The 72,089-nt window shown below is 37.3% G+C and overlaps 1 protein-coding gene across 1 annotated transcript; it reads left to right on the top strand.

The window, feature by feature from the left end:
* Positions 1-14,215: 14,215 nt before the first annotated feature.
* Positions 14,216-63,559, top strand: FAM83B (family with sequence similarity 83 member B). Its single transcript, XM_021551222.2, has 5 exons — positions 14,216-14,439; positions 19,032-19,535; positions 50,629-50,793; positions 58,914-59,038; positions 61,080-63,559. Exons 2-5 carry the CDS (start codon positions 19,092-19,094, stop codon positions 63,433-63,435), a joined length of 3,090 nt encoding a protein of 1,029 aa, XP_021406897.2. The 5' UTR covers positions 14,216-14,439; positions 19,032-19,091; the 3' UTR covers positions 63,436-63,559.
* The last annotated feature ends 8,530 nt before the right edge of the window (positions 63,560-72,089 follow it).

Raw genomic sequence — 72,089 nt, 5'->3', positions numbered from 1 at the left:
TCAGCCCAGATCTCCAGGACTGAGAACAATCGACTGCACAGCAGTGGCTCCAGTGGCTCTAAATATTTTTTCCAAGTTTTATCTTGTTTACAAATTAAATATAATTATTTGACAAAATGATTAAGAATAGGTCAATGTTAAGTTCCAACAGTCTAATATTCCAGAAATTAACTCCAAATTCCAGCATGTCCTATATGTCAAAAACCAGGACACAATTAGTGTTTCTGACCCTGGAAAAGCATCAGGGTAGCTCTGACACCTGCAAAAGATTCAACATGGAACAGTCACCAATCACATCAAATTTTAAACAAGGTACAAGAAATAGATATGTCATTATGTGTCTAATATATAGTATGACATTCCCTCTTATTAAAAAGACCATCCTTGAAAGAAAAGAAGGCAGCTAAGTCCTTCATCCTGTTTTTCCTTAGGTGGTATGCTTCAAGATAGCCACTGTCCTGGTAAGCTCTCAAAAGCACCAGGCAGTCAAGAGTATCTGGAGAAGGAACAAATAAAACTAGGATTATTTTACATGGGGACACAATGTTATTTTACAAAGATAGAATGAAAAAGAAATTGTAAGAAAGGTTTAAGTCATTGGTAGGCATGCTACATATCTACAAAATTTAATGGAAAGTGTGAGTGAAATAAAAATATTGAAAAAAGTCACAAAACACAAGCTTATCCACCAAAAGGACCTTTAAAGATGTAAAATAAACATATGGAATGGCAAGATGTAAGAATGACAGACACAGATTTAATATGGTTCCTAGCACAGAAATCTAAGAAAAAGAATTGTAAGGGAAATAAAGGAAGATAAAACAGGTAACACCTGAAAGTGATAAACCATTTTTAAAGAACCACAGTAAGAAGATGCAGGGCTTCTTACTGCTTATCTTGAAATAAAGAAGCTAGTAACTGAATGAAAATAATTTAACTTAAGCTTGCATTCAGTTCCTGAATTCATAAGATAATTTTTTTCTTGGTGTTTTCAGTTGCAAGAGTGTGTTGCTATCACTTTTCCTTGTAAAAAAATCTTTTCTGTGAATAGCTCTGACATAGAGAAGACTGCTTCCAGGTGAATTGTAAAAGCTGAAAAAAGGTATCAGTGTCCTATAGGTTCTATAGGTGTTTACATCTGAAAATAATTGAGTCTGTTCATGTGCTAATATAATTAAGGATGTCTGTCTCAAGTTTAGACTAGTTGGACAATAGTTATCAACAGATCATCTTTCAGATCAGTTACTTTGGTTTCCATTAAAGGTTCCAAAACATTAAAACATAGGCATACTAATTAATTCAGAAAGGATTCTCCATTTACCAGTTCATTTCCTTAGCAGGAATTTCCCAATAGACTGCTTCAATTATTTAAAAAAAAAGGGAAAAAGTTGGCTTATTTCCACCTTTAATTGGTAGACTTCCCATTCTTTAGTGTGACTACACTTTACTACCGAGCGCTTAAAAATATGCCAGCAAGTATCTTATCTACAGATCCTAGATTTTGGGCAGACCTTAAGAAAGCAGATGAGATTATTGCATAAGACGGAGCCATACATAAGACATATGTAAGGAGCTTGGCCTGGGACACATATTTATTAAAAAATAAAATCATTGCAAGAAAGCTGCTCTTCAAGAGTCATTAATGAGGAATAAGAGGCCTTGTTTTTGATTCCTAGAAATAAATGGATTTTCAGTTATCAGAGAGTTACTCTGTAGAATGCCTGAGACCTTTTTTTATCTATCCTATGCACAGGTTCTGGTCTCACTACTAATATGCTCAACATCAAAAATAAAGGACCTAAGTCCTACGCAGAGAAGATAACCTTGACAGGACTCTGAGCACCTGTAATGGCAGAAAGGGGCATGATTTCTTGGATTGATGGAAGACTGGGAGGCAGGAATATAGATTCTCTGTTGCAAAAAAATGGGGTAAACAGAGTGGCATCAGCCATGATTAGGGTAAGCAGGCACATATATTTCTGTGGGCAGTTTGCCCTGTTTGCAGAGTTAGACAAGTGAGATGGCTCCCAAACAAGGCAACTATTGCCATTAAGTTACTGTGTGTGAGCTAATTCATCCCTCTGAAAATTGGGGCTTGTTAGCAGAGGTGTGTCATCATGCCGATATAAAGACACCACTTACCTGCCAGCACAGGAACTGTGGACATTTCAGCTCGAGTGGTATTCCCTTAGGATCTCTAAAACCCACTCCACATAAATGTGTGCCCTAAGGTATCAGAGCATGATCCCCACCAAAGCCTACAACAGATGTGAAGCACCACTTTCCTCTTCTGGCAAGGCCGATTAGCAACTCTCAGTTACCCCACCTTTAGATACAGAGCTAACAAATCCATTTGCTGAACACCCAATCACCGTCTCTCCAGGCAGAGACACAGTTACTGTTCTTCAAGCTGATCAAGTTGATGAACACTGTGCTTTGAAGATAAAAAGGGTGATAAAAGTATATTGTGCTTTGAAAATGAAGCACGAAACATCTCATGTTCAGCATCCAAAATTAGGGAATGTTTTTGACAATTCTGACCTTAATCTTTATGTGTCTCAATTTCTCAGTTATAAAATGAGTGTAATAGTGGCACTTAATTTGGTAGGGAACCATAGATTAAGTAATTTTATGAAGCACTTACATGCCATGGCAAGAGCACAGTACAATCATCCATGAAGATATGAGATGATTTTGAATTTGATGCAGGATCTGCCTGCTGGATGTTTAATAAGATCTGATATCAAATACTGGAGGAAGAAGAATAAGGAATAACTACCCCTTTACTGAATAAGGCAGGATTTCCAAATATGAAGAAACAATGCTGATACAATTATGTAATTAAAAGCTATCTGATAACATTTGTACATAAAAAGAGCAGATTGAAATTTGCACAGGAAGACTTTTTTTTTTTTACATTTCCCATATTTAAAGCACCTCACTCTCTAATCACTGTTTTGACATCCCTGTAGACATCTTTATTTTAATTAAAAAGATTGAAAGTTCTGATTTTCACACAATGCCAACAAAATTGTTTTGATTGTCTTTTTTTATTTACCGTATGTATTTCTGATTTTTTCTATCATTATAAAATAATTTACTACTTTCATTATTGCTGAAATCTTATCAGGAAGTTTAGCAGTTCATTATATAATGCATGAAGCAGGTAGAATCAATTAAATCAATGGAAAGATTGAATTTTGACTTTATTGAAAAAACACCTTTTGTTCAAAAAAGATCCAACTGGTATCAAAAAGCTGTAAATGAGATTTGTTGTTCAATACAATGCTCTTATGAATCTATGTGTACAGCAGTCCAGCTTTCTGCCTAAGAGTAAAGTGAGTCTCCAAGAGAAGGAATTTTTTGTAGGTCACTCTAGGAAGTGCAAAATTCTTTTTGAGAGAAAATAATAAACATTGTGTGTTAAGCAATTTGCATTTCAGATGCAATGCATGTTTCTTCAGTCTTAAATTTTCCTGTTAAGACATACCAGGTATTTGTTTGTTAGCTTTATTTGTTTTCAATCCTCAACTCTTCCTGCAGAATCCTACAAAAACAAGCAGTATAAAATGTAAACAACTCTCCTTCTGGAGAAAAAGGAACAGATGGAACTGTATCTGCTGTTTCATGAACCATTGGCATAGCTTACCCAAAACTTTGTGGGGTGATGGACGAAATGATGAAGGATAAGATATTTGATCTGTACTGATTTGAACATACTTTTTGCTTAAGAATGTTAAATGCAAACTGTAGTACTTATGAATTCAGACTTAAATAAGTTCACCAGCACTAAAAATCATTTAACATCAGACATTCCAACACAATCAGGGTATAATATCTAAAATATAAAGTTGTCCAATGTAAATACACAATAAATGGCCAAATAAAGAAAAATACTGATCTTAATTCATGACAATCTTTCCTGCATTAACATTTTTATTTCTCCTCTTAATAACTAATCTTAACTTGAACAAGAGCTATATTCCAAGTATGAGCACCACCATATTTTGGACAAATGTATTTAGTTCAATGCATAAATTATTTACCTTTTCTTATTAAATAAAATATCTCTTCCATCTAATTTTCTTTTTAATCCTTCATTTTCAATAAATATTCCTCATTTTTGTGTTACATTTGCTGTCTGGATATTTTCTGCTTCATGTGGAGTATTTGTATTTTCATCTGTATTTCCATTTATTGTGATGCCATAAATTCATTGGAGTAATCTGCTCTGTTCCACTGTGATAGCTCTTCTCAAAGCTGCCAGTCACTCACCTGCATTTCTCAGCATCCTGGTTAATACATTAATTACTATCAAAACAGAATGCACTATCAAAACAGTTTTCAGTTGCTGTTTTGACTAATAATACTGAACTAGAACTTTAATTTTATGTTACACAGAATTAAATTTTGTACAAATCTCCTTTCTCCCTATCTTCATATTTCCATTCTCAAAGCTAGGATCACCAGGCATTTTCAGAAACCTCTCAAAGTGTCTTCCATGAATAGTGCGGCTCCTATGTGTCTGCTGACAACATGATCATCTCCACTGAGCTATTTTCTACCTGGCAATGTCAGTCAAACTCATAGGTACTCAGGCACTTTTTACCACAAATATTATAGATTATTATACATTGTTTATTGTATCTGGCTTTCTGTGATGCCCAATATGAAATTAAATTAAATCAAAACTTACAGACATTCTACAGAGCTACTTTTGCACTAGGCTACGGAGGAACATTTTGCAATAGAAATGAACAAACTCGCAGAAAAAAGGAGAATGATTTTTTTTTTTCAGGAATAGCAGGTTTTATTGGGAAACTGCATGATGACAAGGAAAATGAGCAAAACTCTGACAGTGAAAACTACATAGCTGAGAAGGTATATTAAAACAGCATGTATGTACACATTCAGTAATGGGTGAGACAACAGAGATTTTTGCCTATGAACTAGCCCTTACTTCTACTCTTATCACATCTCAATTACTTGTATTAATATTTCTCACTAATCCTTTTGTCTCTCATTCTGTGTTACTTCTGGCAGTAGTTTCCCAAACAGACCATGAGTCCTTACAACCCTTCTTCACAAAAAAAACTACTTCTACTATGAATAATAAGCAATTAATGCCTAACTAGTAACTGCCAATTTAGAGATTATTGATCAAGATCTAAGTGCTGTTGTTTACTTGTCTTCCAGCTCCACTGTTCCTTTATTGCTTCCTACTATGAGGATATGCATTTGCTGCTCTTCCTGTGGGTGTGGGTATGTTGCATTCTGGCTCATGCTGTAGGTCACCAGCCCTTCATGCTCCTGAGGTCACCGGAAGCCTTCCTTACTCACCGCAGCCCGTGCACCAGCCTCCTCTGATAAGCTCTGCTCATGTGTCTGTCGAGATGCGTGCTGCTTGCTAAGAGCCTGAACCAAAGCTGACTTCATGAAGCAAGTTGAATTGGGAAGATTTTCTATGATTTCACTGTAAATCACAGTAAATAAAAACTGAAATGTCTGAAACATAGTTGAGAGGGTCAGAGCAAACCTGAGAACCTTTTGATCTGATAATGTGGAATGTGAGAGGAGGAATTCAAAGCTTCTAGGAGTTGATCACACTTATGAGTTAGATGTGAAGGTGCAAATAAGGTTTTATGGTGGATAACATTTTTATGATAGTCTGCCTCATTCTAGCTTGCCATACATTTATAGTTCAGCAAGACTGAATTTAAGATATTTTCTATCTTTCTTTTTTCTGTATAAATGTCTAAATTTTAAAACAAATTCAATTCTTGGCGAGGGCAACTGACAATTTCCATGTTCATAACCCAGCCCTTTTTACTCAATTACTCTTTAGTCTATGTATTTTTTGCCCTTAGTTGAACTACCTTTATTCATTTACTAACTCAGTATAAGTCAGATTAGATTGCCACTTAAATGTTAATGTATTTGTTTAACCTAATTGAATTGTGAGCACATGACATCTCATATTTGGAAAACATACAATAACTCAAACCCACCTCTAGGCCTTCATCACACAGGTTTTCCATTTCAGGTAGCTGAAGGGAATGGAAAGAATCCACAAACATTTGGATTTATGAGTATGTTTTGTCCAAGATACTGTTCAAGGACCTAATTATTTCAGATTAACAATCACATATCATAGACAACTCAAAGCATTGTTCTAAGCACTGAAACACAATCTCTTGCGGCCATATCCATGTTATTGATAAAGTACAAAAACTTTTCATCTTGTTTGTTCATAAACATTTCACATAGAGCTTCTCTGTGATGTCAGATAGTTCACCAATTACCAGTAAAATCTGACAGTATTTGTTTTGCTTAAAGTTTTGTAAGTGATATCTCCGTATACTGCTATAAGGAACACACACAGCCATGACCCAATTATGGTTCCAGAACTACACTGGTGTTTAGAAATATTACATATTACATCAGTTTCAGGATTTCAAGACAGACCTTAAGGACATTAACAGCTAGCTGAAGCCTCCAGTGTTAGGAGTGAACAGCCTCCATTGATCTGCTGTTTTAATTCCAAGGCCAATTTAAATATCAGAGAAGTTAGCCATTCCATTATTGATAAAATCTCTAGACACAATCAGATAATAACATTATTTCATAACCTCAAGCTATTATTTCTCACTGTTTCTGAGTTGATTATCCCATGAAATGGCAAACCTCCTCAGTTTACTAGAAGTAACTTCTGCAGCGCTCTTAAGTGTTTTGAATGTAGAATTGTTAAACTGTTAAACTTTTAAGCCCAAAATTTTTAGTATCATCAGGTAATTTCAGGTAAAGACTGAGGATTATAATATAATGCACAATAGAGATGCATAAAGAAATATTACATTTCAAAAAACTCTTGTAAGATTTTTACCATTATAAGGATGGAATAACTTCTCTCAGAATGGCAGCTGTTACAGAAGGACAGAATCACAGTATGACAGAACAATTAGGCTGGAAAGGGTTTCTGGATGTTTTCTATTTCACCCTCTGCTTTGAGTCAGTTTAACTGAAAAATTAAATGAGGATATTCAAGGACTTGTTGAGTCATGTTTTGAAAATCTCCACAGAGGTGGATCCCAAATGCTGTCCGGGAAGCACATCCCAGTGCTTAACCACCCCCACAGTGAAGAATTTTCCGGTGCCCAATTAGAATTTCTCTTGCTGCAACCTGTGATTCTTGCATCTTAGTGTCTCATTGTCACAGAGAGCACTGCCTAAGTACCATTACAATATATCCCGTTCCTCCCACAACCTCACAGCAAGAAACAGATTGAAACAAGAGTCTCTGCATTTTATCTACCTGGGAATTCAGATATGTTTGAGTTTTCAGCAAGCTTTGGGAATGACAATCCATCATGATGATCCATCACCCACAACTCTCATATGACTCTGAAAGAACTAAGAGATGAAGATGGAAGACCACAAACTTGCCCAAATACTTTGTTCAAACCAATTACTGTCAAAGACATGATGTTGAATTAGATGGATCTAGTATAGATACTCCTGTACTTGTATATTGTTTCTCTTCTGGGTACTTGTATTTGAAGTTTACTGTGTCTATCCCAGGTTTGGAGAAGTGTCAGTGACCATAAGCTTGTCTGCTTTCCACAACAGCATTAGATAATTTGATGAAAGATTTAACTATTCTTAAAAATCTGAATCATAGATATTCTTAGTTTATGATGGTCACCACTACACTAATACATTAATTCTGAGGGCACCTTCATAAATGCAGAACAAATTATATTTGTTTCATTAATTGTACATGTAAATTAACAATTTCACACTGATTATAAAGCACCAAATTAATGGGAAAACATTTTCTGAGCTCATAATGCTCATAGGTGAACTCCAGCATTTGCTGTGTGCCATTCAGCCAATAAACCTCCCCTAATCATAGTGCATTTTTGTTTTCTGGACAAGTATGCAGACACTTAAGAAAACCTTGTACTTGAGGACAGAATATTTCTGGCACTTGTTTGCCATTTATGTCATTGGTAATAACTTCCTTGGCTGTAACTTCATTGGCAGTTTGGGAATCTATCCAGGAAAGAGTACATCTGCCATTTGTAATACCTGCATTCAGACTTATGATGTCGGTACTTTAGAACATTAACATAATTTCCTTTGCTGTTGAGACTTCAGTGTGATTTTATTACTTGATATAGGCTGGTCTATTCCCTGGTTTATCTTTCTCTTCTACTTCTGCCAGTATTACTTTTGATGACCAGAGGACTCCCAAGGGCACTATGAGACCTTTAATCCTCCCCAAGTTTTAGAATAAGAAAAGGTTTACAAGAAAGATGGGCCTGGGAATAGAAAGTTCGTGAGGACCACAAGCACCCAAGCAAACACTAGAGTAACACTGAAGACTCCAAGTAATGAGCTCTAGGAAAACTAGCTTCAGGCACTTCTGGGATTGGAAGGAGACAAAGACCTTTCATCCTTTTTTCAACCTCACCTCCAGGCAGAGAGGTAAATACTAGGCCAAAATTGGGTCCTTGTAAGTGGGAACCCATTGCCACAGTGGTTACAGCTCTGAAAATAAAACATGTGCAAATACAACAATGATTTATTCTCTCTGGCCCCATCTCATTTTTCTCTTTCCATGAATTTATATACAGGGCTCACCTTTTTTCTCAGTCAGAAGGATCCTAGGAGCTGTGAATTCTCCTTTTGACTCAAAGATCCTTATGGCTAAGTTGCAAGAGTTTACATGAAGGGAGGGGATGTCATCCATAGGGACCTTGAGAATCTTGAGACGTGGGCCAATGCAAAGTCCATGAAGTTCAACCAAGAGAAATGCAAGAGAAATGCCTACACCTGGGTAATGGCAATCCTAGGCACCACTAGAGGCTGGGCAGAGAAGGGATTGAGAGCAGCCCTGTGGAGAAGGACTGGGGGGTGATGGCTGATGAAAACTCAACACAAGTGGTGAGTGCTCACAGCCCAGAAAGCCAAGTGTGCCCTGGGCTGCATTCAAAGCAGCGTGGCCAGCAGGGTGAGGGAGATGATTCTACACCTCTACTCCATTCTTGTGAGACCCCACCAAGAGTGCTGCATCCAGTTCTGTGTCCCCAGCATAAAATGGATATGGAAGTGTGGGAACAAGTCCAGGCAAGGGCCAGGAAGTTGATGACTACTGGAGTAACTTCCCTATGAAGATAGGCTGAGAAGGTTGGGGCTGTTCAGCCTGGAGAAGAGATTTTGTGGAGACCTCACAACAACCTTCAGTATCTGAAGGGGCCTACAGGGAAGCTGGAGAAAAACTCTGTAAGCAACTGTAGAGAGAACAAGGAGATACAAATTGAAAGAACAGAAATCTAAGTTAGGTGTTATGAAGAAATCTTTTACTGTGTAGTAGGCAGGACATTGAAACAAGTTGCCCAGGGAGGTTGTGGATGTCTCATCCCTGGCAGTGTCCAAGGCCAGGCTGGACAAGGCTTTAAGAACCTGGTCTAGTGAGAGGTGTCCCCACACACGGCAGAGGGCTTTGGACTAGATCTTTAAGGACCATTTCAACATCTTCATGTTTCATGATTCTATGAACCCGCGGTACTTGTTTTGGGGTTTTGGTGATGGCCTAATGCAAGATCTGGATCTGCAGATCATTAAGATCAACAGCAGACAACTCGTCATCCCATAAGGGCATGCATTCTGCCTTCCTACATGGGGATGGAGTCTCATGGAATCTGTAATGAGGAGAAACAGCTTAAACAATAAGAGACATTTTCCTTTACAGCAGCAAACTGAACTTCAGTGTACTCAAAATCTTGGACCAACTGGTGTATGGCTGTGTTTAACAATTTGATTCTTATACACAATGTGAATTTGTATATAGTAGTTTCTAAAATATTAAATGTATATACTTAAAAAAGTTACTGTAGGTTTACCTTTTACTGAATTAGTATGAGACTTTCTTTTTCACATTACCCTAAAGTATGTCTGACTTGAAAACACAAGTTCATTCATCCCTAACCTCTAAACTCTTAAGCCCTGAATCTGGTTCACAAAATATATGGTTAAGATTTCAAACTCTGGCAGTGTACCATCCCTTGTTCTCATCTGATGAGGAGAACAGGCTAGCAGTATGGAAGACACCCCAGAAAGTTCACTGGCAAAGTGAGCAAGTGGAGAGCAAGAAACAAGAAAGTGTTCCAATCAAAATAAAAATAAGATGCATTTAATTTTTTGCTTTATTTTTCTGTCAAAATTTGCCTGCTTGTAGTGGTAATAGTACAAGGAGTACTTTTCCAAAGTCAAAGGTGGATGTTAAAGTAAGGGCAAATGAGCACAGAAAAAATAATTACAAGAATCATCCTGAAGTATTTGTCTTGAAAGATAAAACAATATTTGCACCTGGGCACCTGGGCAGAAAAATTTCAAGGACACTGAATAACAAGGACGCTTAAAATCTCAGAAGCCATAAAATCTCAGAGAAACCTACTGCCCACTGTGCAGTCCCCTTCCCCAAGGGCAGGGGTGGAATCATATTTAATGGCACACACTGATATCTCAAGCCTTTAAGAAGACCAAGAGGAGCTACCTCTCTGATCCATAGAGAAGGAAGCTAATCCCAACTAAGAAATCTGTGTTTCTGCAATTTATACATTGGCTTTAGCATGCTCTGAAGGAATATAAGAACAGCTGTATGAATTCAGAACAAAAGTCTCTGTACCCTTGTATCTGCCCTTTAATGACATGCAGACTAGTGGCAAAGAGGAAAGTGAGAGGAAAGGAGTATAGGAGCAAGAATATTTGTCAATCTCCATCATCTTAGAACTTGTCTTGGAACTGCCTGAGAGAGAGATATTGGCTTCATATTAAAGCTCACCTCAGAGGAGTTTCCTTCTCTGTCTCAGGCCTGTTGTACATTGGAGCTACACGTCATGTAATGAACCACACCAGGAAGCCTCAATCACCAAATCCATTCCAGTCTGAAGAGTCCCAGACTGCATGACTCTTCCTCGGATGGCAACTCTTCTTCACCTTCGCTCATCCCTCTCACTCTGCTCTTTTACCCTCTCAGCTGCTTATGCTAGGGGTAGAAAATAAGGACTGGTGGATTTTTGTTTATTTACTTGTATCTCAAAAATAATGTACTTTGCATAACTTAATTCATCTCTTACCAAAATTTTGTAAAGGAAACAAACAGATTCTCTTCATACTATTGAACTTCTTGAAGTAATTTCAGAAGGCTTGTACAAGCCTTTAACACAGGACCTGACCTATAACAAAAATCTACCATATAGTATATAGCACATATAACCAGGCCCCAATACATGGTTGGAATGCTCTCAGTAAAAGACCTTGGCATTAATACTTTGTATTTTGACTACTGGCTTTTTCTTGCAAACTAGACAGTGATTGGACATTGCCAAGTATTTCCTTAATATTATAAGGATGAAATTAATGTATTCTTAATTTAAGAATATGATACAAAATAGAGTTATAGAGTTATTAGAGTAGATTATGATTATTTAATTTGAAAAAGACATACTGAGAGTAAGATGCCTGCTTTTTTGTATTAGTTTGTAGTTTTCTGTCTCATTTTTCTCTCTGCTACTTTATGAAAGATGTGGAATTTGTATCACTACCCATCAAGCTTTGTTATAAATGCAGTGCAGCTGCTTTTATATTCATATCTGTAAAAGCACATTTCCTCTAATTTTAAGGTTAGTGTGTGAAGTCTCTGTGCTTATGCTTTAGATCAGATGGCCATTGATTTGTAAATAGCATGACTCTTCAGGACTATATTATTTCTTCATCTGTTAAAATCTAATAAAAGTTCAACTCACAGGTATCATGAATTGTATAAACATCCACTACTTCCAAATCAATGTTCCCTTTAGTAAATCTAAATGAAATCTTATGAAGCATACAGTAGGAATGTAAATATAATTCATATAAGTATTTATCCTTAATAATCATCCCTACAATAAACTTTTGGACTGGTGCCATTGCATATGTGCTAATAATATTTTATCTTCTGCTTGAAATCAGCTAGACTTGTTATAGGGCATAATGATCTGTCAATACAAAAAAAAGTTTCAGAACTGCAAAAAGATGGGAGTGGCAGGGATGATCATCCATCAGGGTACCCTAGTATCCAGGTCACTTAAGACAATCATTCTAAGATGGTGGCATCAAACATATTAAGTTGGTCCTTTTCTCTCATGTAGTTTATGAACAAGCTATGTCTAAGAACTTCTGTAGTTTTGAGGCTTTATGAATCAGCTGGATTACAGTAAAACAATTGCAAACAATAGGATGCTCAACTGATCCTGCCCAATGCTACATTTTCAATGGCAAAAGGAAAGGCTGTTTAGGTGAATGAGGGCTTCCCAATTACTGCAGTCCTTCCCCTCATACTGCTGCAGTTCCACAGCTCTAGGAGTAAGGATACTGAAGCACATTCTCCTGCCTCATACTTTTACAATAAAGTTTTATACCTGTTGTTTAGAATTTGTCTTACTGCTCATTAAGCTTGCTCATACTGTCTGCTTCCACTGATGCCTGTGGCTGCAGGACACAGAAGTTTGCTACCTGCTAGGTAAAAACATTCTTTATTTTGACAGCTAACAGTTTCCAAAATACATTACCCAAGTTAGGTTTTATGAACTGTCTGGTCTAGTATAGCTACTGGAGGGCTTCAATTGATAAATTGTAAGGGAGCAGGAAAAAACCTTTTCTTATACAGATACTAGTGTGGCAAAAAAACCTAGATACTTTCCTTTTTGCAGATTTCCTTATTTAGAAAGCTATGAATGGTGTCATTACAGCTTTTTGTTCATGCTAATTCTGTACTCAACCACTTAACTTTTCTAGAAGACACAGGCTTGTAAATTCTGTGTAATAAAAGTGGAACCAAATTAAGTCAAGGTCAAAAGAAGTTTTGTAACCATTTATCTACCTTCCTACCCTTTAATAAATAATTTTAGAAAATAGATCAGATCTGCTCTTTTAAAAATTTAGATTTTATCCTTACGGATAACCACAGAACATGGTCCTCTTTCCTGACTACATATTTTCATGGGATAAAAAGCTGTATACTAACCATAAAGTTCTGTGTATATTTAAAAATTTTGTTTTTAAAGTGGCTTCACCCCTTTTTTTCCATCAAAACCAGGGAAATTCTTTTTTTGAGTGTGAGAAGAGTCTAATTATTTAATCCAGATGCTCCTTTGTCTGTAAAGGGTAGTCAATGAATATATTAACACCAACTATTTCCTCTTGTGCATTCCACTACATGAATTAACTGCACTCCTCGATGGCCAGACTTATACACTTATATACATATAAATATACAAATATTGCCATGCAGATATTGCATATTTTTACTGTTTCCTTCTCAGAAACCATCATCAAGATGCCACAGCATAGGATACATCCCACAGTTACTATTAAGGACTTGGGTTAGGAAAATGAGTTTGTGCTTAAAGCCAGACTGGATGAGTTATTGCTAGTAAAGCCTGTCAGGGTTATATTGCATTGTCTTAAATGCCTGAAAGAAGAGCTGCCTGCAGTCAAGCACCAGAGTATGATCTGGACAAAGTCTACAAAAAGTGTAAAATTAAAAAAGCCCCTCAGTGTGCTTGCTATGTGCATGGGATGTGCTGATCTGTTGGTGGTTGCAAGATCCTGCTGAAGAGATGGTGTTTTCAAAGAGCCTTTCAGAGAGGACTCTCCGAAGTTTCAACACGGGCATTGCCCTGCCTGCTGCTGCAGAGAAGAACGAAGCAGGAAGGCTCAGGTGAATTGCTGCCAAGACGGGGTGGGGGGGGGCTCTACCTGTGTCTCTCACTCGAGACATCAAGAGCAAAAGAAGAGCCTTTTCAAAGCAACTGAGCTACGGGAAAGGGGCTCGTCCATATATCCGACTTGAAGGTCTCAAACGGGTATCGCTCCCTTGCCGCGACTTGCTCCACCGGAGTTAACCTGGATACCGTGACTCGAGGCTGACGGGTTTATTTTTTCTTGAACCCAACGTTTACTTTGGGTTTAATCTGCCAGCACAGCCCGCTGCCGGGCCCGCCGCGGGGCAGCCGCTGCCTCGGCTCGGGTCGCCCCTGCCCCGCGGGCTCCGGCGGCTGCGGGCCGGGCCGGCGGGCAGGGCAGGGCAGGGCAGGGCAGCGCAGGAGGGGCCGGGGCGGGGGGCCCGGGGAAGGCGCTGCCCTGCGCCCGGCGAGAGAGGGCCGGGCTTCCCCAGTTCAGACAAGTCCTCGCCCCGCTCCCGCGGCGGCGGGTTCGGTGCGACACCGTCCTGACATGTTGTAACTGGTTTCCACACCCACCGCGCCTGAGAGCGACGGGAAGTACCTGCGATGAGCGCTGCGCCGCCCTGACTCGCCGCCGCCGCGCTCGCAGCAGCCGGGTCGAGCCGCCCCGCCGCTCCGGAGGCGAGACCCCACGCGGGGCACCGGCGCAGTAAGTGGTCTCCCCTCAGTCTCCCCCGGGAAGGGACGGGAGAGGGGCAGGGCGGGGCAGGTCCCCGTCCCGCCAACATCCCCCCGGTGCCGCGGGGCGTTCGGGCGGCGGGGCCGGGCGGTGCGGGCGGCCCCGGGCGGTGCGGGCGGCCCCGGGCGCGCCTCCCGCGGCTCCCACGCCGCTCCCTCCCGGGGCCGCCCAGCGCAAGCGGCCCCCGCGCCGCCGGGCCGGGGGCGCCACACGTGCGGTGTCGTCCCGCGGAGCGCCCGCTGCCCTTGTTCTGCCTGGAAAGTTAACTTTCTGGCTGAACGAACGAAGGCACCCCCCAAAAAAAAAGCCCCCCGCAAAACGAGCAGACAAGAGAAAAGAAGGAAAGCAGCAGGAACACTTGCGGTGTTGTTTTTCACTTGGATTTGATGCTCTTTGTATTCACAGAAAATGTAATTTCATTAATAATTAAATAATTGCCTGTCACTGGTTAATGTAAGGTAATTATTATTTATTCTTGATACAATTCTTTAATAGAAAGGCTGGTGAAGGGCAGGTGTCATAAAACGCCTGTTTGTTCTGTTAGAGATTGGTCATGCCAGGCCCTTAAGCTGTGAGGAGGCTCCTTGGCCGAGCCGTGGGCCAGAGATGCTCAGGTGGATGCCCCAAAAACCATACCTGAGAGTATGCAACAGCTTGCAACAAGCTGTTCCCGAGGTTTAAATTTCCTGGCAAGATTGCGACTTTATGTAGAAACTGTCAAAGTAATCACATTTCCATTTAAAAGTGATAAGGACATTCTGAGGAAAGCACCATGGCCATGCCCTTGCCAAGGACCGGCTGTACAAGCCTGAGGTTAGAGTTGCTCCCTAAAGTTGCTGAATAAGAAATTTTTCAAATCCTGTGAATATTAGTATGGCAGGGAAGCTCCTTGTCTCTAGTACTAGTCTGGAACCCCTGTAGAATGTTGCATAATTTTCGTTAGTTGACATTTGTTATTGCTACAATTTTGAAGTCTGGGATATTCTCCAAATCTTTCTATATAAAGGCATAGTTACTTCTTTCTCGTAGAAAAAGGTCTTTTCTTGCTGGGTTCCTGGTAATGGCATTTGAAAGGTCTGAGCATGTTAATAGAAGGACAAGATGATCACATCAATACAGGATTCAGAATTTGTGATCTTCAGCAGAAGATCCAGTTTTAGCAGCTGCATTTGAGTTTAAATTCAATTTAAGGCCACTAATAGCACTTACTAAAAAAGTTTTAAGTGACTGATCCCTGTGTTCAGGTAGAGAAGATGGTTGATATGCTGGGCTGGGATTAACAGACAAGGTTGTTTCTCAGAGGATGAAGAACTTTCCTGGTGCTGGTAAAGTTTGGGATCATATACATAAAGTGTGATAAAGATCTGTAAGCCTCCAGAGATGGGCCTCATTCTGCACAACCTTGCTAATGTAACTGTTGACCTGAGGAGGACCTTTGAAGAATCAAGGTTATTATGTGGAAATCATAGTACATGGTTGAAGAAGACATCAAAAAGTTACTAAGAATTTTGTCCAAACCCCTACCGTTCTATGCAGAATTAAATGCTTTCAAGGGTTCAGTTTCTTCACAGTAGCTCTTACCTGCTAAGGAGAAAAATATGTCTCTAAAGACATCTAGAGCTTTTCTCAAGTACACCTGGAGCCACTGTTTTAATTTGGGAGTTCTCTTTTGTTTCATATGAATGTATCTCATGCTGATGTCCTTAATTTAAAATACCAGGATTAAAATTTTTTCATTTGTCTCAAGTGTTCTGTGATTTATTTCCATGCTGGAAAATTTTACATTTACTTTCTTATATTAATGTGCGCTGCTTTAAGCTTCTTTTGTAAACAGCACTTGTTAATCAGACATCAACTTCAAAGAAGTTCACTGTAAAATGACTGTTCTTGTTTGGAAGAGGTTGCACCAGAAGTCTCACCTTTTCACGGTTACTTATATTTATACCCTGCTTTCACCATAAGTCTGAGCATAAGTTGCTTTATTTGACCTATTCCATACTTAATTAATTCATTATGTTCAATGAAAAGTCAAGCAATATACTATACTATTGTGAAAAACAAATGAAAGAACCAAACCAAATAAATGTATGTGAGGCAGAACACATATGTAATAATTTTTTTACTTTTAATTTGTTCATAACATTCAATATTTAATATTGCACAAGGTTACATATTAACTATAGTCCTATTCCCTTAAGCTATTTTCAAAGGTCAAAATGAGAAGAAGAAAAAATCAATTCAGATAGGCTTTTGAAATAAACACATATTTCACAACTGTATATATGTAGTTAGTGGAAAAATTTCTATTTTAGAAGTATATCCATTCCAAAGTAGTGGGAATTTTTGAAATATCTTTCACTTGCTGCTGTAAAATCGTGTTTATTCTTACATGTTACAATAAGACTGACTTTTAAGACTGACTGTGTTACTGCAGTGACTAGAGAATGATTTGTCCTGGAGGGCCCTAAAAGAGGGGTGTGTTGGAATCTCAATGAAATCACCTGTATTACTGTTCAGACTCGAGAACAACTCAGCTGAGTACCTGCATTTTGTACTCTTGGTTGTTCTTCATTCTGTATCTAAAATGTCTTGAAAACCTGGTCCAGACGATTGGGCCGGTCCTCATGTGAGTGTTTTAATTTTACAGTATGTTAAGAGCTTAATCTTTGAATCTGTCTTGCCTGTAGTGTGTGCTTAGTTCTCTGTCACCTTCTGCCACAGGCTGTCTCTGCATCTGTGAGAAGGGAAATGGTATCATTCCTGTTTTATAACATTAATTTCTTCTTGCGAGAGCAGTGTAGAATGAAGGCCTGAGTAGCTGTCAGAGGCATACATGTAGTTCTCAGTTTGGGGGAGAGCAGTAAGATCCCTTTCGTGTTCTGCTTTCCAGCTCACCACAAAGAGCTACTCTTGAAGCAGCCAGGAACACTCCTTTCCCCCAGGCTTGAAAGCAATCCTATCTGGGAAGATCTGCCCTGCTACTTGGCTGAGAGACAGGATTCAAATGGAATTATTCCATATGAGATGCTGATGCCAGCTTCAGATCTGGATTTTTATTTCTTGGTCTTTTTTGAATGTCAGACTTTCCAAGTTCCTTATAAATCTTGGTTTAATTGAACATTTAATTGGTTTTTGAACTATCAGTCGATATGGAGATTTTTCTTTTTATTCCTTTAAGTTAATATAGCTAATTTACATTTCCTTTTGGGACAATTTAAACTATTCCCAACAGACAGTGGAAAGCAATTCCACTGTTTGTGAAAATAACTGGAAGGTCTTGATGGGAAGAGGGAATTAAGCTACATTTATATACCAGTAAATGAAATCAGAACTCCATAAGACTATTTGCTATTATACTCCTATACTATTAATTAGGCTTGTAGGGAAACCCAGCGTTAACTTTCAAGCTATCAAGCTTTTTTAACTATTCTGCCTTCATAGGATGTTCTTCCTACATCTGCAGTCTTTCTCTTAGGCTTCACGCCATAGCCCTGGAAGATGTGTTACCAGCTCTCTTTTTACATGACTATGCTGATGCTGCTGTCATGAAACACCTTCTCTCCCACCCCTCCCCCGCCCACACTTTTTTTTGGTGAGTTACTGAGGGTTGCAGAAATGTGAAGGAAGAAACATTAAGTATTTGTTCTCTCTCTTAAATCTGCAATGTGCAGCACAAAGCAACCCTCTCAGACCTTGCTAAATGAAATAAAAAAGTATAAGAATTACTTCATAAAACATCAGCAGTAAACAACTTGTTATTAATGTTAAAAAAAAAAAAAAAAAGAAGATTAAAGCAGCCGCTCCTTTTGGCAGAAGGAGTAAGCAGGGTGGAAACTAGACATCAAATTGCTGATTCAGAGTTTGATCCCAGATGTGGGAGGATAAATCTTTCTGGAGTTCCTCATAACTCACTGAAATGAGGTAGGCTGGTCCTGCTTGGGAGCAACAAATGGGTTAGATCAGCATGGGAGAACAGGTAGATAAGGAGAAGTACCTGAATGACTGTGGTTTCAAAGAAGCCAAAGGAAAGCGATGCATTGCAGAGACAGTAATGTTTCAAAAAGTAGGAAATTTAATTGCTTTCTGAAGTGTTTCTTTGGACAGTGTTACTTTGGAAAGTGTTTCTTTGTACTCAGTTGTTGCAGAGGGGGTTTTGAAACACAGCCTGTGATAGTGTATTGGAACATGCATTGGGTATGTATTGGTGTCACTGGTATGATGTTCAGTGTACTATAAACTCTGACAGTTTGTAATATCAACTTCCTAAAAGCACTGAATTTTGTGCTTAGTTTACTTTATGTAAAAGCTCTTTATCTATCTCTTTAATATGATATTATCTATCTATTTAATATTTATTTATCTCTTTAATATTTAATTTTTGGCAGTAGTAAGTAGTCCCTGAGCCTTTTCAAAATATTTTCAAATTATTGGAAAATGCTAGAAAAACTTAGAGTAACTTTGCCAGAAGAGTACTTCAGTTAATAACTGTGTGTGTGTCTAGAAATAGCTATTAGTTATCTAGAAATATTTTCATTGTTTTCTTATTTATTTTCTCTTTGCAGATACATTTCATCTGCTCATGAATGGACTCTTAAAAGACTTTATAGAAAATACATGTGAAAATGGAAACTTCATCTTTGCTGTCCTCCTTACATGATGAATGCAGATCAGACAACTATATTGAACCTCATTACAAGGAATGGTACCGAATAGCTATTGATGCTCTGATTGAAGGAGGTTTAGAAGCCTACAAAGAATTTCTTTCCAAAGAGAGATGCTCAGAGTTCCTAGCGGATGAGGAAATTGATTATATTTTGAACAATGTTCACAAACTTCCCCAAAACACAATTTATTCCTCTAACCATGCTATTGATGACACCTCTTCCTCGGGAACCTACTGGCCCATTGAATCAGATGTGGAAGCTCCAAATCTTGACTTAGGTTGGCCCTATTTGATGCCTGGAATTTCTGGTGGCACAAATATTGATCTGCTTTTTCATCCACCACGAGCACAGCCTTACACCATAAAGGAAACTGTTCGGAAGATGATACGAGATGCAAGAAAGGTAAACATGAAAAATAATATTGGTAAAAAAGTGGCAATAATGTTAATCTAGTATTTTATTACATGGGGTTATTTTATTTTTATTTTTGCCCTGGCAGGCAAAAATTATCTAGTTGCTCACAATTCAGTAGGAAAGATTTTACCAGACTGAGATCAGTTTTTTGGTATCACATGCACTAGTGTTATTAACCTTAATTCAGAGGGATGAAGGGTTAATTGGAGGGATTAATTAATACTACCATTATAATGAATAATTACCATTTTACTGTAATGCTGACCACTGCATGAGAAGTTTGTAGATAATCAGCACACCTTTTCTTTGACCTCAGTTGAATATACATTGACACAATTCTGTATAACTTCAGGATTTATACTAATGTTTCTGTTTTACATCAAAGGGAACATGCATTGGTTTGGCATAGCAGACAGTTATAAAAAACAATACCTCAGTGTTCATCTGACTCACATACCTTGAGAGTCTGGCTTTGTGATTTTGGCATGTCCTTGTGGAAATCAAACTCTGAATGAAAAAAACAAACTAGACCGAGCAACAAGGAAATAGATCTTAGTTGTGTATCTTGCCTTCAATTCTGATCAATGACTAGAAAATTTGCACATTTTTCCAAATGTACCTGTCTGCACTTAGGAGCACTTGAGTTTCCTACAGCACACCCATCTTACACCTTAGTGACAGAATGTTGTATGTACAAACCACTTTTGTAGTCTGTGTCACAGCTTAAAACTTTTAAGTTCTAAATTTTTAAAACAATGTTAGTTAAAAAAATCAGAAAAAGTATTAGCATGCAGATCTGTTTGACATGGGTTTGTAATACCTCTTTAAAAGGCATGACAAAGTTTCAGAAGTATTTCTGGCAGGTATGTCACACTCTCAAATTTTCCCCATTAAATACAGCCGTGTTTTGCATGACTCTGCGAGCTTTGAATTAGTGGAATGGGCTCTATCTCACATACATCTGTGGCTGAAATTTCAGCTCTATCTCACATACATCTGCGAGCACTTCATTGGCTGAAAGAAGTGTGTAAATGTGTGCAATAGAAATGGACTGAACAGGGCAGGGCAGGGGAGAACTGTGTCTTTTTGCAATGTCTCTGCTATATTTAGATAAAGCATATAATTTGTTGCCATAATAGAGTTATCACTAGGCCTTTTATCCTACAGTTTATAATTTAGAATGACTGTATGCTCAAGGAAGAGTTCATTAATTATCTTCCTCTTTATCCCTTTCTGAGTGTGATTTGATGTTTTCAGTTTTGGTATGTAGTGAGACCTGACTGTAAATTGCTCAAAATACTCTTAACTACAGCTCCTGACCTACCAATGTATCCACTGTAAGGGAAACAACTAAAACACTGTTAACTCTTTTGAGAAGACTAGTTCAGTTTTGCTTCAAAGTTTTGAGATGCCATGAAGTGGCATTCCTCCTTAGCTGCTCCTTTAATGCAGCTGTAGAAGAGATTTAGGTGTGCTTCTTGCTTTGCTTTGGAAGAAAGTTGAATGCATAGTATGTTGCTCCCTGATGTACTTATGTTGTTTACATGTTATAAAGAGGATGTTTTATGTGTGTCACTGTCAAATCTAACAGCTGAAAGGTTTGTTTAGCTGATCAACACAACCTCAACATCAACAACCATAACACTTTTGATACAGTGATATAGATTGGTTGCTTCAGGGACCAGCAATTAAATCTGAGACATAATGTTATTCAGCCTCTTTTGTCTGCACATGCATAGAAAAGTTTGAAATATTTCTAAGGTAAAGTATTTTAATCATGCTTACAGTAGGTAAGCCCTTTGTAAACAGCCTATTGCACTTCTCCTAAGCCACTTACAAAAATGTAGTTACATTAAACAGGATTCTTTGTTATGTAGTAGTGGAGATGTATAGTCTTGCGACTATTCAGAGGCAATAGGATAATGTTACACATGAAAAACAGAAACCTGTAAAGAATAAATCAGGAAATCATATTCAGCCAACACAGCTCTAAGCTGTGGGAAACAAGTAATCTATGGGAATTTCAGCAAACTTCTGTGTGAAAATAAACAGGCAGTTGGAGGTGGGCATGTTCATACCACTTAAATTCAAGCACTGAATGTCGGAGCTCAGACATTGATTTCCCTGGGCTACCTGAGAACTCGGTGTAGTAGGAAACCAGCTCCTACAAGGGCAAGGCAGAGAATATTTCTGCACTGATTCACTTCATAAAGGAACCCATTTGATGTGTATTTATATGTATAAACTATCCCAAAAATTCATGAAGGAGACTGAGCCACTTGAAACCTAGATGCTTTTGAATATTGGGATATATATAAGGATAAGATGACAGTATTAGTGGTCTTATTCTTGACCTCTTTCATGCTTGATGCATCACAGTGTCACTCCTTAAAATGATTATTATGTATGTTAATTTTGACCTTAAGAAGGTGTTGTAAACAACATTAAGCAACTTGCTTGCTGACTGATTTTTTCCTGACTAAAGAAATAATTTGTAAGGCTATGCTACACTAGAATAAAACCAGTGGCTATAGAGAAGTGTTGTAATATAATCTTGTCACGTATTTCTTGAATACACAAGCAGCATAAAAATTATAGACATCACCTTCAGTGTAAAATACAGGTGATATAATAATGGGATTCTTACAGAAAAGGATCAATACTGTTAAATCCCAGAAAAATGAGCTAACCATTTTAAAGAGATGAATCCATGCTTGTGATGTATGTTTCTGAAGATTTGTTAGAGCAGGGAAACTGTATTGTGCACAGCATGGCATTACATTGTTGCCTACATACTACAGAACTTCTGTGGGATAGATGTGATGTTAGCAGAGTGCCTTAGGTAAAACCATGATGTCAACAAGATGGGCTTACGGTTGGTGTAACCAGACCTCATCTCTAAATGATACAGCTTGCCAGCCACCCTCCTCTGTCAACATAACCTGTGCTCACACCAGGAGGCTGCTTGGCGTGACTGTGTCAACTGGGGAGACACGAGCCTTTTTCACATGTTGATATAACCATGTGAGGAAAAAGCACTGCAAGGTCTGTCTGACCTTAATGATAGAGACTTTTGTAAACAAGCTTTAGCCTTATTTCTCTTACGTTTTGGAGGCTTCTACCTTTAATCATTGGCAGGTTTCCGGCTTCTCTGAGGCTTGAGGTGCTCCTACATCCTGACTCATCACGGCTGAGCTGTCTGAACAGCAACTGATCATGTTTAGCAGTTTTTTACTGAGATTATTCATCTGGGAAATGGTATCAAGATTATTACTCATCTATGCCAGGTTGTAGAGTGTTGACACTGGTTAACATGAAACTTCCTACTTTTAGACCACTGTAATACAGAGAATTCAATAATGAAGTGTCCTCTCCCTCTGTGACTTTTCATAGAAGAGTTGCCTCAAAACCATCAGTTACAAGCTTGAACATGTGTGCAAGAAATCTCTTTTACTATTTTCTCAGGTGTGATTGACAGGTGGGGCCACAGGGAAGGGACAGGACGGGACAACAAAAGGGCTTTCTGGCAGTGTGTTTTTCTCTTTTACAGTAACTAGATTCCTCTGTTGACCATGGAGACGTTCTTACACAGTTTTAGAGAGAAGGCACAAGTTCAGACTAATATCCAATTAAAACCTGTTTTTTAAAGAACCATGTTGTTTAGACAACCCAAGGGTTACTGTTTTGTAGCACATGCCAGAAAACACTTGGAAGACTTTCCTGACATACTTTTGGGATTTATGATGGAATGTATGAGGTAGCACATTATTCAAAAAATATGCAGTACTTTTCACTGATTTTATTTTATTCAGATAGACTAGCAGTCATAAGCCTGGGTTCACGAACTCAATGATATTTGTAAGAATTTTCAAAAATATAATTGCTTAAATAAAAATTTGAATCTTTAGTGTATTATAATTTTAGAAACTAAAAAAAGGCAGTTGTTTTTGCTGAAATACTCATGATTGGTGTTCTTAATGAGAAAAGTTGCAAAACTTGGACCTTTGGGAAAGAATTACATTATGCACTGTGAATCAGAGTAAGTTGTTATTGGTCTTGCTGGACATTGTAGGTAAGCACTTAGTCAAAAAGGTGTTCCTTTGAATTCCTGTGAGAGAGAATTATGTACGAAATATCTACATTGTTTTCTAAAGCAGTGGACCTGATCAAATAAAACCAGTTGATTCATTTTAAAAATATATAAAAAGGAAAATATTTTCTTTTACTTTTGTTTTTTTTTTCTATTTTGTTGTGTATTGTTTCAAGCAAGAGTGAGTTGTATTACAGGAAAAATATTCACTATTAATTCATTATTATTTTCTATTAATTATTATTCATTATTGTTCATTATTAATTAACTATTATGTACTGTTAATCTCATTTGCTCATGTGTATAATACAATAATAATTGTGTAGTACTGGCTACAGTCTAGTATGAAAGAAAATCAAATTCTTACATGCTTATATGAAGAATAATGTTTCTATACAGGAGAAAACTTGTAGAATATGGATTGTTGAGCAATCTTTTGTTTCTCTTTCACCAGTACTCTTTGCCAACTATTTTAAATATAATTTGAACACGGACTGGAACAATGATAATGAATTGTGCTTGTGGCAGTGCTTGTCTTAGCTCACTAATTGCACCAGTTCATGCAGATGAGAGAGGGGCTGCACCTTTTTGTATGCAAGAACCAGAGCAATCTGCTGAGTTCAGAGAGAAAGAATAGATAAATACAGTAGTTGTCCCAGTCAGACATTTTCTGTATTATCTCTAATGTGTTAGATAATTAGCAGATAACATTTTATAAGATGAGAGTAACACATAGAAATACTCCGTTTCCGGCTGAAAACCTATAGGCAGTTGTTACAGTGAGTTCATGGGCACTCTATTTCCCCTTCCCTGGGACCCTGTGACTCTGATCAAGATATCCCCAGACCCCTCCTTCCTACCCCAATGGTGTTGGCAGAGAGCCAGGGAAGCCCATCCTGTCCAAAGTCTATATAGACCCCTGACATTTCCTGTTCCTCCACTTTTGCCCTGTTCTCCCCTTGGACATCACAGAATAAAGAGAGCTGAACCAACGTATATTGGGGTAAGAGTCTCTTTTGGAAATCTTTGCCATCTCCTGATATTCCTCCCCTCACCTCCTTGGATCTCTGGGCTAGCCTGATATTCAGTGGGCTGTGTGAGGCGGGGAAAGTCAGGCAGCATTTTCCCTGCCAAGATATTCTGCCCCACAAGGATTTCAGCAGGTGCCTTTTGGTTCACCTGCTCTGCTGAAAGGTGAATTCATCATTAACTTCCTCTCAACATCTTTTAAAAGACTTCTTGGTGGTTGGAAACTAGCATGGCAGACATCTGTATGGTTTCCAGGTGAAACATAATTTTCAGTTTGTGGTAGATTTATTTCAGAAAGTGACATCGTATCCCCTTTTTTCAAATTGCATAGAGTACATCCATGTGTTGGAAGAGGACTCATCTTACTCTGGTTGCTACTGTTTGACCCAGTATCAATTTTTTGTCGTCACAAAGTGGTGTTGCTCACAACGAGTAATTATTTCAGGCATTTTCTCCGCTTGGATTTGTCTCCAGAGTCTTCACATTGTTTTACCTGCCTGTCCCCTTCTCTCCCTGCTGTCCTGCTCCCCCCACGTAAGGGTAGTCCCAGAGCAGTCACAGCAGTGCCCTCACAGTGCCAGCAGGGATGACTGTCATTGATGGGACACATCTGCAAGCAATTTTATAATCTGGAAAACCTGGGGCTTTTGTGAAATACAATTCTTATGTGCTTTAAATATGAAACCCACAAATTTTCCTGGCAGTGCTCCTGTTATGTGGGGAGGATACAAAAGTGAAGAGCAAGCAGAGTGTAGAGCCTGAGGACTGGGAATCTTTGATTCCAACAAATTTTTAATTAGTTGTGGTAGTTTTGTATTCACAGGTTTCTATCCTTGAAAGACTTGACATCTTCAATACTCTTATTAAAATATGTAATTAAATAATTTATAGGTATTGCCATTTTTATGTCAGAACTGTGCTAATGTGTTATCAAAATACCACACCTCCATGATGAATTTAAAAATAGATTAAGTAAGATAGAAGGTTAGATATTGCAGGCAGCTGTATTTCTTTATTAATGTCTGTCTCATTCACATACATATGAGAAGTAAACATACGCATATGCTTTGTAGCAGTTCCTCTCATTAAAACATTTTCTCAACATAAATCAGTCTGTCAAAACAAAAGTGCCATTAAGTCATTTATGCTTTTTGCACATTCAGTAGATTAAAGTGTTCTTTATAATATTCAACAATAACTTTGTACTGTATTATACTGAAGCAGTTTCAGATCAAAATATGCTATAAGTACCAAACCGTTGATTTAAAATAATTTTGCCCAGGCAGAATGCTTCTTTCAGTGCCTAAACTAGTGTATTTGAGTTTTGTCTCTCTCCTTTTCTTGCTTGTCTAAAAAATACTGATAATGTTGAAGTGCTATTTTTGTTCATCTGAATTCCTCTCCTGGAAAGATCTCCATTTTTCTGTTTTTGGTTTTTTTTTTTTTTTTTTTTTTGTTTGTTTGTTTGTTTGTTTGTTTGTTTGTTTTTGTTTTTTATTTTTATTTTTATTTTCATTTCAGCCAGGAAACAATCTTGCCTGAAGAACTATAAGTCTAATCACATTCATAAATCCATAAGCCTTTTTTTCATCTTTTGCAGTTGTAGGATAGCTTTTGAGCTCACGATAGCTTTCCAGCACAGCCGGTGATGCTCTGAGGGAGACACGTTTAGGGTAATTTTAAAAATTGAATTTGTTATATATCAGAATTTGGAAACTAAAATATTATATCTGTGATAAAATTTTAAATGAGCATAGCATTTTTGTTGATATCTGCAGTACTGAAGCAGTATTTGTGTAATACAGAATTTGTGTGATAGAATCTACATAGAAAACAGAGAAGTGCTGACAAAACAAAAAAAGTTCAAAATTTCCCATTCTTCTGTTTGGAAGGAGTGGGATTGCCAGTGAGTTACATATTTTAAGTGTCCTGTTATATCACATCTGAGTAGAAGTATCTACTTCACTTGAAACTATTTCAGAACAACTTGCTTAATGCTGTGTTATTTTCCTTGAGGAGTACTGCAAGCATTCCAGCTCAGATGATAGAGGAGTCAAAGTACACTATTATTTACTGCTCTAAGAGTAGTGCAGACCTTGCCCTAGATAGCTGTGTGGTCATACCTTCCATTTTAGCCTGTTGATAATCTATATCCATTTTCTGTATCTATAGCCACTTCATAATAAAGATACAATAAAAGTGCAAGAGAAGCTAAAGTCCACATTTTCAGAAATGCTGTCAACATGCCTGAGACCTCAGAGGGCTTTTGCTCTGTAGAACCCTACTGTAAAACCTTTGGAAGAAGGAAGGATCAGTATCCCAGCCATAACAGGGTGTAACTGGTGCTGAGCTTGCCACTTTAGTAGGATCTACAGACATCCATAAAATGACTCACCTCAATAGAACTGTCCAAAATAAATAATTGCAAGATTTGGCCATCGCTTGCTTGATCAACAGTTAATAATTTTCCAGTATATAATCCACTGATCAGTAAACCAGCTGAATTTATAGTAGTGTTATTTGCATTATAAATACAGAAGTTATAAGCAAACTCTCTGCTTTCCTTGCCCTTGTTTGTCATCTTTTCCCATATCTTAGGTCTTTGTTTTCTGAAGCAGTGAACATTATTATATTTCATTGCGTGTCTGTATATTGTACGTGTTACTGCTGTCTACTCTCCCTGATTGGTGCCAGCCAGTACAGACATACCACTACTACAATATAAACAGTAGATTCAGAATTTGTATGCTCGCCTTTATCCTTAGCCAGCAAAAAGTTTAACCAAAACATGTGTGGTTCTGTAAAAGAGACTACTGAGACACACTGAGCATTAAATAAATATAAATAACTTTTTAAAGATACAGTTATAAACCAAAAGTGTGAGAATATTATACATTAGCATACAGTACTCAGAGCAAGTAGGAGCTGTTTTTTATTTTCTTGCCTCTGTAATTTTAGTTTTTGATAAAAATTATAGTTGTACATTAGTAATTTTCAGATTAATTTCTGATGAACATTAGTACTTCACTGATAAAAGTTGCAAAGCATTTCTTAGCTTCAGATAAGAGGGGTGTGACGTATATAGGGTGTTCTCATACCTTATCTAGGAACGAGTTATCTTAACCAGTTCTGTCTCTTGGTCTGGAGTGCTTGTGCTGACTGCCCAGGAGATGTATGGTGTGAGGGAACAGAACAGATTGCACCAAAACAGGGTCCATGGTGACCCCTGCTTTCCCCAGCAAGGAGTGTGGGCATGTAGCTGCCTTCAAAAAGCTTCTTGGTGCATCTTTTATCCAGGGATTTTTGCTAGCTGCAGCACCAGATCTCCTCAGGCCTTTTCAGTTCTGCCAGTATCCTGCTGTCAGAGGCGAAGCTGAGTGATAGGATAATATGAGAAGTTAGGCACCGTATCTCAGAGATGAAAAGAAAACTTTGAGATCTGCATCACCCATTAGCAATCAGGCTCGAACAGTAGCACAGGATTGTGTGTTCAGGTAGCCAAATAGGTGTGCCTTCAGTTCAAACATCAGATATAACATCTCAGCCCTATTTTCATGCTGTTTCCTGGAGCTGCAGGCACTCTTTGCTAAGAAGGCTGCACTTCAGCTCAATAAATTCCCTTTATGGCTTAAGCACTAGGTGAAGCACTAAGACATCACCTTTGAATTCAGGTGAATCTGAGTGGCACCAGCCCCACAGAAGGCATTGTAGTTAGTGTTTTTCTTTAGACTTTTGGTGCTTGATACAGAAGAAATAATATTGAGGATGAGATTAAATAACTGGCACAGAGGAAAATTATGATTCCCAGTGGGAGCTTTCTCAAGAAATGCCCAGTAAGGGACTAGGCTCTTCTTAAGCTGTGCAGAACTCCCTGTTGGTGAGCTGTGCCTTCTGATTAGAGACATCAGAGGCAGCAAACAGAAGTTGCAGTGTCAAGCCAGCAACACTGATTTGGTGCAAATGCCAGAGAGATGCTGCTTGGCAAAGCAACTAGGTCTCCAGAGCACAGTAATATCTGAAGCTGTCTGCTGTTCTGATAATTTCCTGTCACTGACTAATGGTGGATTAGCACAGGCATGCAATAATTGCCTGAAAAGTCACTCTTAAGGGCATGTTTTTTTTTTTTTTTGGTTTTTTTTTTTTGTTTAAATAACAGGCCTATGTGGCTGCACAGAATGTATTTGATAGAGATCAGTAGTCTTTGTTTGCTAAGGATGGGCCTAAAAATACAGCTATCTACAAGTCTAACTTTTACAGCAGTATGTACTCTAAGAAGTCTACAGAAAGTTGTTTTAAAATATAACAAAAACTGTTATTTTGTTCAAAGGATATACATTTACGATGAGAAGACTGAGCATACATATGAAACTGAAATTACAACTGATTCTTCTATTTATTTATTTATTTGCTATCACCCTATTTCATGTTTTAGCATAACATGAGCACCAGTAATATCACTGTATTTTCTAATGGATTTTATGATGCACAAAATTGTTGCAATAATATCATCAGCTATTCTGTTAATGAATTCTAGATTACTGAATATCAGTAAGCCAGTTGTGCCAGAAATCTCATTAATTAGAGGATTTGATTTCTTATGCATGGGTTTAATGATGACACTTCAGTCCAGATGTGAAGTGCCATATGATATTTCAATCACCTGCTGCAGGATTTCTGTCCCAAGTAAAGGCCCTGAGAGGAGTTAAAAACAATGTCTTTGCAATGAGTTCTTGAGAGCTCAGGAAGCTTTTTTGTGAGCATGCCAGGGCTCCAGGTGCTTTTTGGAGAAAGGAGAGCTAAGTAAGGAAAAGATGTGCTGTTCTTGGGTGTTGGGAAAGAGGCATGTCAGAGAAGCAGGGATCCTGCCAGTCCTTCCAGTTGATTCTTTTTAGTAACCAGTGGAGCAACTAAGCACTGGTTTGACCTTCTGAGGGACCATAACACTCTGGAACCTGCACCCAGGGTGAAAATGCTGGCAGCTTGAGGTTAGTGGAGTCTTAGAACATCATGTGGAAGTGGACAGCTTAAGACATACACAGATGGACCAATGTTTGAATCAGCTGGGCTCCACTCTGTGGTGATGAGCATTGATCAGAAATAACTTCCTGAGAATCTGTATCTAAAGGGTGGGAGGCACAAAAGGCACAAAAGTTGTGCATACTGAAGTGATCATACTTACATACCTGAGAGGAAACCATCATGCATACATTTTTGGTCATAGTTCCTCTTTCCTTTCCCTCTCTGTTTGATCCCCCTCTCCAGCTCTGTCCCTTGGACAGCCCTACCTCCTCTGTCCTTTCTCCTTCCACTGTGCACCTCTGACAGAGGTGAACATTTACTTCCTGCTCTAGACACTTCTGGCATCTTTCTGGAAAGCAGTTCCAGGTGGGAGATCTGCAAATAATATTTCCCTCTTAGGTCAATAAAGAAATGTGGCAGCCCTGGAGGGTGCCAGTCAGCATACCTGAAGACAGTGCTTGCAGTATGGTGTTTGTGTCACTCCCCCGTCCTCTGTTGCTACCAGCAAGAACTTGTAAAGCACCAACATGATGTTAGAAATGCAGCAATGCTTTTGAATTGCTAGTCTAATCATTGCCAGGTTTCTGATTTTTTATTATAAATTGCATCTCTGATATTAAATATTAGGAAGGTATATTTTCTGAACAGGACTACCTTACAAATGTTTTTGGCAAAAATTGCAAAGTTTAGAGATTGAACAATTGTGTATCAGAAATTACAGTAGTCTATTTAATTACAACTGTGACTTGTATACACAATTGCTTTATCAAACAGTACATCTAATAAAATTTGACAAGAATTTTTTTGGGGGAATATTTAGTAAAGGACAGAGAGACAAAAAAAATAATATCTGCTCAATGAAGACATTTTCTTTTTTTCTTCAAGCAAAATTAGGTCTGCAATTCTGGGAGGATTTAAATACTGTAATTTGTGTACATGAGAGGTTCTATTAACTTGACAGGCATATGTTTGCAGGATTGATGCCTAGGGATATGGCCATATATCATTAAGGATCTGATTTTGAAGGTTTAATTAACTTCTTTCTCTTAAATCATGCCACAGTACATTTGTAGTCCAAAATGAGCTACATCTTCAGGTGATTGCGTCCACTGTGAGCACCTAAAAAAAAGAGTAACATGTCCAAGCAGACTGCTGTAATTTTTTTATTCTAAAAAAACCCTGTGTTGAATAACTGAATATTTGAAAGCCAAGCAAAGCCATGAAGGCAGTGGAATGTTTTCCTTTCCCCAGATGCTATTCCATCCCTTTGCTGATCCCTGCATTCAGGCCCAGGTGCCACAGAAGTGGGGTGGGTACACAGATGAATGTTATAGAAGATAGGCTGGTCCCTTCAAAAGAAATACAAGAGTGAGACTTAATTTATCATGTTGATACATAAAGAGCAAGAACAGATTTTGCCAATATGGAATGTCTATCAAAGAATGTTTTATTCTGTAGTTTTTTATAAATAGCCTCAACCAAACTAACAAACCTTAACAGTTTATATGGGGGATACATGCTTTATTCTGCCACATTACACATGTTTACTGAGCTATGTACACGGCAATGAAAATTCCATAGAAAAGTTTCTCAATCTGTACTCTTAAGGCTTTAAAAATGATTGCAAAATTTATTGCAAAAAGCATACGTGCACTTTTCCATGTATGCTGGCATGCAAGTAACAAAAACAAAAGAAAAACCAGTAAAAAGTGAACATCTGGAATTTAGTTATTGTGGTAGAATTGTCCAGAATAGTTTAAGGATTTTGTTTTTTAAATACTCCATATTCTTAAATTAAAACAAAACAGTTATCTTGAAAAATAGACAATGATACAAAATGGTGTGTACATAGGTAGGTTTACTTATTTTGAATTTTCTTAGTGGTGTTTAAAAAATTCTAGAGATCAGAATTTCATAGTCTGCTAAATTCTGTGCAGAGACCTTGCTCATACATCTGAGGAGGTTATTTGCTAAATTTAATTATACAAAGTATTCCTTTGAGATATAAAGTAAAAAAAAAGAAAATAGTTTAATGTGTTACTGTCTAGTTCATAACCCAGCCATCTATTTTTAAGGTAGTAGATGGCACATAACAAAAACAGATATAATTTGAAAAGGGGAAAATACCTAATTTCTGAAATATGCAATAAGAGTATTTCAATGTAGGCACTGAAGTTACAAGCTGAGTACTCTATCTGAAGGGCTCATTAGGAGATAATCCTTGTCAGGCTTTTTTCTATAGAATGTAATTAGGCTGAAAATACAACATAAAGCTAAGTGTTTAAACATTTGGGGGGATTTCCAGCTAAGCAGATTTGTTGAAACATTCTAGGAGCACAGTTATAGTTATCTGTTGTGGAAATATGATACTGAATGAGAAAAAAAAAAACTGTGGTATTTTAATTCCAAATACAGAAATCTTTCTGACCTGTTTTAAAGAAGTAACAGTGGCATTGTTGACTGCCTTTCAGTCAACAGTGGTCTGTTGACTGTGTGACCGATGTTCACACAGACTTTCTAGTTTTAAAAACTCAAATGGAACTTAGCGCTGCTTTTTGTCATACAGTATGTGTGGGGATTCATAATATATATAGTGCATGCAAAAAGAAACAGACATGGGTTTAAGCATAGTTTTTCCTTACTCAGCAGATCTAAATCTGGGCAAGTCTCTTTGATCAGTCTTGGCTGAATCTGCTTAAAGAATCTAAAATTTTCCCTAAAGAAGATAAATCCTTCATATGGTACAAAAAAGCTTCTTGTGGATGCCTATTAGAGGCATTGCTGTCGTAACAGTGGAGAAGTTTCTGAAAATTATGCAAAATATACTCCAATTTGGAGATTATGAAAAAAATCACTTTGACTAGAATTTAAGCTATTTTTCTAGTGGGGAGAAATTTGGAAATATGGAAAGCATGTAACAAAACAGTTAAAAATATTCCAGGACTTTACTTTTTTTTTCCTAATTCAGTGACTTCCACTGTCTGTCCTAAATTACGGTAATAATACACTGGTTTGTATTTTCTCTTTTTCAACAGCCATGAATAAAACAATTACAGTGTAAGTAATAAGCACTGAACTATTCTGGATTTGTTTGTGGCTCTAAATTAGATTTTGGCCTGAAACAGTAAAAATGCAAATCCTATTTTGATCCATTTTAGGCTTATAAAATATATAAATGCAAGAAGACAAATCTCTTTATCTCCTAAAAAAAAAAAAAAAAGAAGTAAGAACTGACATTAAATATTTTTAAATAATCTATATTAACAGGTTACAAAATATTTATATAAATAAATACATGCATACATACATACACACACACACACACACACTGGAATTTCATTGAAAAACTTGCTGTCAGCAGTGCCATAGGCTGAAATGCAGAACACCTGTGAATATGATATACGCCAAAAATTGTTCACTGTAATTATGAACATAGGTAACTAAATTAATGCATTATGAAAATTGAGAATGGTATTTCACTTAGTACAGTTTAATTAATTTTAAAGTCATGGTTGGCTCTTGAAGGTCAAAAGGTTGTCCAGGAAGGATTTTTATGGTAATAAACTGTACACTCCTTTTTCCTTCCATTCTCAAATTTGTTCAAAACCACGAAACTGAGAAAATCCCAATTTAAATGTTTCATTTGTTTTCGAGTTGTAAAAGATTCCAGAACCTGCAGTTTTTGCGTCCTTGGGATTTTTTAGGTGTGCTTTGGGTTTCTCTGTGCCTGGGAATTTGAAGTGAGTGGCTCTTTGCATTGTATGCAGTGAGAATTCCTATTCTCCAGGTTCATTCTCCTCAAAATCCCAGTGGCAGGCCTTTAGTTTTGAACTCATTCCTAGAGATGTGATCTCCCCCAAGGCTAGCAGTCATTTTGGCATTTTAATGAATGCTATTTTGATGTATAAAGCAGTCTTCTGTACTTGTTGATTATATACCACTGCTTGTACTGTGTTCATGTGTGCTCTTCAAGAGCTTTGTTATTGCTTTCCTTTTCAGATATGATTTTCCAAGTGACTTTACCGGTAGTTGCTCTAAAACAGAGCTGGGTAAACATGAGCCTGTGGTCAGTGTTTGTAGCCTTTAAAAACCTCATAGCTTTGTTTGGGCTCTCCCTATTCATCTTTGCAGCCATTTCTGGACTGTGAAATCAGCAGAGGCTGATGAAACAGAGAGATTCACAGGTTTGATGGCAGGAGAGACTGTAATGATAATGGCACCTGACTCCCCGCACAAGCCTGACAGTGGTGCATCTTCAAAGAGCTGATACTAAAAATAAATCTGACCTTAAAACAGGTGGGTGCTAGTCTTACCATCAGCACTTCTGGGTAACTAATTCATAATTGCCCAGGAGATAAGTTTTTTTTGGACAATCACTTTTTTTCTAGATGATGGAATTTGCTTAAGGAAACCTAGCTTGCGAGCCTAGACCAAGCCTGCTTGTATATCTCATCACTCAATATGACAGTCAGCCGAAAGAGAAGGTGCAGAAAATTCTAAATGCAGGACTGGAGGGTGAGGCTTGGGCTGATTTGTAGCTGCAGGGGTTGCTTTCATAGGGACCCTGGGATGCTCAGCCTCTCCACAATCCCTGCCTGTTGGCCTCTGAGGATGTGCTCTCACAGCAGGGATCAGTGCACAGGGGCACTCGCGAGGAGCAGGGTGCCCTCACCTCCTCAGAGCATCACCATAGCGTGACCAGACTGTTCCCAGTGGCAGAGCTCTTGAGCAAGGGCTGCCTCAGGTGTTCCTGCACAGGACAGCAGCGTGACATGCACACACACACCCCCTGTGTGTGCTCAGCTTCCCAAATACAAAGAGATGCAATATGTTATTCCTGCATTTATGGAATGGGTTGCGCTCTTTGTATGCATTTAAGCGTTAACTCAAGAGGACTTACAGATGCTTATTTTTTCTGGTAATTCTTCTGGGGTCTTTTATGACTGAGAAGTAGTAGAAACAGATTTCAGTAAGTTTCTGTTTTTTTAGTTACTAGAAGGATGATTTGGGAAGTAAGTAACATAACTCTGTTAAAAATATATTTCTATGCTAATATCTTCTAGAACTGGATAAAATGGGAGTGATTTACATCTTTTTTTCTAGTTCCCTTCATTTGTCTCCAAAGGTCTTTTACATCCTTTAAAAAGTATGGGGTTTATTGTATAATTTTATTTTTGCTGAATATAAAAAAAAATTCTTATTGACCTAGACCTTATACATTGGTCTAGGACTTGAAAGACTTGTATACAAATTCCTTGTAGAACACAGACTCCTCATCTATAAATATGAATATAATCTCAGAGCGATTTGTGAAGACATATATATTGGTGTACTCGTGCTAGGGGTAGGTAACATGGTTTTAAGAGCTTGTGGTGAAATCTACCTTTTTCAGGCGCTTCCAGTGGTTTAAAACTTTATATTTTTGCATCAACCTTTTGTATATTTGTTTTGTCCATGAGATTGTTTGTTTGATTTAGAGTATTCAAGCAGAAATATTTCAGTAATATCCAAATATGAAACAGAGTTGGTCACTTCCCCCTTATCTGCCCATCTTCTGATGTTACTTTTTTCCTCACAATGTCCCGCAATGCATTAGTGAGAAACAAGAAAATAATCTTTTTTGTTGTTCACTTGAAATAGTGTTTCTAATTTTGGTTACATTTCAGCAAATCCGCAATCATCCACAGAAGTGTCATGAAAGGCTTACCTTTGCATACATGAGTCTTGTTTCATTGCAAAAATTGTTCACATGTCAGTAAAAATTATGTATATTGCACATCTAAGATTGAAAAGAGGCTGGAGTATCTTTTAATTGCCAACTGCTAGTCACAGTAAACCAAAAATTATAATAGACTCATTGAAAAGTTCCTTCCTGACAGCTGTACTTCTTGAGTGAGTGCACACTGTACCAGTATCTGAAAGCAAATTGAGAATTACTGGGAGAGACTCTGAAGAGCAGGAAAAGAAGTACACCTTTTTAAGTGAGAAACAAAAAAGAATAAAAACTGTCCTCTTACTACATTTGCAATGATTGTTATTGCTTTTTTTATTTTGTTGATACAATGCTGATTTGAAACTTTTTATCTAAAGGAAATTGGCAAATAATAAAATGGGTTTTTTTCAGTCAGTGTATGTGCACATGTGTGCTTTCCTCTACATGCACATGTGCAAACTGTGCTGCAGAAAGTGTGGATTCCATGCAGGCACACAAGCACGGGGAGCAGAGCAGTCTGGGATGGGGAGAGGCTTTCTGGCATGAACTTGGATTAGGCAGGTTACTCAAGGGAACATGTTTCCTGAGACCTGAGAGGCACTTTGTAAGAACAAGTATTTACTTGAAAGGCATTATTTTGCATCGAAAAGCAACACTTCACAAAGTGTTCTTGGAATAAAATGTTCAGCTCTTCTCCACAGATGTATATTGCATGTTCTCACCTCCATCCTTCCTTCAAACAACTGAAGTTATCTAGTATATTTAGCTATTAGCATGCTTGGCACATTTTCCAGCAGAGCCAATTTGCCAATAGAACATGGCTTAATGTAAATCCATGGGTGGTTTGGTCAGTGGTGTTTCTGCTTTCGCTCCTTATTATTAAGTTCTGCTTTTGATGGCAAAATAAGTGAATTTTCCTCTCTGCCCCTCATGTCTCTTAGCATGTATACCTTTGAGGTACACAGATATTCAGCACAGGAATGTTTTGTGGCTGCAGGGGATTCACTGGCACAAACAGGCAGCAAATACTGCAAAGGAAAGTACTGAAGAGCTGCAGTAGGTACTCTTGAGACTGATTTTCTTCTTCCTCCATTCTTAAATTTAGGTATCTGCTGTGATGTTTTGGAGAATACCACCTTGCTCTAGCAGGAGTTTTGCATTTCTTGCAGATGTTCAGGAGGCTTCCTGATTAGATCTCTGATTATCATTACCCAAATGGAGGTTAGGTGTGTATATGTGAACTGGCATGCAATTCACATTAGGAGGACTATTTTGTAGAAAGGAGAATGCTCTCACATACATGAAGCTGTTCAGTGGAACACTTGTTATATCATGTTTCTCTTTTTCTTAAAAAAACCCCAATTAACTTGCCATTAACTTGGTCACTAGCTCAATTGAGTATTAAGGGTTCAGTTACTTGCACAGCGATAACTCCTTTATTTGAATAATTGTTCATTTTAATGATTCCTGAATGAATGCTTCATTATGCATCATATCCTTATGAGAATAAGAAAAATGAAAGGAGCAGACCCCAGTGGCCATCTGTGGCTGAGGCAGGTGGAATCTGGGTCACGGAAGGAAGTCTTGCAGCCTGGCTGTGTATGTGCTCCTTCCCAGATGTGTCCTGGAAGTGGCCTAGGGCTCTGATTTGAGAAAACATTACGAATACGTTTAATAAACTTGTAACCATCAAAAATAAACTTTTACATTTAACTGGAAAGAGTAGTAGATAGCAAAGATGGAGTATTATAAATACCTGACCAGACTTTGTCACAAGGATCAAATAATCTTTCCTCTGACTTTACATAAATATAGTATCGCATTGCAAGTGATGAATTAATACTTGTGTGGTCTCATGGAAGAGCTGTGCAGATCAGTGAAAGCTGATGCTAACTGCATTTTCAAAAATAATAATGTCACCAAAATAATTCTAAAACTGTATTGCTGCTTGCTTGACAGAGATATTTATTCAACAGTCAGCTCACATCAAGGCAAAAGATCAGTTGAGCAAAGACCTGGCAGAAAGAAATAAGAAAGAAATGTTTCTTTAGATGATTTTCACTTGTGTCTTTTAATTCAGTTTCTTAACCCTTGACTATCAACTCCCTCAATTACCTCACTACGTCTGCAAGATTCATGCTCTAACAAGAATTGTCAGGTTTCACTTAAAAAGCTTTTAAAGGATTTAAAAATTGAAATATTATTTATAAATATAGTATTTTTAAAGCATAGCATTGGTACTGAAATTATAACTCTTTAATAATATTTTTACTTACAATTATTTTATTGTTTTATTTTTAAGTGCTGCATTTGATTCAGGAATTAAATTCAGTTTAGTACCTTGTTTAGTTTCAATTCACTATTCACTCCAGTGGGGCTGCAAGAATTGCAGCACTACTTATCTTCTTCATTTCAGTTTGCTTCATGGGAGGTTTGAGCAGGTTTTTTATAATTGCTTCCCTACTATTTCAGACATTTTACCCCATATGTTATTGTGCATAAAAATTTGAATCTGTTTTCTTCCTGAAAAGCTGCACATAATTACTTATTAACAAGACTAATCTTTTCTTATCTTTAGGACATTCTGCCGATGCTTTCAGACTAGTCTGCAATTATTTTTTTCCTTTTTCATTTAATCTATAATAAATAATCTAGCATGCCAGGGTAATGGATTTCACCTGAGGACCTGAACATGATTTGCAGACAACAATTAATTAATTAGTTTCAAAACCTGTCTTAAACAGGTGAAATTGAAATGCAGTCTGCCAGCACACAGTCATTAGCAGTGTGTTGCACAAGTAGCTGTGGCTGCTCCATGAGCAGGTGGTGTAATCTGCTTCTCATGAGTATCAGGGCAGGTTCCTGCTCAATTGGCAGCATGTTTAAAAAAGTAAATAGTTTAAATCATCTGATTAGGTTGCTTACTGGCATTCAGATGTAACTATGTGCCATATGGACTTATGCAGGCTGACATTATGTCTGTTATAAATGTTTCAGAACACTGATCTGACATAATTATTGTTGTTCTTTTTGCAACCTAAATATTGCGACATATATTGTCCAGGCATTCTATTTTTACTTATAAATGCAATTTACTATATCATGTGGCTAAACTGCAAAAAATGTTAAAGGCAAATAGAGAATCTGGCAGAGCTAAACCCTGAAGAAACTTTTCATTATTCATCCTCTCTTATTTATACCAGAGGATCACTGGCTTTACTTTATACTGATCTATCACTACCTGTGACCAGTAACTTTAAACAGCCTGTGTTCTGTATTTTTCTGGTTTACTCTAACCATATTACTGCTTGAGGTGACCTCCTTAAACATATTTAGGTACATCTATAGAATTTGAATTAGTGGCATTGTAGCAGAAATCAAAAGTGTTGTTGTGAATATCATAATGGTATAGTCATAAAATATAGAATAAAAATGGAAGTATTTTTAAGCTTGTATAAAATGCATCAGAACCCCTTTTAATCTCACATTCAGTATCCAGTATCAGGTTGCTTTCAGTCTCAAATTAAATGACCTTGGAGTTCCTCCCTTGAAAGGGGGAAGAAGGGACAGGAAGGGAGAAAGAAAGAATTAAGGGAGTGAAGTAGTAGGGGGAAGTAGAGGGAAGAGAGAAGTAAGGCAAAGGCAGTCACAGAAGAAAGGGAAGGGGGAACAGAAATAGGCCATAATAATCTGTAAATTATAGTGGGTTTGCTTCCCCTTTTGTGAAAACAATATGAAAATCCTTAAGTCATTGTGCTTACAGGCTGCTAGAAATAGATGCAATCAAAATGTTTTAATTGGACAACTACTTTACACATCTGGCCAGTAACCAGTCCTTAAGTCATGTGTCTATTACTGACCCTCAATCACATATGAAGCTGAATACAAAAGGTGTATTTCAAAAAAGGATTAAATAAGCAGTATTTGAAAAGGTGTTTTCCCATTTTTCCTTCCCTAAATAAGTGATTAGCCATCATTTCTTTATTAATTGACTCTTTTGTTGGTTTTCCTTTCAGAAGTCAGGCAGAGCAACCACTTTGGGTCATCAAGCTGTTTCTTTAATTGTGGCCATAAGCATTATTTCCCCAATACTCAAAAGTTTAATTAAAAATGACCAACAGCAAAATTATTTTGCTGTCTTGCATGTGATCCATCCAGGTCTGCTAATTACAGCTGCAACAAATATTACTCTCTTGCAGTAGACTATAATGTTCCTTCTTAACCTAAAGACAAATAATTTATGCCACTACTTTCCAGAGATTAACAGGAGCTTCTTTTGAGGCTTTCTTTCTTCACTTTGGTATTACCTTCTCTAGACTATGAACTAGAGGAGGTTTTTAACTAGAATTGCTTTTAGTGTCAGCTGGGGCTCTATGGACATACATCTTCTGCAAGGACTCCCAATTTTTTGTTCCTCTTTTTTTTTCTATGTTTATATCTGAAACACTTTCTCTACCAGTGTTCCTTATGCAGTCTATCTTTTGGAAGAAGTTTCAACTGTCTGTAGAGGACTAGCCTTCAACAATTAATGATATAGGAATTGTTTCTCAGTATCAAGGTCATTAAGTCAGTTATATAATCAGGTCATGCTTAATGGTCTGCAGCACTTTACTGATTTGAAATCTAGTGATTGAACTTTTTGTTTGTTTGTTGTTTGTTTTTTTGTTTGTTGTATTTTTTTTGTTTTGTTTTTTGTTGTTTTTTTGTGGTTTGGTTTGGGGTTTTTTGGTTGTTGTTGTAGTTGCTGTTTTAAATTGAGCACTACCTACAAAAATAGATTTGTTTTCTCTTGGATGCAGTGCCTTCCATGTTAGAAAATATTAGTCTTTGCATGAATTTGTGTTTACTTGATGCAAGGCCACCCTGGTGTAAGACTTGTGGACTTAGCAGTACACAGCCTTCAAGTCTTCCTCAACTCTATGCTTTTTATTTTTCCACTTGCTAAAAATGTTGATGGGCCATCCATGTGGACTGTGCCTAACATACTGCATATATGTATTCCAAAGTCTATCTTTCTGAATTGTAAGCCACTCTGAAACACATCAGGTTTGTCTGCTGACTTGGATACACCAAAATTTTCATATGCATAGAAATGCAAAAATAAGTGTTTCCTGCTTTTGAGACACTTTCATCTAATTCCATTCCTTTCCAGCATCTACTGTGGAGTCAGTCAGCAGTTTCCATCCCTGTGTTACATACCTGCCTTTATTTTTGGATTCTCTACTGTGCAAGCTGTTCCTGCTGTACCTACTTACTCTTGTAAGCAAGAGCAAGGGATTTCAGGCAGTTTACTATTAAAATCTTAAAGATGACAAACAGTACACAGCTTAAAAGCAAAATTATGCTTCCTGGTCTAGAAAAGTTGGTCTGAATCATCTCTTCTTCTTATAAAACTGCCTTGGAAGAAGAGACTCTTTCATTGTTTCTAAGTGACTAATTAAAAAATGTCAACAAAGTTCTATACTTGAAGAAATGCTTTTGTTATAGATTAAAGCTTACAGCCTGTTAATGTGTATTTATATAGTGGAGTTTTATAAATTTTCAAGCATTTTTCAATATATAAGCTCTCAGAGGGGTTTATTATTGAAAATGTATACAGGACACTTGAGGAAACCCAAGTGAATCGGTGGGAAGGCCGACTGACTTAGAACATCACTCCATTCCCAATCTAAGAAACCCCACCAAAATATACTGTTAAAGGTGGAAAACCCCCAAACTACTCTCTAGAATTGTTATCTAGATTAGCTGAAATTTCGTACATTTACTTTGATTCTTTGATAAGCAGTCAATTATTTTAATATTTCTTGAAAGAAATCACAGGAAGAGCTCTTAGAAGTATTAATGTCCAATCTAGTTTTCTGTGGCATGAGGAGCATTTTTAAGCAGGAATAATTTGAAAGGACACTTTTAGTGCATTTTAAAAAATGTTTTTGTCCCTTTGCCTTCCCCTTATCTCCCCCTGCATTTGAAGTGTCCCTTTCCCTTGTTCTCAGGTGTGAGGTAATAATTTCAGATATTAAAAGAGTTTTTAACCTTTCAGTAGTAACTCATACTACTGAGACTTTTAAATAAAGTAATTAAGACTTATCACACCGTTGTGCATTGTTTGCTTTTGTGCAGTCACTAAATACGCACACATGAATAAGTAAGTGCTTCTACTTATAAAAAAAATTTAAATAAAAAGTATAACATTATAATATTAATTGAAATAGCCTAAACATTCACTAAATATTAAGGAATCCTATGAGAACCCACATATTGAAGCTGTTAATACTCTTTTAAATAAAAAATACATTTCTGAAGCAGAAGTCTTTGAAATTCATCATAGAGAAAGCCAGAGGCTAGAGAAGTACCTTTGATTTTGTCATGAATTTCCATTGTGGTATAGCAGAGATGTAGGCCGTCAGAAATCCTGGCATTTCCTTTCTGATTGCTTTCCTCAGAAAAAGCTTGGCAGCTTCTCAACATAACAACTGAATATGAACATTCTGAAGAGCTAAATACAAATATTAGTCTTGCTACCCAACCAGCTGCAGCCCACATGGCACTGGCAATACAGCAGTAATATTAATGGCAAGAGAAGAAAGGGCAGAGGAAGGTCCCTAATGCATTCCTCCTTCTTGCCAAGGATTTTCTGGGCTGCCTTATGTCCTTTTCTGTAGGACCTCTGCCTGCTTCTGTTCTCAGTGACAGAACACAACTTGCTTGCTAAATACCAAAAGCATTTTAGTTGTTGATGGGAGCACTGCAGGCAGGACAGAGTGTTAAAATTGAGCATTGATAATGCTTCTTGCATGACAGATTTTTGCAGATTTAGGTAAATATTTTCTTGTCTATGGTGTGCCAGCACTGAGCAGCAGCTGTTTCTTTGCAGATCCTTCATTCCAAGGATTAGGTTTATAAATGCTCTTTGGAAAGTCCCCATGAAAAATCCCTGGAATGTCCCCTTTCATCTTCTTGTTGCCATGACTTGCTGACACTCAATTCTGCATGAGTGGAAGTGAAGCTTCAGAAGAATTACTGCCTCTGCTGCTGGCCAGAGGGAGGAGGTGTCTCCTGTAATGTGGTCACCTTACAATGAGTTCTTACTAATCCTTCAACCAGAATAACAACTAACAAACTCATAGATAAAGATCACATTTATAGAGTTAATGTAGCTCACTCCCATGAGTTTTGCAAGATAAAAATCCCAGTTGTGTGAATTTCAAGAGGTGACAGAGGAGGTTTCACTTTAAGGTGGTGTATATATGACTTGCTAGCTTGGCCTGCAATAGCATTCTGAAAGGTAATGGTTCTGTACATTCACTTTTCAGAGAAAACACTTATTTCCATTTCAGGGAATTTTACTTTTGTTTTGGTTTTAGTTTTCACCTGTTGAAGAGCTAATGCTGGTCTTCTGATCCCAAATTGAGGAAAAGGCAGAATTCTCATGTAGTTTTAAGAAGATTCTTCATTGTAAAAATTTGATCTTTCCAGTGTTTTTCAAATTAAAATTGCATCCTTTCTCAGAGATCCTGTTTTTACTGTCATATTATTATTCATCAACAGAATTAGAACATTTTCCCCTGCTACTGATAGCTAGAAGGTTCTCCTACTGCACATCTTTTGTGTGTGTTTCTTGGACAGAACAGATAAGGCTTTACCTGTGGACTACACAGGTAAATCATGGACTACACAGGTAAACACAGTTAAAATTATTTGTATAGTTACCTTGTGTGGTTACCCACCTTCATAATTTTCTAATAGTTTGCACTGGTTTCTCTTGTATTGCAGGAGCCAGCTAGAAGTTTAGTTTATGTTTTCTGGACAGTGAACTAATATATATGATTTTTTGTTGGTGTTGAACTTTTCTGATGTCCTGTTGCAGAGAGAAATTGTTATGGTTATTAAAGATTGCTAATGTATATGTTAGAAGTTAATTTTATATTTCATATAAACTTAGTTTTTAGTTTAAAATTCTTAATCTTTATAGGTGGTATATGGCATGATAAACTGAGGCTTGGTAATGAGAACAGAAGGTGTACTTGGTTCTGAGAGCCTGTGCTTTTCTATCCTCAGAATAAATGGTAGAACTATTTTGGAGCAGGAGGAGGAAGAGGGTAAGTGAGGGTTAGGAGAGCTGATTCTGAGGTGGTGTAGCTGCCTGTAATAATGAAGTGCCAGACTTCACCCTGTAGTTAATTAAATTGCTTTTAGAGAATGCAATAATGGGAGAACATTTCCAAGTACTCTGCATAGTTATTGTATATCGCTCTGTGTCTGTAGAGCCAAATTAAATACATTAAATAAGATCTCAGGGGGTCAATTATGATGATAATACAAGTAGTGACAATGCAACAAGTAGTGATATTAATTTCATGAATGTTACATAGGTATAAATCATTCAGTATTTGTTCCATTATATTGCCACAGAAATTGTAGGAGAATAGATAATACTCAGATGGTTGATTACTATTTATATTATTGTATTAGGCTATATTTACAGAGCAAGATTCCCCTCATTATATTACACTTTGGCACTTTATTGCAAGACTTTTCATTTGTTACTGTATTGTGAGACCTCAACAATTCACCCAGCACAAATGGTTTCAAAGTAGACATTGCATTAAAAGGATCTATTGTACAAAGCATTTCAGGGCTGTCTTCAGTTTTGCAAATTAATAGCAAATTAATGAACTTTGGTCTTAGAAGCACTTTGGTGAGAGCAACAGAGCCAGAAAGTAAGGATAACAGATGATTTATTAGGGAGCTGGTAGTATGAATTGCAGGAAACGTAAAACTGGATCTAAACCCTTAACCAGAAAAACCAACATAATGTAATAGAGAAAAGAGCCACAATAATTTGTGGGACTTATTATATAGCTTACTAGAGGGAATGTTGTCTGCATTGACTACCAAATTTGTCTCTTCTAATGTCAGAAACTCACGAGTCCATTTGCTGCCTGCCTCCTGTTCCTAGCAGCATGGTACACAGCATTGTATTCTCTTTCTGCACTATTTCAATTGCCTGCTGTCTGAGAAAGACCAGACTCAGCACTGAGCATGTGCCTCAAGGAGATTCTCCCCAAAACAGAGATCTGCAGAAAGAGGACTGGAGTAACAGAGAAAAGGTCGATGAAAATAGAATTAATAATTCTTGCAGAGATGTGGTTTTGTTCTTGGGGTGAGAAAGGGTGGTGACATTTAAAGCACTGCACAGCAGTATGGATTTTTGTCATGTAATGCCCAAAGTAAGCCCCATGTGGGTTACAAGAAATCAATACTTTTGTGGTGTAGGGTAGATCCTCAGCATTATTCATTACTAGGTTATTGACATTGGTAGGTGTCGCTAGTAAAGCCTGCCCTAAGCAAACAATTTTAGTAGAGGACTCCTGTATTATTACTGTTCATAGCAGAGGAGTTGTTAAATGACACAGACTGCAATATATAACCTAGAGAATCATAATTCATATTTGTGAAAGAAGTGGTAATGCTGAGATAATGAAACTGTCAAGGGTTCACAAAATAGACTTACTGAGTGCTAGCAGTGAAGGCCTTTTGTTACATTTATGCTTGAATTTCAGCACACACGCCTATTAAAAGATTGATTTTGATGTCCTAAAACTCAATGAAGATTAAAAGCCACTTATTATTTCTTATCAAAAATTGAAGCAGGAAAACTCCTTTAGCTCTCAGCATTCTCTCTTTATAGTCTCTGTTAAGTTTATAATTGCTACCAAACATGGCAAAATTTGCTTTTTTGCTTTCATTTTGACAATGATGGGAATGAAGATCTCTGAATCATTGAGTTGCAGTCTTTGGTCAGTTGGAAGTCTCCAGCCAAGCCTCCTGCTTAAAGCATGGCTAGTGGTAGTATCTGAACAGGTTGGCCAGGGCTTTATCCAGCAGGGTCTTGAAAACCTCCAAGAATGCAAACTGGACCCCTCTGGGCAACCTGCTCTACTTGTGGGAATAAGGGGGTTTCCCTTTATCCAGGCACAACTGTTCTCGTTTCAGTTTGATCATTGTCTTTTGTCCTGCCACCACTGCAAAGAACCTTTGTCCTTCCAGAGCTTCCCTGTAAAGTACCAGGAACTGCTGAAAGATTCCCTGAAACTGTCTGTGCTCCAGGCTGAACAACCCAGTTCCTTCATGTAGTCTGCACAGGGCAAGTGCCCTCTTGGTGGCCCTCCCCTGGACGAGCTCAGGAGATGTTTAATGATAAGTGTAACTGTTGGGAGTGGCAACTTCTTTCTAGATAAGTCTTTGAATAGAGTTAGTTTCTGAAGGTGAAAACCATCTAAGCAAATGCAATGCACATGGATGGGCCCAAACTAGCAATAACACCCTTTGGCATAATAGGTACCAGAGAACTGAACACTGGCCTCCATTTTCTGTGTCATGTTATCCACTCTGTTGCCATGTAACCATGTACATAATCTCCTGTTTATCAAGGATATGCAGGATATTACAGCTCTAGCTTTTTGTTTTAACCAACAAACAAATGTATATGTGTCTTTCATGAACCTCATCACTGGTACTTTTTGTAGGAGTCAGTTGTTTACCAAAATTGAAGATTAAGAACTTTGAAAGAATGAAAAGAATACTCTGTATTCTTACAGAGTGATGGTAGTTTAGAAATACCGAGTTTTAAAATGGTACTTTCCTCACCAACATGCAATTAAATAAATCCGCTTACTGAAAAATGTAGTTTAGAATATTTGTATAAAAATAGTCTTATTCAACAAAATTATACTTTCTTGTCATATTTACATGTTTTTAAATGCCAAAGCAGGGTGTGTAGTTTCCTTTTCTGTTGCAAAGCATAGTCTGTGTCAAGACAGTAAGAAGGATAATAGCATGTGGCTCTACCACTGCCTTCAGTTAATTGAGCATTTTGTCAGATTCATTAGAAGTCATTTTGTGCTTATTGACTTCAGCAGATTCTCTTGTTCTGTAAGGATGTCATTGAAACTGAATTTTAAGCTTAAAAACAATCATTACTTAAAAAGAAAAAAGATTGGGTAGATAACTAAAAATACTAGCAGTGACAATCAAAGATTATTTTAATTTTGGGAGAAGAAAGCCAGCATAAAACTGTTTTCTGCACTCTCTTCACTTTTGGAAGAACTGAACTTTTAGTTCTTCTATCCAATACCCACACAGGTGGTGGTAGTTCCCTCTTGCTGTGCTTAATTTCAGTGCTATGTGATATTATGCACAGCAAATGTCTACTCTACCAACTATTTTCTCCTCCCTGGAGGTGTAACATGCTTGTTTAGCTGTTCCCAAGTGAGGGTCATTTTTGATCAGGTTTGGAAAGTTCTCCCAGAATTCTGGTGCTTTTCATCAAAAAACTGCTGTACCCGTCAAGTTTTCCTGGAATGGTTGGAAGGCCATTGTATATGATTTAAAAGCATGAGTGGTTCCTTTTAAAAATATCTTTGCATTATGGAAAACAAATATGCTTTGGGAAAAAAAATGACAGTTTGTAAGGAAGCTTCCTGTATTATACTAGAACTTTCTGCCTCTAGGAGGTTTTCTTGACTCAGGGTAGTATTGTTATGCCTAAAAGAAACAGAATGTATGGAATAGGCAATTTTCTGATGTATTTCTGCAGTTTGAATTATATCAGTTTTTCTCTCTTACTGGAATCTACTGTTGTGTTCTTGTAAGTAGCAGGGTGGAAATTAGCTCTGCAATTGCAAAAACAAATGTAAAAACACAGCAGTGAAATCTTTTCTTCTGAAGTGATGCAGCAAGTAACTAGTCCTGTAATCCTGCAGCTGTTGTTGCAGCTTTAATAAAAGGTAGGTACACATTATAGAATACCTCATTGAAGTAATTTCCCAGTCTTGGTCTCCTTAATTAATCAAAACTCGGAACTCTGAATACCATATTTGCTTTGTCTTTTCCCATGTGCAATACTCCCTTCTGCTGCAAAGTAGGCAAACTGAGGAAATGTACACATATCCCTATTAAAAGGAGGAAAAAAAAAAAGGAAGTTTATTACATTTAAAGACCAGACTATTTATTCCATGACCTTTATGGAATCCACTCTTTCTAAATTAAAACCTATAGTTTATGGTCAAACATCTGTTTAGGTTTATGGAAATCAGTATGCAGAAATTACCTTATCACTGTTAATGACTTTTTACTTATTGTATGTATAATATGTGTATCATATGCATTGTTCAAATTTGTCACTCATCTCCAGCAGATGAGCCTGATTATGTTTGTGTTTAATAGATCAGTTGCATGTTGCTAAGAGTAAATGGGCAGCCTAATGAGAACATTTAACAAAGAGTCACCTCTGGTCTGTAGGAAATGCACAAATGGATGCCCATTTGGTTGTCAGGTCATGACTCTAGCTTTGCATCTATGCACTCAAATTCTGGTAAGGACTTTTCAGACAGCATGAGCTTCAAGTTTCAAAAGATAATCTCTATTCCAACTCTGGAAGTGAAACCTACATTTTCTTGCAAGGCTACTTGATGCTTTTAATAAGATAAATGGCTTGAGAATATTTCTACTAGTGAAGACAAAGAGGGTTCCCTGTTCATTCTCGAGTGAAATATCTGCACAATAGTGCACATAGATCCTTCTTATGTCACCAAGTTACTGGCCTGCTTGCTTATATGTTTATTTCTCTACCTTCTTCATAAAGATAGATAATGGCCATTCTAGTCTGTGCTGGGTTTTAGTTTTTATTGCACATTCTTCTGGGGTTTATTCTGCATCTTTCCAGTTCAGCAGTCTTTGCAACCACAAAGTGCTGCAAACCTGTGAATATCTTAGATATCTGCCATAAGAGAGTGTTAAAATGTTTTTTGAGGGCTGTGCTGTGGGTTTTGAATATTTTAGGTACTTGTATCAGTGTGCACTAATGAATCCATTCAGGATTTTTCTCTTACATTTAAATTGATCCTAGAATGCAATGAGCACCCATTTCTTGAAGAACTGAAGAAAAGGAAAGTCTAGGAAGAAATTAGGGAGTTCAGAGGAAGGCGGAAACATAATGAAACAGACTGTTTAAGAACAGATTATTTTTTGGTCTTTTTACCTACCATACCTGATCTGTCTTGGCAGTTTTCTTCTCAGATGCAAGTGAAACAAGACAGATGAATATATAGGGTTGCCTTGTTCAGTTAACACTGTGTATCTCAGAAACAAGAATAAGCAGAAGGTGCAGTCTGAAAGTGATGAGATCCTTGGAGCCAAGATAAACATTTGTGGTTTCAGTCCTTAGATAAAGAAATATATTCTGTACTGGAGAAAAACACATTTGGGTTTTACTTTCAAAAAGTCAATAAAGAAAATGAGGTAGTGCATTGGCATATTACCTAAGATTTATGTAAGAATGGAATTCTTTAATGCTATTCATTTCCTCTCTGAGTGGTGGATTTGTAAAGACTTTATTGCCAAGTGACATGTAAAGCAGAGGCCAATTTTGTTCCTTTTCCCTTATTCAGGAGTTGTCTTCTTACCTTCTCTAATTGTTTCCATTACTTTAGTTTACTTTTAGTTTTTGTAAGTCATTTCTCATTTATATTTCTAGTGATTTAATTACATGTTTGGCATAAATGAAAGTTTTAGTTCTAAGCAGGGGGGATTCAAAAAAGGTAATTTGTGCAACTGTCTGGAGACGTAGCTTCTACCTGGTTGTGTGCAACAACATTTACCTGTGTGAGGTAAATATTTCGGTTCTAGAAAAAGATGAGTACCTGAAACATAACAATTACACCTTTAAAGTTGTTGTACAAGTAGTTTAAAGATTAGTGAAAATCGTAAAACCTGGTCTGATATCTGTGAAGGGTTCATTTGATTTGAATTTTCACCTGAGACGCCTCATTGCAACTTTTCATGAAAACACTAGAGGACAAAAATAATACCTTTAAAAGTTACACAGACATGGGGTTTTCCTCTTATTTCCTTTCATGTTTCAACAGTAGTTCTTCCCAAATTACTAATGATATGTCAACAGTACATTTATATGTATATCTCCAAAATACCTCTAGAAGGACATTGCTTTTCCAAATCAGACATACTTGCTTTATCCCTCTGGATTGAAGGCTGTTGGTAGCTGGTGTTCAGCATTCTGATCTTCTTGAGCCAAGCGCTCATGAGCTGAGGACATTTTGTCCCTGTAAGAGCACCTCCAGCTCTTATTCTGCTCTGCTTATTAGCTACTTCAGGCTTTTGCACCATTAGCTTTAGAGAAAATGATGAAAGACTAAGAAGCCCTGTGTACAAAATTTTTAACTGATTTTTCTTCTATGCATATTGCAATTTTATTTTGAAGGTTTTTACACATCACTTGTATTGCTGTTTCCCCCTCTCTTTCACTTTTATTAGGATTCCTTTTCCCTTATCAAACCAGTCACTACGCACACCCATGTCATGGTTTAACCCCAGCCAGCAACAAAGTTCCACACACCCACTTGCTCATTCACCCCCTTAGTGGTGTGGAGGAGAGAACTGGGAAGAAGTAAACCCTTGTGGGTTGAGATAAGAAAAGTTTAATAATTTAATAAGTAAATGTATTACAGTAAAGTACATTTTTACATAGAAAGTAAAATATAATAATAATAAAAGGATTCTGTTGGTAGTTTTAACAATAACTGTAAGTTAAAAGGAGAGAGAGAGAGAGAGGTAAAACCCAAGAAGTAAGTGATGCAGTTGCTTACCACTCACTGACCAATGCCCAGACTGTCCCTGAGCGGTGATTGGCCCCTCCCAGCCAGCTCCCCTCAGTTTACACTCTAACCATGACATTCTACAGTATGGAAAATGCCTTTGGCCAGTTTGGGTCAGCTGTCCTAGTTGTGCTTCCTCCCGGTTTCTTATGCACCTGCTCACTGGCAGAGCTTGGAACACTGAGAAGTCCTTCACTTGGGATAACCGCTACTTATCAACAACCACATCAGTTTGTGCTAAATCCTAACCACAGCACGGTACCATCTATTAGGAACAAAATCAACTTGATTCCAGGCAAAACCAAGAAAACCCACAACACATTTTACTGGACTTTGGTACTTGTGACATACATCACATAGGTAATCACTTGATTTCTCAAAAAGAAGATCCAGTGGTCTTGAAAGCTTTCAGGTTAAGTGGAACAGCATAGAAAATAGAACATTTTATTGTGTAAAAAACATTAGCATATTAGAAGCTCAGTGCAGGCTTCAGTGAAGAATTCTAGATACGAGTTTATACAATACAATAATTTGTGTCTTTCCTGTTTGATTCAGGTCATTGCCATTGTTATGGATATGTTTACAGATGTGGATATTTTTAGAGAAATCGTGGAGGCATCTGCTAGAGGGATTGCAGTGTATATTCTGCTTGATGAATCGAACTTCAGTCACTTTCTGAAGATGACAGAGAAACAAGGCTGTCAAGTTCAGAGACTCAGGGTAAGGCATCCTGTCTTCCTTTGCATGAACATTCACCACTTACTCCTCCACAGCCCACTGAAAAGTGATTATTATTGAAAAAGTGGTTATTAAATACTGATTTTTAAAATTAACAAACAGGTGTAAATAGGTAAGCTCTCAGCCGAACTTTCTCTACAGATATATTTTTTTTAAGTATATTTTTCAAGTGTCAAAACAAGAACATTTTCATAGAATGTCATAGCTTTCATATATAATTTATAAAATAATTTTCCATTATTGTGTATTTAGGAATACAGCATGTTTGTAAAACTAAGCTTTTTTTTTATCCTTTCTCCTATAGTTGCCTGCAAATAAAGTCATAAGACTTAGATAAATTAATAAGTTGTGTACTTCATTTTATGATTTCTTCTTTAAGATTCTGCATTAAAATACTTTAGGAGGCCCAAGATTCTATTTTAATAGTGTTTTCCTGAAAATCCGTATTTCCATGTCTGTGCTTTGTCCTATTGCTTTTAGACATTAAATATGTAATTTTAGCCTGTAAGAGAGATAACAAGATGACATTTACATTTTCACGAGATGTCCTGCATTGCCCAAATGTTTATCAGAGATTAGAATACAAACCATGAGCTGCACTGAACTGACATAAGTGTTTCATAAGGACTTCTTGGTTTACTCTACTGTTGACAGACATAAAGAAGTTCCAAGGATGTTGTTGGAGTCTGCTTGCAAAGTTCTGAGCACTGCCTTAGCTCATAGCTCCATTTGAAGTTCCTTGCCTCTGTAACTAGTTAAGCTACATTCATGCCAGTCAAAAGTATTATAAAAGCTCTTTTTAGCAGCACCTATTTTAAGAACCCAGTCCAGGAATCAGAGATGTGCTGTATTTGTGAGGATAAAGAGGACTTTTTGGTGGATGTTTGGAGCAAACTCCATTTTATACCCATTTTTTACTCTGGAGTGTTGACTTATGTCCTCAGAAATATTCCCACTCTACTTTCCATGCTTGTTTCTTGCATAGGAGTCTGGGATTGCTGTCTGGTGGCCTAATACACAGACTTGTGGGAACTTCTGAGGAAAAACCACCAAAACTGTGATGTTATATAAACACTGGTAGTGATTGCCTTTCATGAAGTCAGTATTTGGCAGTACTTCCATATTCTGGAAGTTGAGATAACACCATTTACTGATTACTTGGGTTAATTATGCCGTAGAGGTTGCCAAAAATTATCTATGTCTATATATTAAATGAGTTTTGTCCTTCCAAAATATAGAAAATTAGGAGTGTGCCTTTAAAGGGATGTCTTGAAAATGTCATATGCATTTTCAAAATAATTCCATGCAGTGTGTATCCACAGCTGTTGCAAAAGCTTACCTACTTTGGATTCAAGGATGTCTTTTTAAGGCAGTTTTATAGACTTTTAGGTATTTGTACTATGGTTGAAAATTTAATATACATAGATTAGAGTGGATTTTGTATGGATTAGTGTGGATTGGAGGGGTTTGTATGTAACTTCTTCATTGACATTGTATTTTTACATTTCTGATTTTTGGCAGGAGAAATAAAATACATCTTTACTCTGCAAGGTTAACTTAGAATACTTTGAGTTTTATCAGAAAATAGAAAATATATGCCAAAGAGCTAAGCAATAATCCTGTTGTGTGCTGAGTTTCCAGTTTAGCTTGAAATAAAACTGTTCAAATTAATGGTGTTCTTATCCATGGGCTACTCCCAGTGACTGTTGCTCTGAAAATAGCAGTTTACTACTCCTGCATTTTAGCTCCTGTGCCTTTTTAGAGGATAAAAGGGAAATGCAGGTGACTATGAAAGAACAGACAGTATTTTGAAGATGTTTTCTCCCTTTCCCTTTTTCACATCACTCAAGGTTCAGAAAAAAGGTAAGCATCTTCAACTTTTTGTACTCTTGGCTTCTGGCCTTGCCCTTATATTCAGTGAAGGCAAGAAGAGAGCAGAGCTCTATGGGTCTATTTCTTTTCCTGAAGATGTAGCACCAGCAGCACTGGTCTTGTTATTGTCTGGCATAATTTGGTTCAGTCTTGTTGGAGTATGGATGATGCTTCTTAGTCCTGACACTCATGATGAGTTTTCTGCAAAGCCTTTCAGACTCAACACCTCTGTCTCTTTTTCTCTCCTTTTGAATCAGTAAAAAAACTGAGATGCAGTGATGAACAAAACTGGTTTTTTTAGTTCACATTTATAACTAAGTTATCTTCTGTATGGAAAAGAAAGAGTATTTTGTTACTAAATCTTCATTAAATGTCTGTGCAGACAGTTTTTCTCATCTGTAGTCTGACTCCTGGGCATGTTTTCTTCTTTATTGAAACATATAACTGAAAAAATTGATGGACCATATATTCCATCATTATTTTGTGAATTCCATATAGGAAACTATGAAATCAGGGGGTTACTAGGATTCGTTCTAGTCTTTCCTGCAGCATCTTTTCATTTAGGTTGTTTCTTACTTAATATTCATTTTGACATCACATCTATCAGTGGAGCTCAAATAATTCCTTTCCTGTACTTTCCCATTTGTCTTTCCCAGTTTCATTAGTTTTCTGGCTGTACTGCATTTGTCCTCAGTAATTAATTGTTTCTTTTTTGTTTTTTTTCTCTACCTGAGCTTTCTTTGATGAACTTTCTCACTGGTCTGACTTGCTTGGTCAGCAGTTCCTTTGCGTAGAAAGATGAAAAGTTGTTACAGATTCAAACTTTTTTTTTTTTTCCAGGTGATTTTTCAGATGCTAATGGTAAATTTTTTCACTTTTTTTTTCTGCTACTGACAGGTATTTTATTTGATATGACGTGAGACAGTGGAGGTTCTATGCTCTGGAGAAACCTCTTTTTTTACTCTTCTGCTAATGAAGAACCATTTTGCTACAGGAGGATATTGAAAGCAATTTAGCAGGACCTGATTATTATCTGATAATGCTCTCAACATTTTTAATGAATTGCAGGAAAAGGAAAATTAAACCACTAATTGATTTTATTTTCCTTCTTTGAAATCTACTCCCAGATATGCATGTTTAAATACACAGTAGTAGCTGTTCTTGAGACCTGCTTGCAGCCTGGTTTTTCTCACCAGTGTTACCAAAATCATCAAAAGTTTGCCAGTACTTCCACATCTAAGGCAAATTTGGTTATTGAATAGCCACTCACAGCATGATGTTGTATCTGTGAGCAAATTCTGTGATAAGGACCAGACTCCAGTCATGTCTTGAGTAGTGATCATTAAGTCATATTCAAAGTCAGAATAGAAGTGAATTTGAAAACTACTTGGCATTTTTACAGCACATATGTGTTCAATAGCTACTTTTTAAACTGACAATCTGTCACAAGTGGTATCATCCAGGGGTCAGTTCTGGGTCCAATGCTGTTTAATATTCTCATAAGTGATCTGGATGAGAGGATCAAGTGCACCCTGACAAAGTTTGCTGATGATACCAGATAGAGTGAATAAGTGGGCACTTTGGAAGGGAGAGCCACCCTGCAGGGGGACCTGGATTAGCTGTAAGAGTGGGCTAGCAAGGCCCTTATGAATCTCAGCAAGCATGAGGGTAAAGTCTTGTACCTGGGAAAGCATAATCCAGGAATGCAGCACAGGCTGGGATATGACCACTGGGGTTCAGCCCATAACAAGCTCAGTGTGAGTGAGCAGTGTGCTGCTCCTGCAAGGAAACCAACAGCGTGCTGGGCTGCCTCAGCAAGGGCATCACCAGCAGAGATGGACAAGTCTTTGTGCCACTCTACTCAGCACTTGGAATAGTGTGTTCAGTTTTCACCTCCACTACTTAAAAAAATATGTAGTCTGGAGAAGGGCCAGAGAACGGCCATAAAGATGATCCAATATGAAGCTGCTATATGAGGAAACGCTGAGAGATTTGAGTTTTTTCAGCTTTGAGAAGAGAAAGGGAGACCTTATCACTGAGGAACAATATGAGAAATTTGACTATTTTTCCTTTAAAACTGTTAGGTTAAATATTAGGTAGACATCCATTTTCTTTGTACGTATTCTTGACAGCATGTATGGGGCAAGTAATGGACCACTGATAAAAGCAGTGCCTACAAGTAAAAAGTGCTGAAATGAAATGTTTGAGACCAGTATACTCACTGTAGAGATTTTACTAAGGAAAATAAATGTGTAATGGTGCATAATACTTCAAAATTTTAGATCATGGTTATGTGGCACTCTCTGGAATGAAAATGTAAAGAAAATGATCTAAAAGAGGTTAGAGCTTGTTTCTTGTTCATCATTGAGTGTCATTTAACTGGATAGCACTGATGGCTATTATAAAACTGCAGCCACTGGATGTTTTAAATGTTCCTGAGTGTCCTGTAAACTATTGGGCAAGAGAGAAGATCCATTCATAAATTAATGATTGCTTTCCCCACAATGATGCTGTGATGAGCACACTGCTGTTAGGAGAGTCCTATAGCCTGAGGATGAAGTCAGGCAGGAGGGTGAATCCCAGCACTTCATACCAGATGGGGCTTGTAATTCTGTATGTATATGTTTACTGCTTCTAATCCCAAGTGGAATGCATTGTTACATTTCATATATGGTTTGTGTGATTTGGGACTTTGGGTGGTTAATAAAAGTGTGCATTCCTGGCACCTTAATTAGAGGGTTTGGAGATGGTGAAGAATGCTGGATGAACTGTGCAGGAAAAGGAAGTGTTATGTGAGAAAGGTAAGCATGATCTTTTGCACTTGTCACATTCCCATCTGGTAATGGATGATCTACCAAAGGAGGAAAAGAGTTCCGAATCGGTGAATAGGGATGGAAAAGCTACAGGAGGAAAAATACTGAAGAGAAGGTAAACAAAAAGGAGAACAGAGTGCCTACAGTGATTACAGTTCTTCTTAAAACCTCCCAGGAATTTAATGTAAATAATTTTATTCCCTTTTTACATATGCCTACTTAAAGTTATATTTCAACTTATGTGTACCTAAGGCAAAGCTTTTTTGTTTGTGTAGTATAGCAATTTGCAAGCCATTAGACTTGGTTGTGCCTCCAGCATTGATTCCCAAATTATATCCTGTCCAATACTGATCAGACATTATCTAAGTAACATTTAATGTGTTCAACTGACATGTCTTTAGGCCAATATTACTTGTTATGGGCACTTGAAAATGTATAAGCTGCTCTCAAGTTACCTTTTTCAAATTATAATGACATAAATATGTTTAAATATAATTAAATATGTCTGAAATACACATATAATTATGTGGTATATAGAACTGGGTAAAACAGTCATCAAAGTAAATGCAAATTTCATTACTAATTCACAAGATTTTATTAAAGTAAGGGGTTACTATTATGGTTATCTTTAGAATGGGTAAATTTCAGTATTTTCTTCTTTTCAGGAATTACTATTTCCATAGTATTTATCTTTCAAAAGAAAGTTTTTAATATAATTAGTTAAAGCTTGAATAGCTGCTGGTAAAAAAATTACTTTCTTCAGTATGCTTGTTCAAAGTTCAATAAAATCAATTTGGAAAAGCACAAAAATTGATTTTCATCAAGAAGACAACTTCTAATTGGAATGCAGAAAACTTAAAAGACAGGACATTAGGTTGGCAAAAGTGATTAGCAATTAGAGATGCAGATTTGTGTATATCTGGCATTCAGTAATGCAATTTGGGTTGTTATTAATTCTTTTGTAGCTCTTTCTGGAAATAGACCTAAGTATCCACCTGTATTTTTGCTTTTAAATTTTTTACCTTTTAAAATTTTACAGTGCTTCTAGATAATATTTCTTTTATTTTTCTAATGAAGAGATAAGCTTTATGTTTAATATTTTCTAGACATGTTTTACATTTGCTAGCTCATGAACAAAAGAAATTCTTAAATGCTGTCTTTGTACATTTTAACTGAGTTGAATTTGTGTTCAAAGCTTGACAAAAATGCAAAGCAAAAACTCACCTAACAGTGAATGAAGTTTAAAGAACTTTGATAACTTGAGTTAAACCCTGGTTTTCCCACTCATCGGCTTTTAAGTGTAACTCTTGCTTCTGTGGTTTGATTTTTCATTTGGTAAAAGTTTCAAAGTACCAACACTGAAATATACACTGATTTAGTAAGCATGTATTATTTGGAAATGTGCTTTCATGTCATGGATATTTTCTCCTAATTTTTTAAATGTTCTGTTTGGAAAGAATAAAGTTCATTGGATTATAGTAGATATTATCCTTAAAACTCCTACAGCCTTTATCTACCAGAAATTTATATGTTTTAGGCAAATGTAGAAGTGCTCTGATAGATAATGAGGGTTTATGTCACTGATTGCAAACTCAGTCATATTTTACAGACTGAAATTTTAAATGAATTTGTAAGTTTGAACATCTCTACCGCTTCCTGAGGATAGGAAGTGAAGAAGGAGATGCTGGTCTCTTCCCCCTGGTATCCAGTGACAGGATGCATGGGAATGGTTCAGCCCACTGCAGGAGGTTTAGACTGGACATCAGGAAGCATTTCCTTATTGAGGGAGTTGTTAAACAGTGCTACAGGCTTCCTAGGGAAGTGATCAATGCCCCAAGCTCGTCAGTCCTTGAGAGGCATTTGGTAATGCCCTTGATAATTTGCTTTAACTTTTGGTCAGTCCTGAATTTGTCAGGCAGTCAGAGTAGATGATCACTGTACATCCTTTCCACCTGAAATAGTCCCGTCCCGTCCCGTCCCGTCCCGTCCCGTCCCATCCCATCCCATCCCATCCCATCCCATCCCATCCCATCCCATCCTTTTCTATTTATTTAATCCTCCTGATTTTGGTGGAATTACGATGCACACAGTCTTTTCCATTTGCTTCATGAACAGCCCTTCCACCTACAGCTGACCTTTACAGAGCACATCTGTGATCTGCAGCCTGCCCTTGTGGGAGTTCTGGTGAAATGTGACATTCCTGTCTGTTCACAGGTCTTACATTCCATGATTTCCATATGTACAGAGTATATAATAATTGTGCAGATTCTTGGTTTTTACTGCCAATGCTAAATTATGGATTTTACTCCCACTGGAAAACTTAGGGTTGCTAGAAAAACTATTCCAAGGCTAGAAGCTACAGTAAATATTGTGATCATTCACAGTTATATTCCAAGCTGCTTTTATGTCTTGTGAAGTATTTTGTGCTCCACAGTTACATAAAGTAGATGCTTGTAGGTTGGTTTGCATTGAATATAAATTTTAGCTTTTCTGTAAGTAAGAACCTTTTGTGTAACAATTTCTGTTAAATGTATCTTTTTTTCTACATCCCCATAAGAACTTTTTGAAAATTGTTATTAGTACAGTCTATAAGGTATAGTAACAACTTCCTTCAAATTTTCTCTTTCCATGATCATAAAAACCCACATGACAGTAGAGACAGAAAAATTAGAAGATGCTGACTTAGCTGAATCAGTTTCATCAGTAGTTTGGGAAAAAATTTCATATTTTTGAGATCCGGCGTGGAAAATTTCCCAAGTACCATTTACTGAGTTTGCATGAATAAAGCATAAATCTTAACAGAATTCAAAATTAGCTTCTGCATTGAGTTTGTGCTACCTCTGAATGTTGTGTTAGCGTCCCTGAACTTAAAAATATGATTGATCTCATGGTGCAAAGCTGATAGATAAATTTTATTGGTGGTAAATCTGCAAGGGATTCTAGCACTAAGTGGTATCATTTGGTGGATGATCTCAGAGTAGGATATAGTATTTGTAGACTTGTTCAATTAAAATAAAAGTGATCTTGGCTCTTTTAAGTGTTCTCTATGATAAGCTGAAATATTTGGAAATCATATAAACATGTATCAGCTGATGGAAAGAATTTTTTTTGAAATACAAAACCACTTTCCCTTGTTGAAGATATCTTCTGCCAGAACCTCTTTTTGGAAGTTTTGGCTATGGAAAAGTATAATTTCATTTTCTGAGGCCTAGGGAATCTCATCAATCTTGAAGACAAAACAGTAACTGGCCACTTTGGGTCCCTGGCAATAAATTTGGTCAGCATTTCATTCCCTGCAGAATTTATTAATGTGCAATAATTTAACTTTTCTCCTACTGTTCCTCTGAATTTTAGCTCCTTGAATGTTAAACATGGATTATAATAGACAAAGTAAAGTGTTTTTATTGTCTTTTTCAGAATATGAGAGTGCGGACAGTGAAAGGACAAGATTACTATTCTAAAACAGGAGCAAAATTCCATGGAAAAATGGAACAAAAATTTATTCTTGTTGACTGTAAGAAAGTCATGTATGGTTCTTACAGGTAAGATCAATCACTGAAGTGTCTGTAGCAAACCTGTCATCTCAGTACTGTTGGTATAGCAAATTTTGAGATTTTGTATTTGTGAAAATTCTTCTAGGGAATCACATGGGTAAATTTGATTATGTTTTCTGTAATTTAACAAGTTTTCATAGATACTTATTGCTAACTAGCCTAAGAGATCATCTGTTCATTTTTCACAAATAAGAAATAAAGGATATAGGTTTTGCTACAGCTGAAGAAAAAAATCCTGATTTGTCTTTTGTTGTCTGAATTATTCTTGTTTAACATTCACTCCAGAGAAGTGAGTGACAAAGTTTTTTCATAAGATAGTTCCTCCATGTAATAATCTTCTAAAGCTAACATTAGAGACTGCTTCTGTGGCTCTCTAGTATATGATGGTCAAATTAAAAATTGCCCATGTCTCTCTCTCTGTGTTTGGCTAAGTTTCTGTATTCTGTTTTCCTTTTATTTCCAGTGTATGTGAGCAAAACAGGCTGGAAGAGCCTTGCAGAGCTGGAAAAAACCTAAGTTAAAGCAGAGACAATCTTAACTCACACATTATTAAATATTTTCCTTCTTTTCATGCTACACGTTTCTCTTTTGCCCAAGTGAGTTAGTTTCTGCCAGCTTAGTGCCTGGGTGCCAGATCCACAGCCACTGTCTTTCATAGATTTCCACCACTGTAAGCTTTTGGAAATCTGACCTTTTATTTCCTCCAAGACTCAGCCAGCCCCAAATTCAGACTGACATGTATAAATGGTAGTGAGGTAAGTGATAAGTTCATAAATTACTGCGGGTAAGAGACTGCAGGGAGAGTCTGCATGCTTTGACATCTACGCACAGTGTCATAGTCTGTGAGAATGGGATAGGTTTTCTCATTCCAATTTGAAAAACAGCACTACTTGAACACCTTGCACCACAGGGGCTGGAATCATCAATTTCTGTAGAAATTAGGCCTTCTTGGTAAAAGAATCTAGTGATTTGTAACAGGAAAAACAAGTCTTTTAGAAATCTGTCACTGAGCTCAATTTAAAGTTTAGCGGTATTTTCAAATATTATATGTTAATTGTGAGAAGTAATGGGTAAAAAACTTATGCAGAATGATTTGATTTAATCTTGATACACTATAACTTCCTGAAAAATACAAAAACAGCAAAAAAACCCTTAATCAGTAAGCTATTTTTATGAACAAAGCTAACCTATTTTCTAATATCTAGAAGAAAAATGCAAATAAATAAATTCTTTATTTTTTTCCTTTTTTGAAATAGGATTTCAAAACAATTGTTTTCTTTGCTGTAACCTGTAAATTGTATGTTTTTCGCTCCATGATATTAGTCTTGTTGCAGCATCCTTAATGTACATGTTAATATATTTTATCTCATTTTGTAGCTGTAAATTAATTGCAGCTACTTACCTTTGAGCATTTGTTCAGCCTTTCACAGCAGAAAAGAGAAAAAGTATTATCAAAGTATTATCATTGCAATTAAAAGAAATTTTCATATCCAATGCAGTGTGCATATTAGAAAATGTAAACTTTTTTTCAAATTCTGAGATGCATCTTTTTGAAAATGCTTAGAATGAAGTACATTCCAAATTGCTGAAACACTCCTGCATGTTACTTCAAATGTATTTTTTTCACAACATAATCACACAGTAACATTATCTGACTGGAGAGATAATACAGTGGGTATAGGTTAGTTCTGCTATAGACTTTGTAGAAGTGATTTTTTTCCATTAGGTATTTGTACTTTACTGTTCTACATTTGTGAATCCTGTTTTAGAATACTTTTATGAGAGCAGTTATAAGGGTAGTTATAGACTCATTCCTGCTCCCACTGAAATAAGTGGAAAATCTCCATCTGAATTTAACTGGTGTTAGATTAGACCTCCTGAGTCCAAATTACATGAATCATGCCGTCAACTTATTTAGAAGGTACTTTTACAAACCCAAGGTTTGTGTAAAAGCTTTCTTCTCAAGAAAGATTGGTGCAATACTTTAGCTTAAAAGAACAGTATCTAATGGTCCTTTTTCTTCTTTCAGCTTTATGTGGTCATTTGAAAAAACCAACCTCAGCATGGTTCAGCTTATCACAGGACAGCTTGTTGAATCCTTTGATGAAGAGTTCAGGACACTGTATGCCCGTTCTTCCGTTCCCAGTTCGTTTGCCCCAGAATTAGTACGGGTAAACAGTCGCAAGACACTCTGGGATAATGATACATACCAACATTCAGTGTCTTCCTTGGCTTCAGTTTCTAGCCAAAGAAACCTTTTTGGTAGGCAAGACAATGTTCTCAAGATAGATCCTGTTTGGAAATCTCGTGGAAGATATGCAGTAAATGAAATAGATAAATATGGCTTGAGAAATCAAGCCTATAATAAGCAACCATTTAATCCAGCTTTTAATGTTCAAAATCCAATCCAGCAGTATCAACCTAGTGAAAAAAATGAGCACTGGAAGAGACATAGTTATGCTGGAGAGAAGCCAGAAAGGACACCTTACCTATTGCTCAACAGAGCTATTAACAGAGCAAACAATCTACCAAATACTTGGAAAATGCCATCTGATAGCCTTAGTATTGTGTCATCATTACGAGGAGGATATGCAAATAACTACAATATTCCCCAGCAAAGTTTTGCTGATCAGTTCTCACGACCAAAAGTAAATCTTGCGGAGAGAAATTCAATTGTACGGAGGTCTTTTAATGGGACAGATAATCATATCCGCCATCTGCAGCAGAGGATGCCAACCCTTGAGCACACCACCAAATCATTCCTACGTAACTGGCGAATAAAGTCCTATTTGAATGACCAGTCAGATTATCCAGTAGAGTCAAATGGGTCAGCCTTGGGTGACAGATATGATAGCTATGACACAGCTGAAAATATGAAAGCTCATGCGCTGTACTCTCATTCTCGCTTGCGATCGTCACTGGTGTTTCAGCCAACTTTACCTGAACAGCAGGAAGTAAGCAGCTGTGCAAGTTCTTCAAATTCAACTATAATTGGGTCAGAGGGAAGTGCAACACCCAAAGGGACATCTAACCATGCTCTGAGTGTAGAAGATGGAACAGATAATAATTTAGAGGAGCTTGGCACAAACTCTCCTCTTAAATCAGATGCACCAACAGGCCACAGAATTCAGATTGCAGACAACACAAAACCTAGTGTAAATTCAAATGCAGCTGGTGACTCATCAGTGTATTTGTACACAACACTGCGTACAGACAAACATGCAGATAATTTGAAGAACCTTCAAAATGAAAATATGCTCAAAAGGAGAAGTTTTCCTATGTTTAATTCCAAGTCCATATTGGATCCTGGTACCAACAAACATGCATCCAATTATGTTTACAGCACATTGACTAGGCACAGACTTAAGCAGCCAGTTAGTCCAAAACTTCCAGAAGAGATGCTCAAGAGTGCTAAAAGTTTGCATAGTGTGACCAACCACTCACCACAGGAGGAGAAGGACCTGAAAGGAGAGCTGAAGAACCCGACTGCTAGCAAGGCAATCTCCATGGCAGCTCTCACTGAAGCTAGCAGGGAGGAGTCTAGTAAGGATTGCACATCGAAGAAAGAAAGTAAGAATTCCCCAAGTTTTCTGAAGAAAGGATCCCAGAAACTGCGGTCACTTCTTAATCTCACACCAGACAAGAAGGAAAACTTGTCAAAAAACAAAGGTCCTGCCTTTTACAGAATGTGTAGTAGCTCTGATACATTGGTTTCTGAAGATGAGAATCAAAAACCAAAGATTTCTGAAAATAAGACAGATTCTTCCCCAAGGAGAAAAAGAAATTCGTCATCAAATTCTCAAGGTAGTTTGAACAGAAGTAAAGAAGATGTCACCGGGAGTCCAACAAAGTCTCCGAAGTCTCCAAAGTCACCGAAATCTCCAAAACCTCCATCTGATGAGAGCAATAAAAAGTGTCCTCTCTTGTGCCCCCTTGAAAGTAAATTCATAGAAACTGCAGGAGATCCATCTACTCCAAGATTTAATACAGAACAGATTCAGTATCAAGATGCAAAGGAAATCTCCACAAATGCTACTTCTGAAAGTGCTCCTGTTTCTGCTCTCCAAAGAGCAAGTTCAATGACACCACAGCTGCCAAGCTCAAAGCACCAGGAGCAGCTGAGGTCTCGTTTGAGTGAAAGGCGTGTTTATAGTCGCTTTGAGCCATTCTGTAAGATGGAAAATGCCAGCCAACCTGCAGGAAATGCAGCCAACAGCAGTTCACATCTCTCAGATATCAAAAGCAAGGCGTTAGGGAATAATTATGGCAGGAGTAATCACATGGTCAGCTACAACTCAACTGCCTACCACCCTTTGCAGCCTAATGAAAACAAGCTGAGAGGATTTATGCAAAAGTTTGGGAACTTACTACACAAAAACAAGTAATGTTATAATTTTGTTGATCATATTGAAATACATCAAGACTGGCAAAGCTGGACATAATCTTAACTGGACAAAGACTCGTGGCTAACTTTTGTAGAATTACTTGGATTTTGTCTTGAGTCTAGGACATCGGAACGAATGTACATATTTTTAAAAATAATTATTCTAGAATTGTTATACTTAAATCTTCACAGAAATTCTCTGTCCAGAAGATGTCTCAAGGAAGTTGTTTATATATAGTGTTGATATTGTAAGATTAATTTTATACATTTTCCTTGTGAATAAAATACATTCTAGTGTATTTTAAGATTAATAAACATGGGGTAAAAAAGATGAGGGATGTTTTTAAACTTCAGATAATACTGTCTCCAAAGATTTGCCCTTCAAAACTAGGATAGCACTAGGAATAGTAAGTCATATTTTTTCAGCATTTATGTACACTTTGAAATTATAAACACAAATGTTAATGCATTGCATGTTACTTATTTTTAATTTTTGGAATCTTCTTTTAGGTTTCATCTTGTTAATAATTTACCTCCTAGCATCTATTGAACTGTTTGGGCAGTAGATGGATCTGTCTTACTTTATTGAATTTTCTGTGTAATATGTATTTTTCTGAAGTATTTGGCATACAGATTTGAAAATTACCTTAATCTGAGTTTTCACTGACTTGTTTACATGGTTAAAGTAGTGTGAATGTAGAATTAACATTAAAAAAACTATTTATAGAAAAGGTGCCTTGAACATAACCTACAATTAGTTTAAATTTCAATGAGTTAATTACATTTGTACAGCATGCCAGTATTCTGTAATGTCTTTGTTAAAAAACCTTTTTTATTACATTTTTCTTTTTGGTGTTTAAAAAGAAAATTTCTGTGGACCTCCATTTCTCAGGTAAGTTTTTGTTTCACATGCAGCAGTGTGTTTTAAGTGTTGCCAGATATTTTTGCAACTGTGGCCTTAAAGTGTAGCCAGGTATTTTGTTGCTTTAATGGCCTTATGTCAGGATGACTATTACAAGCTTGCAAGGAATTAGGCAGCTAAAAGTGAGATTTGTAAAAATCACCACATCAAACGATAAGGCACCTTTCCTAAGACAAAGTATCAGTGAAGGGTGGTAGTAGAAAGTGTTAAACTTCAGTGAAGGGATTGAGACACCTAACTGCAGTCTATAAGGGACATGTTTGGTTTATCTGAGCCTCTGTATCATAAAAAATTTCTCAATAATAGGTGACTACAGGTTAGTGCTTACAAAAACAGAGGTGTGGTGATGTGTTTGGGCAGCAGTATGGCATCCACTTCTCATCTGCAATGTGCAGCCAGAACATTCAACTGGCTCACCCTGTCCTGGGTGTGAAATTCGTGTCTTAGAAGGACTTCATAACCATTTAGCTGTAAGATATTCTGTGACAGTTTTGTTTGAAAATTCAGATTTTTTTGAAATTTTACTGCTGAAAGCTTAGAATTCTTACACAGATCTTTGTGTTTCAGGAGAGAGTTTTAGGAGAAAACTTCAGTCTTAGATCTGAAAGGCCCCACAGTGTTCTATGGAGGAGTCCACCATGAAGGTCTTGGCATCATTCTTTAGAAAAAAATACTAAAAAGGCAAAAATGCACCAATTGAAGTAAATTTGTCTTATCTGCCTGTGACCCTGGGAATAGATTTTAAATGGAAATCTACTTCTTACTGATAACCTGTTCGGGTTCCCATGAAGTCACCACAGTTACTGTCAGTGACCTCAATGAAGCAGTGTCAGCTTTTTATTCAAGCTCTTAGGCTCCTTTATTAGGGCTCATGCATCATAGCAGTAACTGTTTCATTGTGGCAATGCTAATTATATATATGACTGACAAAGACTTGCATCTTAATCCTCTGCTGAAAGTTTAGATCTCTCCATTGCTTGTGATCACAAAAGATTTTATAAATTTCTTGGTGATCACTTTGTTCATTCCTTGATGAAATGCCATAGTTAGTATTTTTCCCAAATAAACATTTATGTTTAAATATTCTGTTCCAACAGAGGCAACATGTTCAGACCCAGGATAAGGAGTGTCTTAGTTCTCAAGGTGTGTTTTCAACATAGGTACAATGTACTTCCACAGCTACACAGACAACAGCATTACCAACTGTACTTTTTAAAGCACTTAATTTTTAGCCAGTTGGAAATTTGTCCAGGATAGTACCTGAACTGAAGTGCAGTTGGTGCTAAAAATGATTGGGGTAGTTTTAGGAAGATCTTTACTTTTCCTTTGTACTCTAGTGACATATGCTTGTAGGCAGAACTATATTTGGGAAGGAAACGAGAGAAGGAGAACAAGGGTCTTGGGGCAAGTGTAGAAGAGCAATTGCTTTCCATATTGTAATAAGCCTTGGGAAATCTACACTCATGAAATTTAGAAATAATTACTGTATTTCTCAAAGTAGATTGCTAATGAAAGAGTCCTTATAAGGCAGATATTTTAATTAACCAAATCACCTGTGTTTGTAGGTATATACTGCTGTTTTTCACCTGCACAGAAGATTAAGATCCTTCAGTGGAGCCTGCTCATAGACTTGATCGTGCAAAAAAAAAAAAAAAAAAAATCTCTGTAGAAATAGCATTTTTTTTTAATTTTCAACTCTTTTCTCAGAGTTCTCACATAGGAATGGTCTGTGCTAAGGCTTGATCCAAGGTTTATTAAAATGAATTCCATGGACCTCAGGGGAAGTAGGATCAGACTCTTAATGTACTGACATCACTATTTTTGGAATGTAACAAGACCCAGTGCTGCTTCGGGAGGATAAGGCTCTGCTTGACACTATGGGAAGAGCAGCTTAATGCCCTGCCTGAAGCTACAGCTTTGAAGGTTGGGAAGCACATTGTCCACAGGTGCTGCAAGGACCAAGTGTTCATTTGTTCTCTCCAGAACCTGTGGTAGTGGGAAAATGCTCACCCAGTACTGTCTAATGTACTCATATCATATGATGTGATTGCCTCATGTCTCCATGGGAGCCCAATTGTCCATAAAATAAAAAGGAAAATATAGGGGACAAAAAAATCCTTATATCAGCAGAGAAAAAGGATGTGCAGTTTTCTGGAGGGAAAAGTTGGAATTCGTATTTTTGAACTTCTTTTTTCCCAAAGCTTTTGTTGGTGTATCTACCTTTCCAAAGAGATGCAGTTCATTCAGTGTCCTAAATGTGCATTGCATGTTACAGGTTTTACAATGTGCACACACCCAATGCACTCCCTGTTTTGTAAGGCTGTGAAGTAATAGCTGTTGCCATGCATGACAGTCGTTTGGCCACATGGCTTGGGAGTTGTGAAATCCATAAGAAATGTCACATCATTCCTGCATTAAATAAAGCTCCATTAGCACTGTCACGCATCTCTGTGAAAGCTGTTCAGAGTTAAGCAGTCCTGAGGTGCTGAGCTCCTTCAGGAGCACTGTTGGGAGCAGAGGGCAGTGCACCTGGAAGATGCAGGCTCCTCATACAGAGCTTGTTCAATTTGTGTCATAAATAAACTACCCCTACATACAGTCATTATATACAGTGAATAAATTGCTTCATTTCTTCAGCCCTGTAATAAACAGCTTTTGCTACCTCCCAGACGGCAAAATTGTTGATTATTCTCTTATTAATGACCTTGCAGTGCCCTCTTTATTCATGCTAACAAACACAAACTAGATGTGAAGAAAGATTATAAATCGAGAAAAAGTGAGTTGCCAGCTGTCTAATAAATGAGGATAGTAGTATTTGTTGCAAACCTTGAGAAAAACAAGAAGCTTATCAGGCACTAGATGTTTTTGCAGAGGTGAAAAATTACTATTCAAAGACAACAACTATTTGATAATTTTTCAGCTTTCTGAAATGTATTAAAACGTGGTTTATAAGACATCATAAAAGATACCAAAATGTGTTGCAGGACAGTGTAAAAATAAAATTCAAATTTAGTTTACTAAGCTGTATGATAAATACATTTTTTTTTTTCATTTGTAGAATTATGTGGGGTAAGCTGTGCAATCAACAAGTAGCTTTGCAACTCTGTAATGCAGAGAGATCAGTAGGGTTACCATGGTACTTAGTGTAATTTATTCCCCATATCAATTTTGTATTGCACAGTACAGTATTTTGGGGTATTTTAGTTTGTTTTCATTTAAGTCAGGAGAGTTAAAGCAACATAAAGCTGCAGTAGTTCATGAGTAATTGAAGCATGTTCCTCCAATTTTGCTTTCACTTGCACAAGTATGTATTCCATTAGCACCCCAGTGACAAGAGAAGAGACTGCAATGCTCAAGACTGTCTTGCCATTTCATCCCTTATTTCAGAGAGGTGCTTACAGATAGATGTCTGGGTACCTCTATACAGGGTCTGAAATCTTTCATAATTTTCAGCTCTAAGAGTTACAGTTAGGTCTACAATTTTCACATTTCACATGATGCTAAACATGTTGCATGTTCTGAGAATGCTGTTCTGTACTTGTAAACAGGATGGAAGAAAATATTTGCTCTTGGAGAGCTCAGAACAGGGTTCCTTTGCTGTTAAGCAAAGCTGGTAGTTCTGAGTTTGCTTTTGTGATGTTGACTAATTAAGTCATAAAACTTGTGCTGCAGACCCTCCGCCAGCTCTCTTGCCCTTCTCTGGACACACTCCAGCACCTCAATGTCCTTCCTGTAGTGGGAGGCCCAGAAATGAACACAGTGCTCAAAGTGTGGCCACACCAGTGCCAAGCACAGGGGGACAGTCACTGTTCTGGTCTTGCTGATCCAATATCCCTGTCCAGATCCCTCTGTAGCACATCAACATTCCCAGTTAACTTGGTGTCATCTACAAACTGACTGAGGGTCCAAGTGATCTCCTCATGCTGATCATCAGTAAAGGTACTAAGCAGGACTGGCCCCAATATTGAGCCCTTGGGAACACCATTTTGCTGGCTGCCAATGGGAATTGATTCCATTCACTGACAGACAGTTTTGTACCTAGCGAATAGTGCACCCACCCAAGCCATGAGCATCCAGTTTCTCCAGAAGAATACTGTGGGAAATGGTGACACTGGCACCCAGATCAGAGTGGACAGGTCTGTAGTTTCCTGCATCCTCTTCTGGTCCTTGTAGATTGACATCACATTTGGCAACTTTCTGTCACCCGGGATCTTCCCAGTAAAGCAGGACAGCTGGTAAATGAATGGGGATCAGTGAGCACTTTTGCCAGCTCCCTCAGTACCCATGAGTAGATGCAATCCAGCCGTATAGTTGTTTTTGTTTAAGGGGTGTATCAGGTATCTCACCGTATGGGGGTTTCATTCTCTTCATCCCTGTCTTCCAACTCGGGGCTGGCACCCAGAGAACAAGTGCTCTTACTAGTAAAGGCAAAGAAGACATTAAATACCTCAGTGTTTTCTTCATCCTTTGTGACGATGTTTCCCCCCACATCCAAGAAAGGATGGAGAGTCTCCTCAACATTCCCATTGCTGATGTGTTTATAGAAGGCTTTTTCATTTTCTTTTCTGGCAGTGGTCAGGTTAAATTCCAGATGGGCTTTGGTCTTTCTAATTTTCTCCCTGCAAAGCCTCACAATATCCTTGTGGTTGTCCTGAGTTGCCCGTCCTTTCTTCCAAAAGACATAAATAATTTTTTTTCATAAATAACTTTGATTTTTTCAAATATCTTTGTGTATTTCTGGAGAAGAATCTGGTTTGCTAAAAATTACTTGGCATCCCTTCAGAAGAAGCTTCTGTGATGACTATGCATCTTTCTTTCACCATATGTGTTAAAATATCTAAAAATTCAATGGTTAAGTGCAAAAGATAGTTGGAGGGAAAACCAGTAATTTCTTGCGCCATGATATGTGCTTATTTTGATAGTGTTGCTTCCATATGTAAATACAGCTGGGAGAAAAATTTATTATTTTCTTTCCAGAACACAGAGAATTTATGTCAGTTGAAGTAGAAATATTTGAAAGACTTAGCACCAGTGACAATATTTTATTGTGTTTGAGAAATGAATGCAACTAATTAATTAGCATTCAAACACTGGACTCCTACATGTCTATTGTATGTCTGTTCTTTTCTTATTTAGCAAAATTCAGACTGGTCATATACAGCTTCCCAAGCTCTTGAATGTTACTCTGAAGAACTATTCCAATGAGGCATGAAAAACATGCTTAGATTTTTAAATTAGGCCATCCCAGGATAAAGCATACCATACATACATGTTTTGTTAGATTTTAGTATTAAAACTTTCAGTGCAATCCTAGCTGTGGGTAATTGTTGACTATGTACTTGTATTGTTTTGTTTGAGTCATGTCTGATTTTGACCCATGGCATCACCACATTAAGACATCATGTTTGATATGTTTCTTTCAAATGTCACAAGTGCTGGTGTGAAAATATTCTGATTTCAAAGTTTTGATCAATCTTCTTTAAAGTAGACTATATGGATCTGTGATGTTCCATAAAATTTCAGAAGAGGATGTGAATTTGAATTACTAAAAAGACAAGGAGACAAAACTAAAAAGCATTTTCAGGTATCTTCAGACACAGCAAAGGAAACAAGTAAAATCAGAAGATGAAATCACAAATGAATATTCATATGTTTTACCTACTGAACATTTTACCAGTTGAAAATGAAAGCTAGTGCACCAACATGGCAGGAAACATAATAATCAGTTACTCTTTGATTAAAAAAAGCTGAGACACTATCTAGATGATGCAAAGAAGCATGAGGGATACTACAAATACACAAGACCCAGAATGGATTTTCCTGTGTAATTTTGCAGGGTGGGGGGTGTGGGAAAGGAATTTCCTTCAAGTTGGTTGCAAAACTGACAGATTTAAAATGCTGTGCTGGTTTCATTTAAAACTACTTGATATGTAAATCCTTTTTTCCAAAGATGGCATTCTTGGGTTACATAGCAGCTATGTTATGGGTATACCGTGGATGTACAAATACAAACCAAAATATGCCTTGAAATAATTTATTACCTTTATTTTTTACCAAATAAAATGTTTCTTTTAAAGCTCAGCTAATTTCTGTGTTTGTTTTTTCACTGGCTCATGCTGTTATTAGCAATTCTCATTTCAAAATTTTAAACATTAAAAAAAATGCTGACATCAGAAATGTTGAATGAAATGTTAAAAAATCGAGGTCTCAAAGCTGTTTTGTGCTAGCATGGCTGTTGGCAGAACTGTTGCACCTTCTATGGGACAAGAGCTCACACACACCACAGAGAAAGGACCAAAGCAAACCACTAAAATAAAATAACTGGATTAAAATATTGGTATAATACAATGAAAGTAAGTGGGATCAAAAAGGTATGGGGGTAAGGTCCACAGTGTTAGTATCCCATGTTTGCTTTCAGAGCCATGTATCACTTCCTTGCTGTAGTATTTTGGGTTTCTTTGCCTTCCTGTTAGTTCTGCCTTGCTAGTAATGTCAGGTTCGATAGTGTTTTCTTTTTCCTCCTGTCTCCGCCTTAATTTCCTCTCCCCTATTTAAAAGAAACATCCTTCAGGAAATCTGTTTGCCTATCCTTTGCATTGTACTTGATACTGAAAAAATAATTCCCATCACATGGTTTGTGAGAATTAACTTCTGACAACTCCATGCATGAGTTGTACCAAGGGGTGGCTCATGAGAAATTGATATTGAATCCTGAATATTTGCTTAGTGCCTGTGAAAAAGCAGTAGAAAACATAATAGCCTTTCTGAACAGCTTATGGTTTATATTTAGACTTAATGGAGGAAGGAAATTAAGAGAAGGAGGACGTTTGTGCTTTTTCAGTTAGAAAAGGTTATATTTAATATTGATTTACCACATATGGAGACTGATGGTTGGGGTTATGGCGTGGTGTCTGCAGGCACCCATGCACATACCTGTATGCATAATACTGTGCCTCCTACCTGTGCAGGAACTTCTACTTATATTGTAATTTAAGTAAAACTCATCATGGTTCATTGAGTTCAAGTCTTTTCCAGTTCCCACACACAGAAGGCATTATAATAATTACTGCCTTGTCTCCTTCGCTTTGTGTTTTCCTTACTTAGGACAAATGTAAACTTACCCTGCTAGCAACTCTGTGTGCATCATTCTGAAACGTATGATCACTAAGTAAATATATAAAAGCCAAAACTCTTTTTGGGACATATCAATTGGATTGAGAAGGAAGGTATGCATATATCCTAATGAGGACAAGACCAATGAATGTATGAGTAGGGGATTTCTGGCAGGTAAGTACTTGCATGCCAGGCATGCCAGTTATTTACTGAAAGTTGAAATGTAAGAAAACTTTTTTTGCAAAACTGTTTTGAAAACAATAATATTTAGAGTTTTTGCAGAATTATTTTATTATCCAAGAATTCCTCATAGCTGAGTAAGAGCTGTCATCCCCTTCTGACATGTGGGAATCCCAAGGCTTCATTGCTCCTGCATGCCAGAGTAGCTGTGGGTACAGACATGGATGTCTCCTCGTTATACTTCCATTTGGTTCCACTGCCTTGAATTTACCAATAATATGGTGACTTGGAGAGTCCATTTCCAGGTGTGCAAATTGGGTCTTGTTTAGCGCAAGCACATTCCAAACTAAAATCTTGCTAAAGTCTGTATCCATAGGTTGGACTCAGTTGATCTCAGAGGCCTTTTCCAGCCTAACTGATTCTGTAATTCTATTAAGTGC

Source organism: Lonchura striata, chromosome 3 (assembly GCF_046129695.1).
Source record: "Lonchura striata isolate bLonStr1 chromosome 3, bLonStr1.mat, whole genome shotgun sequence".
Lineage (NCBI taxonomy): Eukaryota > Metazoa > Chordata > Aves > Passeriformes > Estrildidae > Lonchura > Lonchura striata.
This window is presented reverse-complemented; position numbering and strand designations above follow the sequence as displayed.

Bases quoted from the DNA above. Each gene is read 5' to 3' on its own strand.
- FAM83B (XM_021551222.2), top strand. From the start codon at position 19,092: ATGGAAACTTCATCTTTGCTGTCCTCCTTACATGATGAATGCAGATCA. The intron at 19,536-50,628 runs GTAAACATGAAA...TGTTTGATTCAG, and splicing joins TGATACGAGATGCAAGAAAG to GTCATTGCCATTGTTATGGA. The intron at 50,794-58,913 runs GTAAGGCATCCT...TGTCTTTTTCAG, and splicing joins GTCAAGTTCAGAGACTCAGG to AATATGAGAGTGCGGACAGT.